Source organism: Protomyctophum parallelum, assembly GCF_964188405.1.
Source record: "Protomyctophum parallelum genome assembly, chromosome: 11".
NCBI lineage: Eukaryota > Metazoa > Chordata > Actinopteri > Myctophiformes > Myctophidae > Protomyctophum > Protomyctophum parallelum.
This window is the reverse complement of record NC_139707.1, coordinates 22334171-22393003: the sequence shown is the minus strand read 5'-3', so window position 1 is coordinate 22393003 and position 58833 is coordinate 22334171. Positions and strand designations below refer to the sequence as shown.

At 40.3% G+C, this 58833-nt stretch overlaps 1 protein-coding gene across 4 annotated transcripts; it reads left to right on the top strand.

Moving 5' to 3' along the window:
* Nucleotides 1–1908: 1908 nt before the first annotated feature.
* Nucleotides 1909–49848, top strand: grb14 (growth factor receptor-bound protein 14). Of its 4 annotated transcripts, XM_083776436.1 has the most exons (15): nt 1909–2044; nt 7124–7335; nt 8905–9034; nt 36017–36173; nt 38645–38766; nt 39111–39185; nt 39377–39514; nt 41218–41328; nt 41531–41626; nt 41993–42055; nt 45269–45385; nt 45726–45795; nt 45899–45986; nt 46821–46914; nt 47735–49848. In XM_083776436.1, the coding sequence occupies exons 2-15, from the start codon at nt 7151–7153 to the stop codon at nt 47879–47881; spliced, it is 1593 nt and encodes a 530-aa protein (XP_083632562.1). In that variant the 5' UTR covers nt 1909–2044; nt 7124–7150; the 3' UTR covers nt 47882–49848. The 4 variants fall into 4 exon arrangements, with proteins under 4 accessions (XP_083632562.1, XP_083632565.1, XP_083632564.1 ...); XM_083776439.1 differs by lacking the exon at nt 47735–49848 and having other exon boundaries at nt 45269–45389; nt 46821–46916; XM_083776438.1 differs by lacking the exons at nt 1909–2044; nt 7124–7335; nt 8905–9034 and adding an exon at nt 26083–26197.
* The last annotated feature ends 8985 nt before the right edge of the window (nt 49849–58833 follow it).

The following is a 58833-nucleotide window of genomic DNA, read 5'->3' as shown; positions in this document are numbered from 1 at the left end:
AATTGGTGCTCCTTACATCACTTCAAATCTGCATATCACACAAAGCCATGTCCAGGCTAGGCCTGTTTTGCTGTCAAACAGTGCTGTTAAGAATAAAGTTTGTTGTCATTAAAGTTGCCTTTATGAAAGTTATACTCTGCATTCTTGCTACATTTAATAGCCCACATAGGGCTATTAATACATTGATGTAAAGATGCATTATGGATCTTATTTTAATGAGTAAAACATCTGTAGCCTATGGTAGAGTAACTAGCACATCTGCAGTTTGTTGCAGCTGTTTTATCATTGAGAAATGTAGACCTACAATAAGTGTCGGGTTGACAAACGCAAACGTCTCACGAAGTATAGATAAATAAGAGACGATCCGGGCAAGTTAAAAAGATGAGAGGGAAGCCTTTATTAAATGAAATGTTTCGACCATTACAGTAACTGGTCTTAAGAATGGCCCTTCTTGCCCTGATGAAGACCAGTTAATGGTCGAAACATGTTGGCAGTCGCCTATTTAATTTAAAGGCTTCCCTCCTCTTTGTAACTTTGAGTGCCCGGATCATCTCTTTTTTCCATCTATGCCTTGTAGGCATGTAACGATACACTCAACTCACGATACGATACGTATCACGATATGAGGTTCACGATACGAATTATTTTCCAGACAAATGACCGAAAAATCTTTTTTTTTAATGATTTATCTTCCCCCCCAACCTTTTTTCACAATTTTTATTTAACTACATTGCAAAAGTAGCATTACTTTTCATTTAAAATTACGTAATTTCTGTGCAACAACTGTAACATGTAAGATGCTTTCATGTTTAAACCTAGCCCGAGTTAACATTTCTACTTTTCTTTGATGGCATCTTAGGATAGATGTAGACCTTATTTGCAGAAACATAATTGCCTTCCTTGATGTATTAATGAGCATCAATAACGACCATCACCTGTGTCACAGACACATACATCTCCCCTCTGCAGGCCTTATACTGAAAGTGACTGCATTGGAGTCAGTCTCATTTCTCTCCAAAAGAACGTGAATATGATGGAATATGATTACAGCTCACATTTCATATCACACACTAGCGCCCCCCTTTTTGGGGAAAATCAATATACATTTTTAATAAATCGATAGGCTACATATCGTCGGGATATAATATCGATATACGATATATCGTTACAAATTGCCTTGATCCCATTTTGATCTGTGTGAGCACCTTTTATCATCATTACTTTTTGACATCTCTGTTGAACACCTGGTTAGTTCCTCTTTTTCTTGAGTAAACACACTTTAGGTTAATTAAAAACTACAACTTTGGTTTCTTGTATTACCCCCTCGGGTAAGAAGCCCCCACTTTAACAACATGAATGTTATATTACTCATTCATAGTGTTGTTTTTAGAAGAATTGATTGTTGTCAATTAATTTAGAAGAATTGATGCAAGTTTGAACAAATTATTAAAAGTAGCCTATGTGAATAAATACAAATGTTGTACAGTCTCAAATCCGTTTATTTTGATTTCCTCACACCAGTAAAACTTAAGGTCACGTCACTGACATGATCTTTATCTAATATGAGCAAAGAGCAGAAATAGAAATGTAGTGCGTGTGTGAGTGCGTGTGCAGTGCTTGTGCGTGCGTGTGTCACTGTGTGAATCATCACCAGCATGGCAGTAGAGGTTTCATTCATGTGCCACGCTGGGACGGGTTCGAATCCCAGCCAGGTGTGACAACATGAAACATGCCGATTGATCTTTTTGAAGAACATCTCCAGCCAGGTGAAACATGACGGCCATACGTGACGCAAATCTGCTGCATGCAGGCTGTTAGACACCTTTCCTGCTGCACGTGCAGACAAGGAGTGTCATCATTCTGTTTAAGCCTAATTTATGCTCCGTCGCGACGACGGGTATGGTGTGAGCTTGGTCGGCTATTCTCGGCACGCGACACGGTCGCACGACGAAGAATCGGGCTTATATGCTTTACAGAGCCGCCGCTGCAGCGATATGAAGAACAGTGAGTGAAGGCGCTCTGTCTGTGCAGGCATGATAACAAGGTAGGAAACCGACCGTCACATTAATTAAAGTTGAGTTGTGTTTGCTTCTCATTTCGCAAATGTAAATTTGATTAAGTGCGACTGTGCAAGTGCGACACGTAAAGAAGAACACCTGTGGAGCTGCTGGAGCAGAAAAGCCGACACCTTGGACACTAGCATAGGCTATATCTTGACACATTCTGAACCCTTTTGTGTGTGCTTTTAATCGAGTTTAAATAGGCTACTGTCTGTCGGGGAAGTTAAAGCATGCGTTGGTTTTACATTGCAATGTAAAGCCATTTGGATAAGTTACATGCAGCCTATGATAGTTTTTTTACCTAGGCTGTCCTGTACCTGGCTGTATGCATGCCATTGCAGCCATTATGTATTATGTATCTTTCTAGGCCTACAGTGTTTTAGGAGAGCACTGCAGTTAACATGTCGCTATTTGTTGAAACTATCCAGAAAACATGAATATTGGCACAATTTGACAGATCTCACATTAAAGTCTATCAGTCTATGTCACATAGACTTTGATGCCAGATCTGTTCAGCACACCAAACAATGCGCATCAGATGCATTCTAGAATCTAGATTTGTCCAATCAAGGATCATTCAGGGTCAGGTTGACACTTGACATTTCATTTGCATACGTGCAGCCTCCCGTCTGTAGGCTATAGTTTGCTGTGTTCTTTTTTAAATCACAGAAAGTAGAGGATAGAAGTAGGCTAGTTTGAGGACTGAACTCTTGACAAAATACCCAGACCAGCAGCCATATGTATACCCATATATGGGTATATGTACCCATACAGTAGGCCTACTAATTATACATTATAACCTACAGCATTGCATATCCAGGTTGTGGCCTTGTTGTGGGTCTGTATTTGCATAGTGCAAAGAAAACTAGATAAAGTGCCCCTCGGGGGACAGGTCTCCACCAGGGCAGGTCAGGTTGTGGCCTCCTGGTGGCGCTATAATAGTGGTGGCGCTATAATAGTGTGGCACTATAACAGGCCATTGTGAAAAGGGTGGGATATATTCCTCAGCCTATAGTAGGAAAGTCTGTGTAAGATTTCACCTAAATTGCACGCTGCATTCATGATTTGAGGCTTTTTGTTCAAAACTGGTCAATCCTACAAACTTTGAAAGCCAATGTTAGCCAATTAGGATGGAATATGAAATATCGGACAGATCCGTCTTGAACTTGTTCAAATGCCCCCCTGTCAAAAATAGCTAAAATCGCTAAAAGGAAAGAAAGCAGCAAATTAAAAATATATACACTCATCTTTTACTTTCTCTAATAACAACCTAAAACATGAACATCCTTAAGTACTAAGTAGGCCATCATATAACACCTTTTTCAGGAATATGACATCAGAATTTTACTTTCATAGGTTTTTGAACCTACGTGAATACATTTGAATATAGTTTCATAAACATTTATCAGGCATTACAATATCCTGATGTCTCTGCTGGCCATGCAGGCTGGGGGGTAGACATGTGGTAAGTTGTGCTGTAAAGGTCAAATGAGTGAGATAGTGTGTAATGTATAGAGCCTGACTGATGCCAGACTTCTTGGTCTGTTGACAATCTTGACTTTGAAGGGTCCTAGACTGATATTTTGGCCAAAAGTTTAACATTTTCTAAACAATTTGAAGTTTCTATTCGAGAACATGTATCTTATAAGCAAACAAACAAATCAAAATGAACACCAATAACTTTTTGATTTTCTAATGTATCAACATACAGCCTTATTCAAATAATTCCGTGTGAGCTTGTAAATCTGCTATACCAATGTCATCAAAAAAAGTCAAATAATGGACAATATATCAGTCAGACCGATATATTGGTCAATGCGATCCTTGTTTCTTATATGCAATTATGTTTCTATGTGACAGTCTAAGAATAACTGTTTCTAGCTGGTCCATAAGTGAGGCCCACTTGAATGTTGCTTAAAATAGGACTAAGACTGCTGTATAGGACAACATAGTTAATGAGAGGATGCTTGCCCAATAAATAAAAAACAAACAAAAAACGAATGAAACCTTTGCTGCTTTCATGTTTTCTGGTTGTTAGTTTCAACATACAGTAGTGATGTTGACTGATCACCTAAGTGCAAAAGCAGACAGTCAAGTCTATGGCAGCAAAATGTCTACAAATTAACCTTATTGTCTCCACCAGCCGATGGGGAAGAGTATGTCCGTCCGTCTGTTACCAGCTAATCTCCGGCACCGTTGGCCCGGTCGATGCCAAACTGTGCACACACACTCCCTGGATGCCAATGACGGACCTCTGCCCCACTTTTTCCACAACGGCCTGTTATTTAGCAAAACACATTTCTTTAGTTTACATTAGTCGTACACATCTTATCCATACATCACGCAAATCGGTATACACTATCTCTATAGTCGTGATCAACACAGACCTGTCACAGATTTTGCACATTTATAGTAGGATGACTTGAAAAACAAAACCTAAAACAGTGTTCTCCTCTAAATGTGTTGATCGTCCACCCCTGCTCAAAATCCATAGATCTGCAATGTTCGTTTTTTCGATTAGCAATTATTTTTTATAGTTGATTAAACTGATTAGTTTGATCTTTGAGGAAGCCATCATATTCCATTAATTGCGAATGCAATGAGCACTAACTATGAGACCCTGCAGATCATGTCTGTCTGTGTGTCCGTCTGTCTGTGTGTCTGTGTCTGTCCCGCTGTTACACCACCCGCCCGCCACCAGAGGGCGCAGCTGTATCACACAAAACACACACGCATGCACGCACGCACTCTCACACACACACACACACACACACACACACACACACACACACACACACACACACACACACACACACACAACTTAACAAAAAACAACTTAACTTAAAATGAAAAAGAAAAAACTTAACTTAAAAAAAAAACTTTAAAAACACTTCACTTCAAAAAACGTAACTTAAAAATAAAATCTTAAAAACTTAAAAAAACACAAAAAAACTCGAACACATCTCTCTGTTTTTACTAACCATTAACCACCATTTCGGTGGTCACCAAATCACCTAAAACTGGAGTATGAATAGGCCTTTAGCCCCCTCACTATTTTCCTGTACTCCAACTTCACCGATACTACCCGATCTGCAAGCTCACAACATGTCATGTTGCGACGCGTTGTGAGCTTGTACCTTGTAGGATTGTATTTTTGCAGAATGTTTGCCTTTACGACCTGCCCAGCATAGGGACTCTAGGGTTCATTCATGTGGTTAAAGCGCAGATTGATTATTGAAAATGCCTCAATGAAAACTGTCCCTAGAGAAATGAGAAATTCAAACATCCAATACTTCTTAAACACGCATTGATGTTTTACCAACATTAGTTGACTCAATTAGTCAGGCACGTTTAGTAATATACTAAATACTAATATTATAATGACTATGGAGAAAAAGTAAACAGAATGTAAAATGTTTATATTTGATATGGCAGTCGAGTCGTGAATAGACTCTGACATGTATGGTCCTTTTAGTCTTCAGCTGGATTATTTGACTACCCCCACCTGTCCTTCCGTCCTTCCTCCCAACCCCACCTCCACTATATAATTACCCAGTATTCACAATGCTGGTTTTACCTCAGACGGCAGCAGCAATGAGCATAGCTAGGGAGCATAGAGAGACACAATTTTGTCTGCTGTTAAATTGTTTCGTGTTTTGTTTGTGCCATGCTTTTGTAAGTGCATTTTGTGTCCCTTGAGTAAGGCCTTTCTTATAAGATAGTGCTTAGGTGAAAAGGTAACCCAAGCCAGGTGGAGCTGTGTTATTGTGACAGGGCCCGGTAGAAGCCAGGTCGATGTCATGGAGAGTGCATTAATGGAGACAGACAGGCCCAGCTCATACAGATCACTGTGATTTCCATCTCTCTGCCAGCAACAGAGAAACGGAGGATTTCTTTACTCCATGAATCAGTTGTCTCTCTTTCTTCATCTATTCTGTTTCTATTCATTGCAGTACAATGGAAAATGTAACTTAAACATGACATTTTTTTCCTTCTTTATTTAAAGCTCCCCCCCCCCCCCTTCTTTTAATTTTTTTCATATGTATCTCAATAAGTGGGTCAGTTGTGGTGCTAGGAAAGAACTGTCATACGTTAATGAATCCAGATGTTGCCTTAACCCTTTGCTGCCCACCAGTCCATATCTCCAGTAGTCTGTCAGCCCCCATGGTCTCTGTTACTCTGTTACACATTACCTCTGAGATGTTATCAACCCAGCTATCCCCCACATGGAGTGTATCACTGAATGACACAGCCTGGCTTGGCTCTGCTCTGAAACCACATGCCTTATACACAGCACTGAGTTTAAAGTGCAATCAGCATCCCAGCACGAAGTCCATGACAAAGGAACAGTTGGTTTTATAATGCTGGCGAACCTCCAGGACTCATTACTGTGCTGACTGGCAAACAAAGACAAATCTTTTGTGCAAATGTACTTTTTGTGTGCAATACCTACCTTCCAGGTTGTGAGGGGAGCGATACCTAATAATTAAGAGAGGAAAAATAAAAAATAATAATAGTCTTAAGAGATTAACTGAGGGGACAAAAGATTATTGGATTGAAATATGCTACACTACAGTGTCAGAGAGCCAGGAGGAATCTGTTGGGATTGATTGCGTTACCAGCTAACCAATAAATACCTTTATTGTGCTGGATCATGTTTGGGTAGGAGGGATCGTTTTGCCCCACTGGGCCAGCCTTGTGGGCAGCAGATGAGCTGGAGAGGCGTGTGTGTGTGTGTGTGTGTGTGTGTGTGTGTGTGTGTGTGTGTGTGTGTGTGTGTGTGTGTGTGTGTGTGTGTGTGTGTGTGTGTGTGTGTGTGTGTGTGTGTGTGTGTGTGTGTGTGTGTGTGTGTGTGTGTGTGTGTGTGTGTGTGTGTGTGTGTGTGTGTGTGTGTGTGTGTGTGTGTGTGTGTGTGTGTGTGTGTGTGTGTGTGTGTGTGTGTGCGCGTGTGTGTGTGTGCTTTCTTTGCTGAGCTGCGAATAGAGGAGCCAGCCAGCCAGCTTGCTCTAACTGTGCTCTGCACACACTCCAGTCCAACAGCTCGTCTCTTCTCTCTGCTCCAGATGATGCCTTGGATATAGCCGGCCCACATGAGTGATATGAATAACACACTGGACGATATACACACCGGACGCCTCGGAAAGAAAGCAGAGATTTTTCAGAGTACTAAGGGTAATGTGAGTGGCTTTCGCAACCCAGCCCTCATCCCTTTGCGTGCTCCTTTACTACCACCAAATGCCCAGAAGACCAGGACTGCTCTCTGCAAGGGGAATAGGTAAGACTGCTTTCTCATTTGTTTATACGGTATACAGTATATCTTAGTTTATACTTAGCTAGTACTCACTACTTAAAGGTCATCTTTAACATATGTTTTTAAGGAACATTATACAACATGCAGATCCCCTGCAGAAAAATAGTGCAGCCTTTGTTTCTGAAAGAGTAGTGCACAGAGGTAGAGTTAGACTTTGTACTTGTAAACACTATTGGTCTGAATCCATACACAACTGTCATACAGTCTATCAACAGTAGACTTCAAGATTAGTAGATTCCAGTAGATTCCAGTTCTTTCAGTGGAAGAACCGGAATCAAATCAAGCACCTGTTACTCTACGGGTGATAATTAGTAACTCAGTAACTGCTGTGTTTACCAAGCAGTAAAGGAGATGTCAGTCTGAGAACGACTAACTTTTGGAATTGGAGGCCTTCTCATCAGCCTGTGTGCTAAGCGAACTCTTGAACCTCTTCTCATGAAACTGGTGTAAATCTGTGTCATTGTCGCTGTTTCTATCAGATCAGACACACTAGTGAGTTTGAAGAAAGTTTGAAGAAATCTCCATCAGCCACTCCCATCCATATGACGCTTCTTAGAGGATGCATATGCATCTATAAGTTACAGAAGGAAGGGACATTCTGTGATTATGCCTTTCTCTGAGATATATATACACATCTCGGTTGTTCATCTGTGATTTTAAAATACAATTATATACTCACACTCTTGTCAAAATAAAACTTTCCATTTAATAATTTATTTATGTTCTAACAAAGATTATTTGCAGCCTGCTGGCTCTGCTCTCTGTGCTGAGCACTGCCTATAACCTAAGTACTGTCAGCGTCTCAGCCTCCATATAGTGTTGAAGTGAGGGGAAGCTTTCATATGCATTGTTATCTACCATCTTATCAAATGTCTGTTTGTCTGTGAGTGGGGTGTGTCGTCTGATAGCTGAGAGCAGATGGGGGGCCATGCTGAGAACAAGGCCTTGTGTTTCTGTCAAGCCTTGTCTGTTTGTTTTGGGGCTATCTTCTGCTCCATTATGCTGCTCCCTTCTCATATACACATGACACATATTTTCTCCCCAACAAAAGCACCAAAGATATCTTGGGACCATAAGGCACAGCTCTCAAACCACAGCAAGGATATAGGCTGTGAGATCTGATGTCTCAGGTAGACGCTTAAAGATCTCATGACTTGCTGCAGGCCTTCTCAGCAGCAGACTGTCCAGCGTCCAGTAATACATCATCACAATGACATGGTCCTGGGACTGCCTTCAGACGAAAATACAAGGAAGATATACAGACAGTCATTATATTATGTGCATAACCACATGAACCCTAGTGTCCAAAAACAGCTGTATGAGCTCACATGCCTGATACTTAGTTTACATTGTCTCCCATGCCAAAAATAGATGATCTACAAGTTCAGGACATGTTATATGGCGATGCATTGTTAACTTCTAGATCAGATATTTACTGTATAACAAAGTATATGGTTACGCGTCGGAGACCCTAGTGAGGTCAAATATATGTTTAATGCATTCTCCTGTCCTTCTGTCTCTCTCTCTTCCAAGGGGCATTACGGAAGGCGAGGAGTCACTGGCTTCCCCTGTTCCAAATCCTTTTCCTGAGCTAATTCACTCAACTGTCTCCTCCCTCGTGTCTGAATGTTTATTGCCATGGACCAAAAGCAGTGCAACTCAGGTGAGCATTTATTCCATTTACCACAGGGTCTTGTGTGACACAAAGAGGCATATATTATTTGGGGCAACAAGGCTTCTGTTGTATCATTTTTCTATACACAACCTCAGGCACATTGTCATGTAACTCTAATAATAGGGACAGTTGCCAGAGAGGCAGCCACAGGACGATGTGTAAATTCAAAATGCATGCATAGCCGAGTTGTGTTTGGCGTGCAGTTTGTCTGAAACTTCAGGGAATGCATGAGAAGGTGGAACCAGTTGCGCGAGTATGGAAATGAGTTGCAGTCAGGGATGAAAGTGCCATGTCAGCACACTGTGACAGTGCAGCCAAACTATAAGACTTGACTGTGAAATCCCAATTTTGTAACTGGATCTATACTATTGAGTAATTTATACTACTGTCACGTGCCAATAATAGCCAATCTACAAGCTCACATCGGGTCACAATGGGACACCGCTGTGTGTCAGTATAGTCAAGACTGAAGCAGGCAATAGTTGTAATACACATGCATCACTTTCTGTATTTCATAATGACTGATGATTTCGGCAAGATATATATAACACAGTAGTAGATATATATAACACAGTAGTCCCACAGTCTCATGTAATGTATGCAGCCTTCTGTTATCATAGGTGGGTGTGTAATCTGAAAGGAGATGAATGTGGAGGAGTGGCCGTTAGCACTAGGATAAGCTTTCACTCCAATCCAGACCCTTAGCCAATACTGTTAGATCTCTTTACATGGCATTCCATTCTCTATGTGGCTTCAGGGTGCAAACATCTAGTTGAGTTTTGTGTGCCTTTGTTCGTGGACCATTTACTCTTCAGTTGGTACTGGCAAAGCCTCTTACTTTGATCATATATATTTTTTAGAAAAAAATAAAGAGATTTTTTTCCCTTTACACTACAAATTCCAGAGTGTTCAATGAACTCTGGGGTGTGTAGAAATGGATCCCTAAAATTCCATGGGTACATTTTTACACTGTGAGTTAAATTGACATGAAATTGTCAGTCTATTTATAAAGGCAGTCGTAACCTGTCTCTCCTTTTCCAGTCATAACCACTGTCACTCATTTGTACTAGTATCATGCACTTATTTATTCATCATGCATTATTATTATTTGTCAGCAATGAATTAATCTCTTGAGACAGACTGTTGACTCCGCTTTTCCTTTGTTTTGACAATAGGTTCCCATATTGGCAATTTATAGGTTTCATGACATTCATTAAAACTTTGTCTGTATGTATGTTTGGGGTACGAACAGCTGCAATACCGCTGGGTGACCTAAAGTGGCAGTGTTGATCAGCCTAAAAGGTCTCATTGCTTGGTCCCATCTTATCACTGCTTGCAGCTACATATATATATATATATATATATATATATAGCTGCAAGCAGTGATAAGATGGGACCAAGCAATGATGGGACCAAGCAATGAGACCTTTTAGGCTGATCAACACTGTATATATATATATATATATATATATATATATATATATATATATATATATATATGTGTGTGTGTTTCTTTTAGCCAAAGGAGTGAGGAAAATATATTGCCTGAAAAGTAGCTTTCTTGTTTCCCTCTTTTAGGTGCAAGTGTCAGCTGTAAATGTGTACTTCTGCACAGCTGATTTGATTAGATTTGTGCTCATGTGGGATCTGTAGTTTATGATTTATGAGATAATACAGAACACACATTCTAAAAAAGGGAGCACATTCATTATGTTGAAAACCTAACAATTATGGTTATGCTTCAAAAGTGGATAGATTTCAAAATGGAATATTTTCTATAAGTTTTCCCAGGGCTGTTAAGTCTGGTTTGTCAACCACTGAACATTCTCTCAAGACGGATCCCTATAGGTTAAAGCTGTGTGTGTGTGTGTGTGTGTGTGTGTGTGTGTGTGTGTGTGTGTGTGTGTGTGTGTGTGTGTGTGTGTGTGTGTGTGTGTGTGTGTGTGTGTGTGTGTGTCTGTGTGTGTGTGTGTGTGTGTGTGTGTGTGTGTGTGTGTGTGTGTGGTGTGTGTGTGTGCGTGCATCCGTGCATGTGCTATGCATCCGTGCATGTGTGGTGAGAGGGCGCAAATGTAGGCCTATGACTCATTGGGAAAGGCTGAAATTACAGAGTTCAGCACTGACCAAGGAATATCAGCAGCATTAGAATTCCCTTGGTTTTTAACAAGTCACTCTCAAATTTATAATACATTAATTAATACAGGTTTCAACATGTATTTACAATACCACTCTAAACAGCTCTTTTCAGCTGTTTAGAAGCCTTCCATCGTGTGGTGAAGTGTACATCCTGAATTGCAATATAGTGGGGAATATTATCGACAAAATCGCTACACGGCGGCATGAAATTTGATACAGATGTCCCTTGGGTCATTCTAAAACATCCCAGAAGGGGTGCCGAAAAGAATCTTAAACAGGAAGTGAGTTATGGACAAAATTCAAAATGGCCACCTAAACTGTTGACAGTTGACTCAAAAGACAACTAAAGAATCTCATAAAAGCATGAGAAGCATCCTAGAAGGGGTGCCCAAAAAAGTTTGAAACAGGAAGTGAGTTTTTGGCTGCCTAAAGCAGTTGATACGAAAGAAAAGTGATGGTTGATCATTTTGAAGGGCTTAGCCAGGAATCAAACAGCCATTTAGAAATGTATCCTCCTAAAAAGCAAACAAACAAACAAATAAATAACCCATTTAGGATAGGTCTAAGGAGTACTCAATGTACCTACCGAATTAAATATACGCTTTTATGACTCTTCTTTTGTATCAATTGCTTGTCATGCTTGTCATTTTGAATTTAGCCAAAAACTCACTTCCTGTTAAAAAAATCTACCAAGGGACTTTTGTACCACATTTCATGCTTTTATGAGATTCTTTTTCATCATCTCAACATACTGTAGGCGGCCATTTTCAATTTTGACGATAACATCCTCTACTAATAGTGAATAGGGTTCACAATAAAAAAAATCTATTATTTGTGCTTCTTTTCATAGTTTGAAGAGATGTACTATGTGGAAAAGTTGATTATCTCTCAACAGTGGAGTATCTCCACTTGATAGATCATTGTAAAATGAGCCCCTGTACTCTATTTCCTCCTCACACAACTTGGGATTCACATCAGAAAATGAGTGAGTGATTCTAGATCTTTAATGCTCTCACCAGGCTATTGTTAAATACAACTTTACATAGGTTGTGCATTACATTCACCCATTCACACACACATTCATACACCGATGGCGGAGGAAACCACGCAAGGCTGCTCATCTAGAGCAATTAGGGGTTCAGACTCTTCAGAGTCTTGCTCAAGGACACTTTGACACAAACTCAGGGGGAGCCCGGGATCGAACTAGAAACCTTCCGGTTCCCAACCGGCAACTCTGCCACTGCCACTGCCGTCCTTGCCGTTAAGGCATGTTAAGTATTTACACAGAGTTATCATATTCTTTGATCAGTAACAGATAAATCCTCAAGTTTCCCTGCAAACGAGTGGTACGTCATGTAGATGACCCTACCCTTCAACATTGTAGCTTCCTTGTTAGCGAATCTCAGTGTGATGCTCATGTAACTCTGTGATGAGGCCTGCCACTTCATGGGCCTGACAGCCTTTCACTTAGCCTTTCAGCACAAGTATTTTGAAGACAAAAGGTATATGTCAGACCAAACAGCTGTTTATGTGTCACAATCCTCATGTCATGGGGTTATGACCTCTCCTCGGTAGCACTCAAGAAACCAATGACATCATTGTTCCAGCCCTCAACGCCCAACCCCCGCACCGCCCAACCCTCCAATCTTACAAATGAAACATTTCTATTGAGTTGAGTTTCCTTGTGTGTCCTTGAGGGCAGTCATTTTCCCATCAGTTGCATTGAGGCTCTATAGTTTGCATTGCAAGCGTTGTGCCTGATTTATACAGTATGTGCAGGTGTCGCACACCAAAAACATCATTAATACATTATGACTATTACATATTATGTCCTTTGGCCTAATGGGGAAAAAAAGAAGAAAAAAGAGAGGGAGATTATCATAGATTGTTTGGTTGCCACTCAAGTGGTGGTGTTTGTGCCTGTTGCTATGGTAATTCAGATGCTATATAGCGTGGCCTGGCCTACGATCCTTCTCTGAATTGTTGCAAGGCCCTCTGGTTGACAAAGCTTTGTTTTACACAGGCTTAAAAGCTATTCCAGTCGTGAGAAACCCATTTTGCATGAGCTCCCTGTCAGCCGTGCGTTTGCAGTGTCATGGTGCATTTCCATAACAAAGCCGCAAAGTCATGACTGCCACATACATCTGTGTGCAAGCAGACCCCAGATCTGCTGCCTGACACCATATTGACTTCACGAGTGTATTCATTCAAGTACTGTAGTAGTATTTAAAAATAGATATCACCAGTATATGGTGTATATATTGTGTCATTATCTTACAATAAATCTCTGTAAATCTCTGTCTGTCTATAGTTCACGTATCTCGAGAAGCGTCTGTCTGACCGACTTCAAACTTCGCCAACAACCCGGGAGTGCTGTCACTGTGTCCAACTGACAACTGTGTGCTTTGTCCAGCGTTGAGTTGGTCACAGAACAGCCGATCTGACCAATATATAAAAGCGTAAATGGAAATGCGGTTGTACAGAAACGCAGGTCCCACCGATATATATGTCCATATATGGGCATCCCTGAAGAAGGCAACTTGTTGCCGAAACGTTGGAAAAAAATAATATATATGGCATCGTGACTACGAGCTGTGCGGCCTCTCTCCTTTCTCAGTCATAGTTTTATCTCCTGCGGTCAGCACCTCCCCACTACTGGTGTGCGCTCCTACCTTTCTGTTTGTCATATATGGGCATAAACATAATTTTTGCATCAAAAAAATCCCCTGGTTCCCAGAAGTATTTTCTCTATGGAGAATAACATTGGGTTTCTTAAATTCATCTCACATAAGCATTGTGGTAAAAAAATAAGCAAACTGTCTCGTTTACAATAGTCACTCATATTTGATTCAATTTCTTTCTAACGATTTTTTTTTGCGGCAGTCACATTTGAGATTTCTCACAGTCAGTTGATTTTTCATAGTGAAACCGCCCAGATCATTTGTTTATTTGTGGATCACAGTTCAAAATTTGACGCAATATAAGAAAAGTCTATGGAATATATAGTCTTATGGGTTTGACGTGACCCACGTGACCCACATAGAATGTGTAAATAAAGTCAGATTGGTGCTCTATTGTTTGGACAAAATCTTTGTGCTAAAATTCCAGACTCCCTGTGCATTGGCTAAAAAGGACAGCCAATGAGGAGAAAGTCACGAAAAAGTCACACAAATATCACTACTAGCGCAGCAACTGAATGTAGGCCACAAGCTGAAAAAAATGCACAGTTTTTTCATGAATAGCCGATGTAACGCATCGATGTAATGCACTCGTACATCGTGCGAAAGCAAGCCTAAGTGTTTCAGTCATCAAATTACTACTTTGTATTGCAAATTTATTTTCAGGTAAAATAGGCCAACCTTAATTGTGAGGACAGATCTGTGGACATAGTGAGTAAATCAGTAAGTGTCCTATACTGCTCCAGCCTTCTCAGCCTAACAGCCACTTATGTGTTTACCTTGTGAAATAGAATCCTCCTGCACTTTGGAGCGTGACCTCAGGAAAGATCCCATTGGCAGTATCAGGGGCTTAGCTTCTTCAGCTATTGGCCTAGCCACAGCATCACATCTCTGCACTCCTTATACAGACAGACTCCGGCAACAACGCATCCGAATGTTATGATGAGTGTTTACTAGATAGAGAAACCTGTCATGCTACCTTGCTGTCAGTGTGGTGGAATGTAAATTAGTACATTTACTCAAATTCTTGAATACAAATTATAGGTACTTTTACTTTACTAGTAGTATTTCCTTTTTATGATAATAAATATGTCTACTGCACATCTTGAGGCAAATATTTTTCTTTTTATTCCAATACAATTATTTGTTAGGTACTTGTTAGGTAACTTACATTACAACTTTTATTATACTGTAGTTTAAGCTACCCAATAGAGCATGAAGTAATAAAAATTAGACCCAACTTTCTAACTGCAATATAAAAGTGATTTTATTAGGCCTATTACAATCTAATAAGTAATAATATTATTGTGAAATGGGCCTTCTACTAGTACTTTTTGATGCCAATACTTTTATACTTTTTCCCAAGTAACATTTTGAATGCAGGTCTTTTACTGGTATTTCTACATTGTGGTAGTCTATTACTAATTTTCATTCATTATACAAAATGTGTAGCTCTTCCAACAAGAGAGTTTCTGTAATTACAGGATTTTTTCTTTTCTTTTTTTCTCTTTCTTTTCTTGATGGCACGGAACCAAAAACAGTCAGAGTTTAGGCAGGTGGTGCCCGAGTCGCTGGCACAGGGTCCAGACTCCTGGAGCGGCAGCCGTGTTAGACTCTCTTACCCAGACACACATCCACACACACACTGTACGCAGGCAGTGGTGGAAAGTAACAAAGTACATTTACTTAAGTACTGTACTTAAGTACAATTTTGAGGTACTGTATTATTACTTTACTAGTAATTTCCGACTTTTACTTCTACTCCACTACATCTCAGAGGAAAATGTTGCCCTTTTATTCCACTACAATTATTTGAAAACTTTAGTTACTAGTTACTTTGTAAATTAGTATTACAAAACACACTTGACTAACAACTTCAGCACTAGATATATTTTGTCTATTTGAAAATAGCAGATCTACTGTACAAGCTCACAATGCGTAGCGATGCAACGCATTGTGAGCTTGTAGATCTGCTATTTTCAAAATATTCTTTATACATTTTGAACTGGGACATTCTGCACATTGAGTACATTTAATTTTGGTACTTTAAAGCGTTATTCATAATGGGTGAAGACCAGAGGCGGCTGTTCATAGCTACTGTGGAGTCAGTACTGCTGTATGGGGCTGAGACATGGACCCTCACAGTATAACAGGAAAAAGCCCTGGATGGAGTCTACACAAGAATGCTACGAATGGCACTAGGTGTCACATGGACGGACAGCATCAGAAATGTGGACCTCTATGGGGACCTACCACGGGTCACGGACAAAGTCAGAGAGAGAAGGATGAGGCTGGCACTGCGTCAGGCACCCAGAACTTGAGGCAAGTAAATTGACTCTATGGGAGCCAACCCAGGGCAAAGCCAGGAGGGGAAAGAAGCGTACCACCTACTGTATGTAGACGTGCTGTGGCGCGACAGCTTGGCTAACAACACTGCAGATCTCAAGAACCTGATGTTGGATAGGAATTTGTGGAGAGCAGCGATCCAGGAATCCCGAGTTGGTGTTGGCCATACCTCACTCTCGCAGCAACTAACATAGTCTAATAATTTCGGTGGTGAGGTGACCACCGAACTACAACATGACGTCACTGAGCTGCGGTGAAGAGGAAACCACCGCTCTCCCCAGCCCTTCTCTCTGTTTTTACGCACCACCGCTCCACGTTATTACTGCTCCGGAGCAGTGGTCACCTCACCACCCAAAATCCAGACTATGAATAGGCCTTAAGTATATTTTGATGCAGAATCGCAGATACTTCTGTACTTTTACTCAAGTACATTTGGAATTCTGGACTTTTACTTGTAACAGAGTATTTCTATATTGCAGTTGCAGTATTGATACTTTTACTTAAGTAAAACTTTGGAGTACTTTTTCCACCACTGCTCTTACCCAGACACGCATGCACGCACGCACGCACGCACACACACAGGCAATCCTGCTCCAGACAGAGCACCATTTCCAGACGGTGTTGGTGTTCAGTTCAGCCATTTGACTCAAAGGGAATGTCTGTACCCGCCGGTCCACTGCCAGCGCGGTCATTTCAGCAGGAACTTATAGACCTTTTATAAGTGCAGAGGAGGTGGATGACCTATGGGTTCAACGTTGCACATTTTAGAGTGGTTTACTATTTCTTACTGAATGTGTTTCTACGTTTTAACAAGCATTAATTCCTTTAATTAATCTGAAAGTGAATAGCCTTGTACCATCTGAATTATATAGAAATATTCAATGTAGTTGATTTGTAGGCCTAGTTTTTTCCATGTTTTCATTATAAAACAATTCGTACTGTTATACCATGAAATATGGCTGTTTAAACATTCCACTGACAACGCGCATAATACTATGATATAAGTGATACCTCATCGCAGCTTCATTCGTTCATTTGTTTGCATTTTGTGTGATTTGAAATCAGTTAATTGAGGTTAGATGTGTTACATACACAGTAAAATCCTTAATCTCAGAGTTAAACTAACACTGAGGATTTTACAGTGTTCTCTTGTTCTGTGTGTCTTGTAGAGACGCAAGCAGACAGACATTCCTCTCTTGTCTCTCAGCCTGTCTGCCTGCCTCCTTAACCACTTGAGCTCGTCCCACGATGGATAGCGCAAATAGTCAATCTACAACTCACAACATGCGTTGTGCGGTTGTGAGCATGAAAATAGTGCACTGGGTTGAAAGAGTTTAATGCTGAAAGACCATGTGAAGTTTCTCTGCACAAAACTGTGGCTTAATTGTGATACTTATTCGCTTGTCAGGGAGGCTAAATTTGGATCAACGTTCAAGTACAATTGTCCATTTGCAGTGTGTAAGTTACTGTGCATGATGCCTGCATGCTGGTGGGTCTTAGAATTGCGTCTTGGACAGGGTCTGTGGAAGGGTCTTGTTTGAAACAGCTCCTCAAGGACACTGTGTCTGGAAGCCAGCTTTGTTATGAGAGTTGTGGAGACTCCGTTATCAATTTGTCTCCATTAATTCCAATTCATTTTAGTGTGTGTGATAACTAGCAGCGTCTACTTGTCTGTGCTCTCACAAGGCAGTGTGTTTTGTTTCCAGATAAACATGAAGTCTTGTAACGGGAGGGACTTCTTTTCTGTTCTCATGAGTGGAAAATCTGGAAATAGAGGGACAATAATTAGTGCCCTACCTCTTGCTCTGTGAAAGAGGATAATGGTTGCAGAATAAGCTATAGAACGTGACATGTACACTGTTTACACATTGTATAGATAAAAAAGGATACACAAATATAGAATAGATCATCATTATTGTGTCATAGGCTATATCAGGGGTTCTCAACCTGGGTGTCGCAACCCCTCGGGGGGTCCCGAAATTAGTTTGGGGGACCCCAGATTATAAAAAAAAACTAAAAAAAAATGTTTTGGGAAAATGGAAATTAAGAGTTTACATAGTACACATAGTGCATGCATAAACTTTCCTTAATGATTATCTGGTTTCAGTATTTATTTATGATGTTTTTTTTCTATTATTAAGGTTAATGTTGCGGCCAATTTGTATTGGGGGTGGGGAGGGGGGCGGGGCGGGGCAGGGGTCGCGAGACATGGCCATAGCATTTCCGTGGGTCGCCAGCCAAAGACGTTGAGAACCCCTGGGCTATATGACTTCCTACCTTGCAGAGAGACAGTCTTGATTAAAATGAGTAACTAAATGATAACATTCTCAGAACCCTTGTATGTCATGTTACTACCTGACAGCCAGCGACGATATGTAAACATTCTATGCATGCCGGTGCTGCATGCAATGTAAATTCTGTACAGTGAGTGCATCTCCATCTTCTGGGTTTAAAGTGAAACATCAATGCAATCACACCATGACTGATAAAGAAGTCTTGTTAAACGGGATATGATTGCATTCTGGACAGGATACTTGTCAAAACCTCTGCAAGTGAATTTGTAACGTGTTTTGTAATTGGGTTTAAGGGGGCCTGATGGGACAAGAAGCAGCACCTGAACCCATCTGACCTCTTCCACACGCACCACTTAAACGCCAAAGACGTCCCAGGATTTTTCAAATCCAACACTTAACTGCCGATGATGTCTCCCGACGTCATTTCAGGGTTTTCATTGATTATGTTACTGTATGCACATGGCAGTGGCGGAGTAATTAATTAATACCTGGCAGTCAATGTGTAAGAAGCAGCTGCAGTTCTGAAAAGAGGCAAGCTATCATGTTGGACTTTTTTATTTGTACTGCTCGATATGTCATTAGTGCAGCCGCAGCGTCCAAAAAGGGAAATGAAGGCCAGAGCCAGATCTTTGGGTCCAATGCCAATCCTGATTTTGGAGAGTCCTAGACCACCAATTAGCCCTTAGCTAAGTCCCTCCCCAACCCGTCCTTGTCCAATAGGCACATTAGCAGCGAGGAGACAGGGCAAGCAGGGATTTCTCCATATAAATAATCAATCATTTCAGTAGCAAGAGCATCAAAATGTCTTCTACATCTAGTGAACCAGGCTTGCAGTAGGCTATGCACTGGACAAATTTGCATGGCATTATTTAAATAAACTAGAAATACGAGGAAATGATAGAGGGAGAAATCATGTCAATATGTTAAACAACACAGACATGCAAAATAACATTGACAATTGCTTTTTGTGGTGGGATTTAGCGAAGGGCTAATTATGAATGATTGGATTGATATTTTCTTGAGAATCAGCTTTATTATGACATCACAGTTTTACAAGTAAAAAAGTGTGAAATTAGTTTTTGTGCATAGTTCCCATCGTGTTATTTTTGTTTAAGTTTGACATGACCAAAACAATGTCAGATTGAATGTTTTTTTTTTAAACCGGGACATATAGCGATGTCATCCAAAACGCAATGGCAGAAATATGGACCAAATCGATATAGTGTTCGAGCTCTGATGTAAACTATTTGTGTAAAGGGACATTACACCGTTCGCTCCTCAAGCCGAAATCAGGCTGATATGATGCATCTCATGAGCGGAGCGGACACATACTGTATATCTGAATAAAGAAGGCACTGGATCAACATGGATGATTGGAGCCTTTTACAACACCTTTTTAGAACAGGGTGCAAGGCAAAAGAACAACATTTCAATGTCAGATTACATTTTCGTCTATTTACATCACCACTGCTGTTCATGACCATGTTTCTAAGACCAGGAAAAGTGGAAAAGAACAAGGTCAAATGAGGATGTCACGTGTGCTGGTCCACATTGGACATTGCATTTCAGTTGTTGCTTGTACACAGTAAACCACTGTACACAGTAAACCACTGTACACAGTAAACCACTGTACACAGTAAAACACTGTACACAGTAAAACACTGTACACAGTAAACCACTGTACACAGTAAAACACTGTACAGTAAAACACTGTACAGTAAAACACTGTACACAGTAAACCACTGTACACAGTAAAACACTGTACACAGTAAAACACTGTACAGTAAAACACTGTACACAGTAAAACACTGTACACAGTAAACCACTGTACACAGTAAACCACTGTACACAGTAAAACACTGTACACAGTAAAACACTGTACACAGTAAAACACTGTACAGTAAAACACTGTACAGTAAAACACTGTACACAGTAAAACACTGTACACAGTAAAACACTGTACACAGTAAAACACTGTACACAGTAAACCACTGTACACAGTAAAACACTGTACAGTAAAACACTGTACACAGTAAACCACTGTACACAGTAAAACACTGTACACAGTAAAACACTGTACACAGTAAACCACTGTACACAGTAAACCACTGTACACAGTAAAACACTGTACACAGTAAAACACTGGACACGGTAAAACACTGTACACGGTAAAACACTACACAGTAAAACACTGTACACAGTAAAACACTACACAGTAAAACACTACACAGTAAAACACTGTACACAGTAAAACACTACACAGTAAAACACTGTACACAGTAAACCACTGTACACAGTAAACCGCTGTACACAGTAAACCACTGTACACAGTAAAACACTGTACACAGTAAACCACTGTACACAGTAAAACACTACACAGTAAAACACTGTACACAGTAAAACACTACACAGTAAAACACTGTACACAGTAAAACACTGTACACAGTAAACCACTGTACACAGTAAACCACTGTACACAGTAAACCACTCTACACAGTAAAACACTGTACACATTAAAACACTGTACACAGTAAAACACTGTACACAGTAAAACACTACACAGTAAAACACTGTTCACAGTAAAACACTGTACACAGTAAAACACTGTACACAGTAAAACACTACACAGTAAAACACTGTACACAGTAAAACACTGTACACAGTAAACCACTGTACACAGTAAAACACTGTACACAGTAAAACACTGTACACAGTAAAACACTGTACACAGTAAAACACTGTACACAGTAAAACACTGGACACGGTAAAACACTGTACACAGTAAAACACTGGACACGGTAAAACACTGTACACAGTAAAACACTACACAGTAAAACACTGTACACAGTAAAACACTACACAGTAAAACACTGGACACGGTAAAACACTGTACACAGTAAAACACTGGACACGGTAAAACACTGTACACAGTAAAACACTACACAGTAAAACACTGGACACGGTAAAACACTGTACACAGTAAAACACTGTACACAGTAAAACACTGTACACAGTAAAACACTGTACACAGTAAAACACTGTACACGGTAAAACACTGTACACAGTAAAACACTACACAGTAAAACACTGTACACAGTAAAACACTACACAGTAAAACACTACACAGTAAAACACTGGACACGGTAAAACACTGTACACAGTAAACCACTGTACACAGTAAAACACTACACAGTAAACCACTGTACACAGTAAAACACTACACAGTAAAACACTGTACACAGTAAACCACTGTACACAGTAAACCGCTGTACACAGTAAACCACTGTACACAGTAAACCACTGTACACAGTAAAACACTGTACACAGTAAACCACTGTACACAGTAAAACACTACACAGTAAAACACTGTACACAGTAAAACACTACACAGTAAAACACTGTACACAGTAAAACACTGTACACAGTAAACCACTGTACACAGTAAACCACTGTACACAGTAAACCACTCTACACAGTAAAACACTGTACACATTAAAACACTGTACACAGTAAAACACTGTACACAGTAAAACACTACACAGTAAAACACTGTACACAGTAAAACACTGTACACAGTAAAACACTGTACACAGTAAAACACTACACAGTAAAACACTGTACACAGTAAAACACTGTACACAGTAAACCACTGTACACAGTAAAACACTGTACACAGTAAAACACTGTACACAGTAAAACACTGTACACAGTAAAACACTGTACACAGTAAAACACTGTACACAGTAAAACACTGGACACGGTAAAACACTGTACACAGTAAAACACTGGACACGGTAAAACACTGTACACAGTAAAACACTACACAGTAAAACACTGTACACAGTAAAACACTACACAGTAAAACACTGGACACGGTAAAACACTGTACACAGTAAAACACTGGACACGGTAAAACACTGTACACAGTAAAACACTACACAGTAAAACACTGGACACGGTAAAACACTGTACACAGTAAAACACTGTACACAGTAAAACACTGTACACAGTAAAACACTGTACACAGTAAAACACTGGACACGGTAAAACACTGTACACAGTAAAACACTACACAGTAAAACACTGTACACAGTAAAACACTACACAGTAAAACACTGGACACGGTAAAACACTGTACACAGTAAACCACTGTACACAGTAAAACACTACACAGTAAACCACTGTACACAGTAAAACACTACACAGTAAAACACTGGACACGGTAAAACACTACACAGTAAAACACTGTACACAGTAAAACACTACACAGTAAAACACTGTACACAGTAAAACACTACACAGTAAAACACTGTACACAGTAAAACACTACACAGTAAAACACTGTACACAGTAAAACACTACACAGTAAAACACTGTACACAGTAAAACACTACACAGTAAAACACTGTACACAGTAAAACACTACACAGTAAAAAAAAAAAGAACACTTTACTGTGTTAGTGCAGTAATGGTTTTATGAATGGGTTTCTTTTCTATTACAAAGCTTCTGGTCTCTGGCCACTCCCTGTGTTCTGGCCTCAGTGCTTTGGCCTCAGTATTTTAGCACCCTCTATGGGCAGGCCAATGTATTTTGTTTCTTTTTTTCTGCACAGAGTTCTTCCTGTTAATTACTCCAGGTGCTGCCTATTGAGTGTTAGCAATCAAGGCATAATCTGCTGCAGTGCTGCTGTGCAGGGAGTTTAGGCTCACTCAGTGTGAATTCAGATCAGTTTGAGAAGCCAGCTACATTTGACAGTCATGCTTTTTGTTTGTGCTTAAAGAGTCAAAGATTGTAAGTACATGTAGAACTTTTCCGAATACATTGTTAATGTTATGTTTCATTGAAAGAGTGGCATATTTGGAGTTCTGTGTTTAATACGGTTTGTTTCATACTCAACTGTTTTACTTACCTGTTACTGTAAATGGTAAATGGTGCATTTATATAGCGCCTTTATCCAAGGCGCTTTACAGAGATTGTGCATTACATTCACCCATTCACACACACATTCATACACCGATGGCAGCGGAAACCATGCAAGGCACCAACTAGCACATCGGGAGCAATTAGGGGTTCAGTGTCTTGCTCAAGGACACTTCGACAGTAACTCTGGGGGAGCCCTAGCCCTCCAAGCAGAACCCAAATGCTACTGAAGTTTCTGACATTTGTTCGACCCAGTGCATTGGGTCCTGTTCCACGTCGTCCATGCCACCTGATTAAAACATTTACTGGCTCATGTTTACATGTTTACCGCCTCCCCGCGCTCTTTGACGATATTCTTCAGTATGAGGCTTTCTGAATATGTAAAGTATAAGTACCCATACATGCCGCTGCGAATATCTCCTGTGGCGCGGAAGCCGTTAAGTATTTTTAATATATGTTTGCCCGATTTGGAAGCTTGGATTCTTCTTTTCCTTCCTTGTTTATTGACACCTCATTGTACCGCCTATCTGGCTAGCTAGTGGCGCTATAGCTATGACACAGCAGATCAGAGGCAGGGACGTAGCCTCACAAGCCAACCGCACACCGGGAGGCGGTACAATAAACGGTAAACAAACAAGAAGAAATAAAGCGACCAAATCGGTCAAACAAAGATTAAAAATACTTAACGGCTTCCGCGCCACAGGAGATATTCGCAGCTGGATGTATAGCTACTTAAAGTTACCGAATTCAGAATAACTCAAGGAAAATAATGGCGTCACATGCCGCGGGTCCTATTTTAGAGAGAATCTCCACTTCCGCATATAGGAATTTCCATACGAAAATACAGTAGTGAGCAGGGACCCAACGTAAAACTCAACAAAATATCAGAAAAGTTTTACGTAGGGTCCCGAAAGGGGCTAGGGGAGCCCAGGTTCGAACTGGCAACCTTACGGTTACCATCCAGGCACTCTACCCCTGAGCCACCGCCGCCCCTGTGTAAAGATATTACAGCAGCAGTGATACAGTTCTACATTGATATACAAATATTATTTTATTGATGTACCTTCATTTCTGTGATGTTTATGTTAATTGTGTAGTATTATGGGTTATTTACACATGCTCTTTTTTCTGTCTTTTGTCACAGTTTTACAGTTTAACTTCTATATAAAAGACTTGTCAAGATCCACTCCTCTAGGCTCTCTGACTGCTTTTTATGGAAGGGTGTTTAGCTCATAGCCGCACACGCAATCACACATACGTGTGGTGAGAGCAGAAGACCCTGTCCATGTAGAGCTTTTCTAAGATAGATGGCTATTATTGTCATCGTTGAAGGTTATGTATACCTTGCAGACGTTCTGAGCACCTCTTGTTGTTAATTTGACATTAATCTCGTATCCTCGATGATCACTTATGAGTTATGACATTCATTATTGACTCAAGTTTTAAAATGGCCATGCCATTAAAAGACAGTGCCCTCATTCTCACAAGACCTTTTTGTCTAGTCTTTACAGTAAAACAGATGTGGATAATGAATTGTGGCAATTGTGGTTGTGGGAAAAACTTGCTCTGGAGCAATTTTGGACTCACAATCCTGTCTGTCTGTCTGTCTGTCTGTCTGTCTGTCTGTCTGTCTGTCTGTCTGTCTGTCTGTCTGTCTGTCTGTCTGTCTGTCTGTCTGTGTGTGTCTCTCTGTCTCTGTCTCTGTCTCTTTCTCTGTCTCTGTCTCTGTCTCTGTCTCTGTCTCTGTCTCTGTCTCTGTCTCTGTCTCTCTGTCTCTGTCTCTCTGTCTCTCTGTCTCTCTGTCTCTCTGTCTCTCTGTCTCTCTGTCTCTCTGTCTCTCTCTCTCTCTCTCTCTCTCTCTCTCTCTCTCTCTCTCTCTCTCTCTCTCTCTCTCTCTCTCTCTCTCTCTCTCTCTCTCTCTCCCCCTCCCCTCCCTCTCCCTTGTCAGTCCAGTCACCCCTCCCTGGCTCCCCCATCCCATCCCGTGTCCTAGCATCAAATAAGTCTGCATTCATTCTCTGTTTTGAATGCATCTTCATTCATTTAAAACAACAAAACAATCCTTAACCCTGATCACCCTTACATTTGACATATTAATTATTTCACGTCACCTTAATTATGCACATTTGATATCCTTTCCATTCATACAGTACACAGTTTTGGTAACTATTATTGTCTACAGTACAGTCTACAGTAGAAGACTGTAAATTAGTCAGTAGCTCATTATATCTGCCCATAATTCAAGAATAAGCTCTTCTTGATGGTACAGAATTAATGTATTTCACACACTTTTACCTGTAAATGGGATGTGACAATAACGTGAGTTAAGGTTTTTTGTTGCAATATAACGTTTAAAAAAATGGTCATTTTTAGCTTTCTATGACCTTGTCGGTTGACTTTTTGCCATGGGAACTATTTTTATCTAGGCTTGTTTATTAGAAGAGTCTTTCTGAGAGGCAGAACTAGAGAGAAAAAAAAGAACAACGTTTTAACATTTCCAAGGACAAAGGAGGAGTTTGTATTATAGAGAAGTGCTGTCTTTGTTTCTCACACTTTCTTTCACTGTAGAGAAAGATACTGTAAATGATGATTAAAAACGGGATTCCATAGCTGACAGTAGAATCATCAAGTGAAAACAGCTTTAGTTGCCATAAAAAGAAAATGTGCAGTTAAATATATGGCTATTACATATTTGTGCACTCAAGGAAGAAACATGAATTTCTATGCAAGAAGAGCCACATTGCCTTCCATCACTCCTCTGTGTTTGCAGAAGCGGGTAGGAAACATGGATTCTTTCTCTTTACAGATGATAATGACTTTACATTCTGCTCTTATAGTATCGCCTGTTGTTGTTGAGTGTTGGCTGATGATTCCACATTAAAGTGATCTTCTCAAATATTACAGCATACAATACAAAAGGATGGGTAAGTGCTTCCTAAGAGATCGTTTAAAAACAGTTTAAGAGCTCTGTACTGTGTTTAAGAGCTCTGTGTGTGTGTGTGTGTGTGTGTGTGTGTGTGTGTGTGTGTGTGTGTGTGTGTGTGTGTGTGTGTGCGCGTAGGCACACACATGTGTATATGGGACAGAAACTATGTGTGCGTGCGTGCGTGTGCGCAGGCACATGTGTATATGGGAATGAAACTGTGTGTGTGTGTATATAGCCTATAATATGTGTTGCAGACATTTTACAATCTTGTACAGGATGTCATTTTACTTTCACTGATTAAATGTGACACTTGTCACATTGTGTACTCATTCTCAAATAATAAACGGGGTTATTTGTTGAAACAAGTAGATTGTGTCAAAAATGGAATTTGCTCTCATTAAACGTCTGCACCACTGCATTATACAAATATGATTGTAAAAACCCAGGCCATTTTTCCCAGTGCATTGGTGTGACAAAAGGTATTAGAGTGTTCGTTCTTTGATTTATAACTGGGCACATGTTGCTCATGTTTACAAAATGAATGTGGTCTGTCTCAGAACAACAGAATGAAAAACCATAAACCAAACAGGATTCCTTCCCCTTTAAAGCTGCCTAGATATTCCCAATACCAATATATATATAATAATTAGTAATATATTTTATCCTCAATCTGTTCTGTTCTGACTTACTGTTACTGTTTATATTGACAAGTAGAAGGTTAACAGTAATATCACACAAACAATGAAGTCACTGTTACTGAGGTGACTTGGAATGTAAACCATCTGGCAAGTTGAAATATGTGTCTATAATGGTCTGTAAACCTACAGTATGTGACAAATATGACACCTTCCTGTGAACCATGTTTAGGTTACATGTGAGGAACATGATCTAGTAGTTGCTCTGGATTAAGCGCGTCTGCTAAATACCTACATTGTAAATTGTAGTAGGGCTATAATTTTGGCATGCTTTTTTGGTGTTACAAACTTTGTCTCATTGATTGCCGTGTTTAGGTCTTGTATTTCTTATGTACATTGTTCTCTGGTCTGAATTTCTTCGTTTTTTGTTTTCTGTTTGTTCACATTGATGCTCCGGATGGCCTATTGTTGGAGGTTTTCATTTGATCTTAGCTGGTCAACTGTTGGAGGGGATAATATTGAAGCTCAGGGTGGTCGATTGTGATGTGTTCTGGTCGTGCAGGTGTCTCCTAGAAGTTTTGGTCGTGAGAGCTCCGGTAACTCGCCTCAAAGTCATGCAAGCAAACACTGTCCAATGTGCGTCATTCCAAAGCCTATACCAATTTTGCAAAGACGCTCTGTGATTGGCCAGTGCACTTGTGCAAGGATGTGCTGTAATTGGCCAGTAGCCACTTTGAGTGGCAGTTGGGGCAAACGCCCAAAACATGATTTACTATTCTGTAAATCGGGACGCAACTCGAACGACGCTGGTTCGGCTCAATCGAACTTTGCAAAGTTTGGCACGGCAAGTTGCTTGCTTTAGCTCTCTTGGTAGTGCTTCACGTGGCTCAAGTCTCCATCGTGACCAAAAACGAGTCTGTAGTTGTTGTAGGCGAGAGGCACATCCGGATTGTACTGTCACTCTCATACTTTTGTAGTGTCTGAAAATAGATTTTTGAGGGGCGCTAACCCCTCCTATTCCCAGCTTTGTGTGTCTGTGTGTACCATGATAGAAATGATTTGATCGGCTGAGCACGGAATGTGATGTATAATGATGTATGCCCCTCACTTCACACAAGTGTGATTATTATTTTGCTGATGAGTTCACTATATAGTTCACATCTGACTCCCTATATAGAATTCAGACACAATCTTTGTCTCATTGATCTGTGTTGTGATGCGATGCGTGTGAGCTCGGCTATTTTTTCAAAGTCTTTGAAATAATGCTTAGTGGTTAATTCATTCATATGTACCTTTTCCCCTTCCTAGAAATGTAGTGGGATCAAACTTATAATATTTGTCTTTGAATTGTAGTGGAGTGAAGTGGAGTACAGGACCCTAGTAAACGTTGTTACTGTCCACCACACATGCTTTAACATACAGAGGATGCCTGAGGCCACCTCACCGGCAGAGCTGCAGCCGTGGGAGTGCAGTTCAAGGTAAAACCACAGCAATCTAAATGCCAAAATGGACAGCACAGTCCTGTCCTTCAGATAAGGACTTGTAGAGGAGTTTATGCTTGGCGAAAGCTATATAGGGCTGCATAAATTAGATGTCTGGATTTCCTCTTGCTTATCCTGACTTAATTTTGTATTATTTACCCCCCTCCAATCCTCCAGCACCCCTGCCTCTGTCAGCGTGGTGTAGGTAATACAGTAAAGTAATGTGTATTCAACAATTTGGTTGGCACAAGGGTGGGATGGAATGTGGCTTGCAGTACGCACTGTTTTATAATTACAACGTAGATTCAGAATTTATAAGCCGTCACACAATGGTGTTCTGCGCCAGTAATAGCAAATCTAACAGCTCACAACATTCTGATCTTGTAGATCAGCTATTTTTGGCTTAACTGCTGCTTGATTCTGTCATCACCATTACTGTTGCTACACTCCTATCTTATTTCCCTCCTCAACCCGTGTGATGTCAATCACAAGCATTTGCTTGCAATGACACAAAGTCCTGTATTAACAGTACTGTATCTTAGTTAAAAACAAAAGCTGTAACATTCTGTACAGTACATTTGCAAGATAAAAAAAGTGCTTTTGATTGACATACTGTTGTTACACATGGAAGCTGTTCAAATAAAAGCAAGTCTACACTTGGCTGAGGACAGTCAACTGATGAATGCAGGTCTTTGTGCTCAGTGATAAAGACAGCAGCAGTTCTCCACAGCTCATAACCTAGCCTGGACAATCATTGCAAACTATTTGCTAATGATTAACAGCACCGCTGCACTGCTATAAATCATGTAATGACAGTATGACACATAGCATGCAGTTGTCACAGTTCTATTTTTAATAATCTACCTTTGTCATATATATATATATATATATATATATATATATATATATATATATATATATATATATATATATATATATATATATATATATATATATTCAGGTCAGCTAGCCACATTTTGACACTAGGACCTTCTTTCCCTTTCCATAGCAGTAGTGTACACTTTTTAGCAGACATGAGGCAAAAATTAAGAAAACATCTGTGAGCCATGGGGAGGCCAAAATCACACATGACAATTGACAACAAATTAATTTAAAGCTGCATTGTGCAATATGTTTGATAGCAAGCAAGCAATAAGGCCTGAAAACATAATAGTCGCTGTGTGAAACTTTAAAAAGATATAACCCTACCAACTATTATCAGCGAATCACCTCCAGCCCAACTACCCTATTTTCCTCTGAAGACATTGGGCTCCCCTCCTCCTATTCCGAGATTTGTTGAAACAACTTAGCTCTCACACTTTTATCCAGTGCAAAATGACCAACATTAATTTGCTACTGTAGGTTTGTCTTACTTTGACTGTCATCTATTCTATATTGGAGAAGTTGTCACGTGGCGCAAAAGATGTGCGCACTAGCCAATGAAAAGATGTGCGCATGAAAAACAGTTCGCAACCCCCCCCCCCCCCCACCCCCACACACTGTAATGTGATCTCCCCTATGGATCTCCCTCTCCGCAGAGAAACCTTACCTCACGGAAGGTCGCCTCACCATTTCGCTTATTCCTTCTAAATCTCTGTATTTAAAATATAGGTCGCTCAGCGAATGTCTTAGTTACATGAACATTCTTCTTAGAAACTACTTGGTTTGAGCCTAACTACTACGATTAGACAGATCGCGTTTGTTATTTTGCTACTGCCAGTACTTCTGATTGCACGCACACACACACACACACAACACTACCCCGTGTCCCACACACACACACACACACAACACTGCCGCGCGGATTTAAGCTGTCAAACCTATTTTGTTAAAGTTACATATGCCACAGACAATTGCCTGAACTGTGCAGCTGATATATATACAGCATTGTCATATTTAAAAGGCGCTTTATAGCTTCTCTCAGCTCAAAGCGTGTATGAATAAGGAGATAAATGAACAGCTGACGTCGGTGGGAGAGGACGTCAGCTGTGCCCGTGAGCACACTGCAAGTGTCAGGAGCGTCAGAAGTAGCTGAAGTTTTCTTCTTCGTGGGTTTTTTAGACAGCTGGTGGATGGAAAAGAAGCTCCACCTCCGCGCCCGACGGACGCAACGGACAGACTCAAATGGACGCGACGGCCAGACTCAAATGGAAGCCACGCACAAGCGTGAAAATGAAGCGCGTCACCCAGGCAGTGATAGGCACTAGCCAATGGAACAGATGCAGCCTGCAGCCCATCCACTGGGAGGGGTTTCACTTGTAGTTGTCTTCTTAGTCAAACGCCCCCCTGGAAGGGAATTGTAAAGCCATGTCGAGGGATACAGGCAGATTGGGCACCTCGAAGTAACATTCTGTCCAAATTGTTAACAAAACATTGAAAAATCGTCTGAAGAAATAAAGTAAAGCATTGGTTCTCATGTTGTTTCAGATCACCCCTGTAATATTTTCATCCATGGCACCCCTGGCTGAATTACATTGTCATTTACTGTAACCCTGATCCATGACATTGAAAAGTTTAAAAAATAGCCCGTTCTCTTCAGCCTCCACAGCCCTCCTCATCATCATCCCCCTCCTTCTCCGTGGTGGTCTAGTGGTTAGGATTCGGCGCTCTCACCGCCGCGGCCCGGGTTCGATTCCCGGTCAGGGAACACTGTTTTATGATGAATTCCTGTTCTGTTCTTTAACTATATAGAAGTGTCTATTTGTACGTCTCTAAATGTTTTGATGAATTGAACAATGTGGACCCTGTTGTAAACAAGTGTAATGCTTAATTGGTTCGTCCACTCACAGTTAACAGTCTTTGTATTGAGTTTGTGCTTGAAATGTACTGACTTGAGAGAAATGTACTGTTAAGGGCAGTACAGTCTTAAGAGTATGGACTGCCCTTTATTCTGCAAACTGTAATATTTCAATCAATCAAAAAAATCCTTCTCCTTCTCACCGCCACTAACACTAGTGTGGCCTCGGCCGGGAGGCGAACCCAGGTCGCCCACTCCAAAGGCACCTACGTTAACCAGTCGACTAATGAGTCATGACTCGATAGCTAAGTAGCAACGCAGCACCGTATAGCCTACAATAGAATGCGCCTTTCCCTGGGTGTCAACATCTTCTCCCACTCTCACGCCCACTTCGCCAACCAAGAAATAGAGGACTACAGGCCTTTAAATAGGCTTCCGTGTGCGTCTGCTCTAGGGACCGCCCAAAGCCCCGGAAAGAATTAAAGTGAGACCTGACGCGACGTCCAACTGACGCCTCCACGCCTGACAGTGTATTCACGGGGTGTGTGTGTGTGTGTGTGTGTGTGTGTGTGTGTGCGCGCGCGCGTGTGAGAGGGAGGTAAACAGTCAGCAACACGTTAAATTTCTACTTATACTAAAGAAAGAGGCAGCGATGGAGCCATAAGTCCAATATATATATATATATAATATCCATAAATTCGGGGACATAAATTGCGCAAAATACTGTTAAACATGACGGCATCAGCCTGCTGCATCCTCCTAGCTGTTGTGTGCTAAGCTAAATCATCATACAGAACAGTCAACACGGCATTGACCAGGGTTGCCACATTGACTGAGAGGGAAACAAGCAACCAGGTCTATGAAAATGTTAACAGGCCAGATCAAGTCAGAAACTGTCAAACATCATTGTCCAATGTTGTTTTAGAGCAGTGGTTCTCAAACATTTTCATGTCATGGACCACTAATATTCTATATATATATATATATATATATATATATATATATATATTTTTTTATATTTACTATATATATTTACTATATATACACACCGGTATATATACAGTGTACACAAACCGTATATCTAGGTGTGCCCCCAGATTTTTAGGCTATGAAAAGTGTGCCCTGGGACAAAAAAGGTTGAGTTAAGCGGTGATCACGATCTCGGCCAGCGCCAAAAATGCTCCCCGACAGCATAATCGGAGCAAATACCGGACAGTGTGTATGAGCCATAACGTGTTGACTACACTAATAAGGACACATAAAAACTAATAACCCATCCGTTACTACATGTGGAGTCAACTCCCGCAATTTCCTTCTTCCCATAGTGCGCGGCAAAGTAACTCGTTGTCTATGTTTGAAGGGGAGCAGGAGAACAGCCTTGTTTATCAGTTATCGCAGGGGTTCCAAACTGTGGTGCGTGCACCCCTTGTGGTGTGCGAACGCCCTCTAGGGGGTGCGTGAAATGAAAAGGGTATGGTGGTTTTATGGCGTTCTTTAACACAAACGGCAAAATCTGGTAAAACACTGTTGTGAGATGTATAGAGCGGCTGCGGGAGTATACAGCAGCTGCATGTCTCTCATTGCAGTGACATTCTGTGATTATTTTCCATAATCATATTAAACTAGATAAAGTGCCCCTCAGGGCACAGGTCTCCACCAGGATTTGTGTCAGGTTGTGGCCTCCTGGCGGCGCTATAATAGGCCAACGTGAAAAGGGTGCCATTTCTTCTCACGCCTTGGATGGCAAATAAAGATTTGAGGCATTTTGTTCCAAAAATGTGTTTTGCAAAAATCCACCTGTTGTTGGCGCTATAACAGGGCAATGTGAAAAGGGTGGGATGTGTTTGATGGCTGTGTTGTGCCCCCCTCCCCCGCATCAAACAAATGTGACTTCTATTGGAAATGCATTGGGGCGGCCATTAAACACGGACAAGACACAAGACAAATGTTGCAACAGTGTGAGTGAGGCCTTGGGCCTGATTCACACCTTTACAACAGACTGATGTATGCTTGTTGTATGAGATGTATAGCTGATGCAAGCTCGCAATGCATTTCCAATGGGAGTCACATGGTTTGACACAACATTTGTGTTGTATGAGGGGGTGGGGGGCAGTCGAAACACAGCCGAAAGCCGTACAACACAAATGTTGTCAAACCATGTGACTTCCATTGGAAATGCATTGGGGCAAGATGTATCACACCCTTTGTATACATCTAGCATGCATCAATGTTGTATGCTAGATCGAAAGGTGTGAGTCGGGCCTTACTTGTAACGGAGGATTACTTAATTGCAGTATTGATACTTTTACTTAAAGTAAAACATTTGAGTACTTTTCCCACCACCACCATGGTGCAGTGGTGTCTGGTGTGCCACTCAGCGTTATGGCGTGTGCCAAACAATGCCAATTTGTGTGCCTTACTGTAACTACACAGATTTGCACAGGCGCCGTTCCAGTTTGTCCATGACTTTGTCCTGAATTTGGCATTGTACTGTATGACCGTGGTTTGCTGGCCAGCCCCATGAGAAAAACAAATATGACCTATTTTATTTGGACATGGCCTCTGAGTTATTCTTGTACATAATGCACAATGTACAAAAAAAAACTTAAAAAAGATTTTGCATATTTTTACCAAAATGTTTTTAACTAAGATTACATCGCAATTTTCTTTTTTCATTTTTAAATAATGTCATCTGAACGCAAATTATCAGTCATTATTATATTATATATTATTATATATTAATTTGCATTTGTGTTTTGCATCATCAAAGCGCATCAAGTATTTCAAGTACACGTATGTAAGCAGGTTATGCTCACGTTTGGCCAGAGGTTAATTAGAAAAATGCTTTTTATTACAAAAAAGCAATGGTGTATTATGTGCTGTATAGCTCCTCCATCACTCCCTCTCATGAGGTAGTCATTGTAAAAGGTCACTGTGACCGGTATACAGGCTATGGCCTGTGTGTTTGATTTGATTAGTTTCATGGTTCAAATTAAATTTCACCTTCAAAGGACTCAGAATGTCTCTGTGTGCATCTGGTTCACATTCAAATTAAAACGTGCAAGAAATAGACATATCGTGGGTTGAGATTTGTGCTGAGTAATGCAAATCTAAGTCTGCAAGACTAATGCACAACGAGACTCCCTCACCTTCTGACAAACCATGCCCTGTTCCTGGTGAAATGTGACGCCAAAGTGATTTGATTCAGGCCAATTCTCAGGAAGTGAGTTCCTTGCAGGGACATGCAACTGGAATCCACTCTAGATGCATTTTCCACAGCTATTACTGTAGTGTACAGTGAAGGAACACAATTTTCTTGTGGTGGATACATTTCCAAGAAGAAAAAAAAGGGAATGCATTGTTGTAGAAAGTGGTATTGATTTAGGTCGGTAGTTTTGCTCTGGTCCTGTGACCACACATGATTTAATTGGCGCAAACTGTTTCAAGATAATACTGTGTGCTTCATTATTAACATGATACACTATTAACTTCACAGAGGGACATTGGCTCCTCAAGTAATCTCTGAAATGCAGTCCTTTGCTTTTTGTTAGGTGCCTTGCAAAAGGAGGTCCTTGGCTGTTTTGTCTTGTAAATCTCCACATGGACTGATTAAACACTTGATGGTTCTCTTCATTGAGGGGTGATGTCATAGTGGTGGGCTCTCATTCGCTGCATGCTCCTTGAGGGTTCTAACCCCGGCCCCAGTTGGAGTGCTCTGACCTCCTTTCTCTCCACAAAAGCGGGCAGGCTTGTCCTGCCCAGCCGACCCGCCTTAAACCACCAATCGAGCTCACTGAGTGAAAAGAGGCAGTCAGTTGGTCTTTACTGCGCTTCTCTCCCAACCCCCCTCTCCCCGCCTACCTCTGTCAACTTTAGACAGAGTTGACCCAACTAGCATTACATTTAACCAGCACCTTTTGTATTTGCTCTGAGGGATCTTGCAGGGCTTTATCCTGGTAGCTCTACTTGCCATTGGTGTCTGATTGTGAATAGAGAGGGGGTGGGATCCTTGTGACTCTCTCGCTCTCCCTCTCTCTTTCTCTTGCTCCCTTGTTCTCTCTCATATTCTACCCTCCTCCTCCTAAAGGGAGCAAACTGATTCTTGGCTTTCTGACTTGGTGGCAGTAGGGGAAAGGTAGCAGGTGATTGGGTACGGAGCCCCATTGACAGAGATCTGTGGAGTCAGGGAAACGCTGCTGCTAAGAGGCAGCGTCGTCTAATTACCTCATTTCAGCTTCACTGCAGTACAGAAAGGGCGAGAGAGAAATAGAGATAAGAGAGAGAGAGAGACTTCCCAGCTGACACTCGCTTTGCTGTCTGATGCATGTTTCTATGTTCCTCACAAAAGCCCTCTTTTGCAATGCTGTGCACTCAGCCTTATATAGGCTGCAGAGCCTGCCCAAATTCACAAGTCTGCTTGGCACCAAATAGGGCGGTAAGTTGCACTGTTAGATGGTTTAATTAATTCAGTATTTGACGTCTTGGTATGTTCTTGCAAGATTACTGCATTGTTTTATCTAGGGGCTCAAGTATTGCTGTGTCCTTGAGCATGGTTTTCACATTGTAATGTACTTCGTGCAGGCTTTGATCAACTTTGACTATGTTGTAGGAAATTCTCTGATGGCATTTTGGAATAGTCTATATATTTATGTAGGTTAAAGTGATTTGTATGATGTCTTGTCAAGAATCTTTCAACATGCATGCTGTATTAAAACATGTTCCAAATCCTTCTGATGACTTAAAACTAATTGTTGACAAATGAGTGTTTTATATGTATTGTATATGTGATACATTTGATATGTATGTTTTGTTACAGGTAATCAAAGTGTACAATGAGGACAACACCAGCAGAGCAGTAGAGGTTCCTAACGACATCACTGCTCGGGACATTTGCCAATTGTTTGTATTGAAGTGCCATTACATTGATGACCACTGCTGGACTCTCTTTGAACACCTGTCCCATCTAGGCATTGGTAAGATGTATTTAATGCATGTTTGCTACAGTACGTTTTGATAGTGTCTGTGTTGAGTTGCAAATAAATAGGAACCTAAACAACTCATCAATATACTACAGTACAAACCTAATAACCTCCTAGAAAAGTATAGATTTTGCCAAATTAATCATACCACACTCTTGTCGTGGATCTCCCAAAATAGAGGTGCTTTAAAACAGGTTCCCAACCACTGGTACTTGTACCACTAGTGGTATACTGAGCCCCCCTCTGGTGGTAAGCAGAGGAGTCGCCCAAAAAAAGAAGAAAAAAGACAAAAGTGAGATGAAATATTATTTATTTATTTATTTGTATTATTAATTCAGGTAATTCTTCTGACCAAGCAATTGAAATAGGCTCTCCAGCCATGCTGAAATGAGCATGACGGCACACCTAGCCGTTAATAGAAGATTTGAGGACAGATTAATCACATTAGAAATATTTATCAGTTGTGCTGATTAGACAGTTTCGTCACAAAACAATTCAAAGAATAAATTACATTTTCCTCCTGTGTTAATAGCTGAATAGGATGGGGCAGATCTACGCTCCTGTATTTTAACAGTTATATGGTGGTACTTGGAGAGCCAGATATTTTCTGTGGTGGTACTTGGTATAAAACGCCTTACTTTAAACTCCTTTAAACTGTGAAACATGATCTTCCACTGCGATGATGCACGTTAGAATATTCCATTTGTTAAACACATGTTAAACAGTTCAGTAGCTTTAACATTGGCTAGCTCTCTTGGTGTTCATGAAGACACCTTAAATATATCATGTATTGAAGCTCCAGAGCGTGACTCGCCAATGAAGCTTAGGTGACAAAAGAGTGTAACTGTTATTGGGTTCTTCCCTCATCACTCTAATTTCAGATCCAGCTAACACACATATCAAAAGAGATTTGGTCAATAATTCAGTGCAATTACCGGCTGCTATACATAGGATGTCATTAAGTTTGAATATAAATATAAATAATTGAATCAATGTGTGCAACAGGAACAAAATTCAGTTTGGAATTGGAATGGAAAAACACATTGTGTATATGATCAATATTTGCTGATTGCAGGCTCATTGGCCCACATTATAATGTCAAAAACCATGCTGTGGAATGGGCTTGTGGATCTTGTTCGATTTGTGATGAAGGAAATGAGCCAAAGCGTGCAGAACACAGACATGAGAGCTGTACAATATGTGGAATAATGACTGGAACAACAAATTGATGAATTGTGCAATAAATGCAACTGTGTAAAGATTATTTTAAAGAGGCATATTTTAAAGATGTCAGCATGGCATTCTACAGGACCTACACCACATGAATGCTTTTAAATGTTTTTTTACCTGAAATAATATTTTGTAGGCTGAATGATTTATAATGCATGGGAATACATTTGACGTTTTAAAGCATATACATTTACTTTATGCTTTTATGCAGATCATCTAACAATGAGTGGAAAGGTAGCATAATGATTTTAGAGGTGAACAATCAATGTGGTCATTATATATGGGTATATGACAATTTGGCTTTTTGGGCTGTATTTGGTTTGAGATATGAATCAAATGAAATCACTTTAAACATTTGTTTTATAGAAGCAGTACAACATGCCTTACTGTACATTAGTGAGACATTGGAATCCCAATCATAGTTCAGCATTGCGACAGCTGTCTGTCTGGGAATTATTTCCACAAATTGTGTGTGTTTTGTTTTCAAGTGGTCATGTAATCTCCAGTTAGTCCTGGCTTACTTGGATTGGATGATTGGTGAACAAACGTATTTAGTCGTGCAACAACAAGAGGTGGCATAGTATAGAGCTCTCAACTAAGTCAACTAAGTACACAGGTTTAAGTGGCTCCAAAACTGTGGAATGCACTTCCCATTGCAGTCAGAACTGCAGCATCACTCCCAATCTTCCGCCGTAGCCTGAAAACCCACCTTTTCAGACTCCATCATGGCCCATAGCACTTACCCTAACCCCTTAGATAGCATTTCTGTTGGCTTAGATAGCATTTGACACAGACATAGCATGTTATGTAGACAGCACTATAATTGTATTGTGTATATAGTCATAGCACGCCATAGTACATATGTATAGCATAGTAGTAAATATGTATAGTTTACATGTATAGTGTATGTATAGTTTCATTATATAGATATTCCACTGTTACTTTCTTAGCTTACGCATGTTTCATGATAAATGCTTTTATGTGATGTATTCCCATGCTTTTGTTCTTGCTTAAATGTAAGTCGCTCTGGATTAAGAGCGTCTGCTAAATGCCTAAATTGTAAATTGTAAGTGGTTAAACAAAAAGCATGTTGGCATACTTCATCACGTTACTCATCTGCCAGTACATGGAATCAAATTGGTATCACTTCACTCCAATTCAAGTACCTCACACACTCCGCAGTGAAAGGTAAAGGTTATCGACTCATTGATTTTCTCCCCTCCTGCTGTTACCAGAGAGAACCATTGAAGACCATGAGTCTGTTATGGAGGTGCTATCCAGCTGGGGCATGGACACAAACAGTCGACTATATTTTAGGAAGAATTATGCTAAATATGAATTCTTCAAGAAGCCCTTGGTGAGTCCACGATGATTTTTGTGTCTTCTAATATGGCAAAATCCAGAGTGTTGAGGTAACTTTTGAGACCTGTGAGAGATTTTGCAGTGTACACATGATCCTGCATGCAACTCACCTGGTTTATGCAGTGTGCAATGTGCTACTTTAAAGCTGTGGTTCTCAACGTGTTGTCTGGAGACCACCAGGTGTTCTTTAGGGGGTTCTCAGCTAAATTAATGATGGACCCGACTACTGTAATAAACCAGTTCTATTGCCGGTGTACTGTTGCTTGGGTGGTGTTATAACTTGTGTTGCTGTCATACTGCTTTGGTGATGTTAAACTGGTCTTTCTGTCATACTGGTAGGATTTCTTCCCAGATCACATGGTATCTATATCTAGTGAAGCCAACGGGATGATGAATCATTCTGAGCTTATACAGGTATGTCAGTTTGTGCAGTCCATTTGTGTGTGTGTGTGTGTGTGTGTGCACAAAATACGTATAAGCAAATAAAAGAAAAAAAGCTATTGTGTGTGTGGTTTGTTTTGTTTTGTTTTGCTCCAGAATGAGCTGCTGTGATTCACACAGTACACTGAGTACAGTATGTGAACTGTTCTTCCTCTGCAACACAGACCTTCCTGAACTGCAGTGCATGTCCAGAAATCCATGGACATCTCCACGCCAAAGAGCATGGCAGGAAGTCCTGGAAGAAGTTCTACTTTGTCTTGAGGAGGTCAGGACTCTACTTCTCCAACAAGGGCACATCCAAGGTCAGCAGTAGACAACATTCACATAATTTTCATAAATGTTTCATTTTGGGCTTTATCTATATCATATAATATGAATGTTTCGACTCATACACACACACACATTGTGGTGTTGTTCAGTAAGCATCATGTAACGTGGATCAGGGTGTCTGCTGGCCCTCAAACATACATTCTTAAGTTGTGTTTTATAATTTCCACTCCAGAAAATGTCTTAAATACTGCTAGATTTTCTGTCTTTCAGTCTTTTCAGTCTTTTTTTTCTTTTGATGATGCACTGAATCTGACTTGTATTCTCTCTCATTTTGCGTCTCATTTTCACCAATCAAATTGGTCTTTTTTTCCTACTCTGACCAATATTTGCACATCCACGGTCCTCTCCGTGCTGCTGACAGGTGAAGCTTATACCCAGGCATTGGCTGTGCCAAGCCAACCACTTCTCAACTGCTTTCATCCTCTACAACAGACGAGCTTTTGTTCCCTGAGCACAGGAAAGGCTTTGGTGTGGAGTCTACCTTTACTCTTGTTGGGTTACCAGTACCACCACTGTTGCTTTTCAGTCAGCATAGAGACTAACTACTATATTAACTTTAACCACTTACGCCCTATTTTACACTTAAATGGTACATTTATATAACGCCTTATAGATGGTGGATTACATTCACCCATTCACACACACATTCATGCACTGATGGCAGCGGAAACCATGCAAGGCACCAACCAGCACATTAGAAGCAATTAGGGGTTCAGTGTCTTGCTCAAGGACACTTTGACGCTAACTCTGGGGGAGCCCGGGTTTGAACTAGCAACCTTGCGGTTGCCATCCAGCCACTCTACCCCTGAGCCACCGATAAATAAATTGAACATTTTGAAAGATCTTGAAATATTTGAAAAAACTAACGAAAGAAAGAAAGAAAGAAAGAAAAGAAGGAAAGATTTTGAAATATTTTGCTTATAATGACAAGGTTAAAGTTTTTAAATAAGGAAGCGGGAACACAGCGTGTCACATAAAGGCTGAACAATGGGAGCCTTTGTGCTGCCCCGCTTAGGAAATATCTCCTTGGCTCGGTGACAGTGTTCATGATGTCTCAATAAAGTTCCTGTCAATGTGTCATATAATTTTACAGCTATCGTCTTGCAGTACATTTACATACTAACCACACCTGCAATGTAACTGATAAGGGAGTTTAGTATAAATAAATGTGCTTTGTTTGAATTTAAGTGTGCCAACCTTTATACCTCTTTATCATGGATGAATTATAAGCCATTTTGTTCTATGAACACAGAAGATTAGATTGAAGGCTTGGTTTGATTTAAATGGGGCTGGGGAGCTTTCAGTTGATTTTTCTGTTCGGTTCTGTTTTCTTTTTTTTCCCCTTTTTTAAATAATTTCAACCACCCAGCACCAAAAACATGGTGTGTTCTATCTGTGGCTACTGTGACTAAACTGTAAAATAGCATTCACATACCTTTACTCGCAGACAGACTAACTCCGGTGTTACTGGAGCAAGCCACACAATATTTATGTTGCATTGGTCAGCCTCTGTCTTTACGTCTATTTCACCCAGCACTTCAATACTAACTAATGACTAAATAAGCACCAAATGTTCGGAGGCGGGTAATTGGATGTGGAATGACCGGTAAATCATCATACTGTATGCAAAGAGAGTTATCTGTGTTTTATTAAGATCCATCTCTTTGTTTTACAGGAACCAAGGCATCTTCAGTTTATTGCTGAATTCAGCGACAGTGACGTCTACACCTTACTGTCGGCAAAGAAAACTCACGGAGCACCTACAGAGTATGGTTTCTGCGTCAAGGTACCATTACGTGTTTTGCAGTAACACAGTCCATGTCCTTTTCAAATCTGTATTTATTGACTGTTAGTTCTAACTTGGGTACCGGGAGGCCGGTAATGGAGAAATGGGAGAGACAAAAGTACAGTGTTATGTAATATGCAATACTGTATGTCGATGTACTGTATCACAAACCCAACGTAATCTTTTGTTTCTTCTCGTCCAGTCAACTAAGTGTAGTTCAGCGAGGGACCTCAAGCTGCTGTGTGCAGATGATGAACAGACCAGGACATGTTGGGTCACTGCCATGCGGCTGTTTAAGGTGACTGACTCACAGCCTGATGATGTTTACCACTAGACCTAATGCAGGAATGCTGAGTCAGTTGAAGTATCAGCTAGTTTTAACTTTGAGGTTATGGACAATAAGGTGGCCAAGGGGATAGAGTCAATCATTCTGGATCGGTTTCATTGTCCCTCCATATATCATGTGACGGTGTAAGACATTAGTCATACTCTCCCACCGCTCACTGTTATTTCACCTGCTAGAAAGTGTGCAAATATATGTTTTGAGCTGTGATATAAAATAAACGACTCAGATTAGTATACAGTATTCTATATATAGTCTACACACTCAGACAACCATATGCCAACCAATTCCTTTTTTAATCCTCCTCGTTTTGCTTTTCAGTATGGGATGCAGCTCTACCAAAACTTCATTCAACCGCATCAGAAACAGAAAGCTTCACCAATGGTAGGCTAAAGGTCTTCGTTTGTTTTCTGTCTTATAACACAATTGTAAACTAAGCAGTTGCATCAGCTCACTCAAAGTAAAGGCTTCAGCCATTTGACAATGTTTTGGAGCCATTGCAGATGCTGAAACACAATTGCTGTTGTATCATAATGGTGTAACAGTGCGTGACAAATGAGGGCAGTGTGTGTATTGAGTCTGGACTCATGTCCTAGAATAGTCCCACTCGCAAATGAGAGTATTCGGCAGGGGTGACCACAGTCTATTTTAAGGCTTTTGGACATGTCCGTGGAACCTCTGCTTTCTAAAAATATACACTGATCAGCTGCTCTCAGACTTAACAAGTCATCACCTCCACTCCACTGTCAGAGGAGCAAATGCAAAAAAAGCAGCCTTGCCAACACCCTGATCTGTGGGTAGGCTGGAGCTTAAAGAGACAGCTAAGGACAAGGAGGATGGAGTGAAGGGTCAGACTGTGATGTTAAACCTAAGCATTTACTGTCTATGGACACATACTAGACCCGGGCTACGAGGCCCACACACTTATGTCGCACCGGCAATCCAACTGATATGTCCAAATATGAAGATCTCTGTATCTGTCAGTCCATGTCCCTTTTATGGGGGGCATTTTGTTCATTAATGTGGGTCTAAAAATACGGTAATGACTCGTCGATACTCCACAAGTCATTGAGAGTCATTGAGCTTGAGTCCGGGTCGAGTCTGGAGTCTTTGAGGGGCAATTCCGAGTCGAGTCTAGAGTCCCATTTGTGGTGACTCGAGTAGGAGTCTTTTAACTTGAGTCGCCATCTCTGCAAATTACATCCTGCACATAATTTTACATTCATTCAAACTCCTAACTCTGACTGGGGAGGGAGTCTGGGAGATGAGTCTAATGATCATTACATCCTCATATGAAATGAATGAAATTAACACTCAATATATGTTGGAAATACAGTATTTAGATGTGGTGTCATAATTAAACTTAATATTGATATGGCACACTTGACTATCAAGAAAACACAAACGTGGCACTTCATGTCAAAAAGGTTGCCTTCCCTGTATTATATGGTTATGTCATGGCGATGAGGCAGAGGCGCGATTAGCCTGTCAGCTCCCCATTTGTCGTTTCTACTGGTGCCACATTGCTTCTCGTTCCGCTTTTCCCACGTGAACTGTAACATTATATGGGTGTGTGTTTACTTTTCATGTTCAGTGGGATGTATGAACAAATTACTGATTATTGTCTCTGCCAGGCCGAATGGCCAAAGATTATTGTTGTTTTCACGCCTGACCTGTTAGTATGTCAATCCGTTTCTCCGTCCGTCTGGCTGTGAACAGCTCAGCCACTGCTGGGCCGATCAGTGTGAAACTTTGCACGCACACTCCCATTAGGCCAAGGAACAACCTCCATCCCACATTAATTTTGGCCATTAACTATAAGATTTATTTGGGGCTTTTTAATGCCTTTATTATGGATAGGACAGCAGGCTGACAGGAAATGGGGAGAGAGAGATGGAGAGTGAAACGCAGGAAAGGCCGTCGGGATCTGGACTCAAATCCGCGACATGGTAGCCTAACTACAGTAGGTGCCAGGAGTCAGGGCCGGCCTATAACTCTTGAATGGCATGTCGTATAGCCAATTTCTTTCCATGGACTCCTTGGCTCAGGGCGCAACTCCCAACAAATCATCTCATGTGTCATGTGACCGTCAAGGCGTCAACCAGGGTTTTCATACTCCATATCGTTTGTCTGTAATTAGATGAATAAAATGATGGGCACAACATCCAATCATTCCCAAATTGGAAACTCATGTTAACTTGAGGGGTCACTATAGAGCGCACCTCCAAAACCTGTGTGTGTGTGTGTGTGTGTGTGTGTGTGTGTGTGTGTGTGTGTGTGTGTGTGTGTGTGTGTGTGTGTGTGTGTGTGTGTGTGTGTGTGTGTGTGTGTGTGTGTGTGTGTGTGTGTGTGTGTGTGTGTGTGTGTGTGTGTGTGTGTGTGTGTGTGCATATATGTGGTATATACTGTGTATATGACCAACTTTTTGGGTGTTTTTTTAGCTCCCCTGTGTATTTTATATCCCCACAAATATTCAATTTTTAACGATTTCTCATCATCTTTTATGGAAATTGCTCTCAGGAACAGCTCAATTGATTTGGTCGTATTTGTGATGTCATCAATGTCACCCTACTTTGTATAATTCCTCCCTCTCTTCAGTCTTCAGTTCCAAATTTGCATTTCCACTTTGTTTACAATGTCCACCATTGTTGATTCTCCAAGCTGGCATGGAATGGAAACAAGCCTGGGTTTAATGTCCCCTTAGGGGCTCCGTAAGCGTCAGTATTATAATGACTCAAATATTAAATAAGTTGATTATTAGCTCTCCCACCACCTCATTGTGGTACTGCAGCTAAAACAGCTTCAGAAGCCATGCCATGGACTGGTTATATCAGAGTGGTGATTGAGGCTTAAACCATTAGAAATAAGTTTGAGGGACATAGACAATATGATATTAAATATTAAAAACTGTTTTAGAATTCATGTTATAGCTGCTTTAACATGCTACAGGTGTCCACACTATAAGATTACACCAACAAAAAACTACCTCAAAAAGAAAAGAAAGGGAAATTGAAGTTATACCTCTCTGTGAACAATGATTCCTACCGTAATAGTCCATAGGTATCTTTACATCATCCACATTGGAATACATATAGGATAAGGCAGATTGGAATGTCTATCCTCAAAGTATACACTGGTGACTTTGTTATAACCACTTGTATGGATACTGAGCTTAGGAGGTGGTAGAGGGACAAATGTGGCAATTTAAAGGCTTCCTGGTAATCCCGGTCAGAAGCATTTTTCTTGAGTATGTGCAATTATTTAGAGCCACTCGCTATGACAGCTTAAACGACTACAATCAAAGCTATGTACCCATGTGTCATTCTTTTGAAAACCCTCCGCTAATCCCTTTTCAATGGAACACATTCTGCCTGGAATCATCTGGAAATGATATGGAGTCACGTTACTCAGACACTAGGTGGCAATACAATACCACCCCACACCAAGAGTCAGCGTGCATTATTTTTCCACAGTATACTGAAGAAAATAAGTTACACCTTGTGGCTCTTGGATACATACAGATCAAAAAGGGGCTTTAGAAATGCATAGAATAATGTGTGATGGGTAAATACAACAATATGAATTGTGTCATTCCAGAGAAGTATCTCAGAGAACTCACTGGTGGCCATGGACTTTTCTGGCCAGAAGACCAGAGTGATTGAGAATCCATCTGAGGCCTTGTCTGTGGCAGTGGAAGAAGGCCTGTCATGGAGGGTAGGTCAGAGATCAATATTATTACATCTCTTTCCACACTGAAAAGAGTTATGGCAAAATGTTTCTTTGTTTTATGACTGATAAAATAACCGATTTTTGTTTCTTTGGTTGAAATATCATATAAATTGGGCTTCAGAAAATATTTGCTGTGCTGTACAATAGAGAATAAATCAAGTATAGAAGTATAGAACCGTCTTTAGATTTAAACAGCTGGTAAACGTATACCTAAATAGCCACCTATAAACATTTAATTATCACATTTGCAGCTGATTACAAGATTTGTCACAACATTGCGTGCATCACTTCGTTATTGTGACCGTAACTCATGTTTCTACTATAGAGGAAAAGCTGCCATCGTTTGAGCTCCCATGGGAGCCCCTCCACATCACAGAGCTCAATGTCAAACATGGGTTTGTAAATTCCTTTTTATTATTCTGATTTGCTGCAAGTATGTGAGAAAGATGTCTTCTCCCCAAAACTTGTAAAATTGTGACATTGTCTCTGTCTGTTTAGCTCTTCATTTGGCCCAGCCCTGGTTTCACAGCAAACTATCACGAGATGAATCTATGCGTCTAATCACTCAGCAGGGTCTTATTGATGGGTGAGCAGCTATCTATCTATCTATCTATCTATCTATCTATCTATCTATCTATCTATCTATCTATCTATCTATCTATCTATCTATCTATCTATCTATCTATCTATCTATCTATCTATCAATGCACCAAGTCTCTGTCTGTATGTCTGTCTGTGTGTAATCCACGTAACTCGAGAACCGTTAACCCCACCAACTTCAAATTCGACACACACGTTCCACAACCACAGCAGGGGGTGCAGTGCCCGGTGACGAGTCGGTCGGAGCCACGGTTATCCAGAACCGCCACAAAAAGGCCTCTGCCGGGCTCTGGACAGGGCCCCTGCCCAGCGTCCATATATGGAGCTGGCCTGTTCTGACCTCACAACACTCCACATTTGGGCATGCCTTACAAATAACTCCATATATGGGCATAAAAGGGAGACATAATATCTGGGTGGGGCATGCATTTCCAACTTGCATCGTTCCAAGTAGGCCAGTGCCCAATGGGCACCGCTGTAGAGGCCCCACAGGCACCGTTCTAGTATACATATAATAAGGATCACAATAACCTTCTAAAGACAGACAAGAAACTGCAGATTCCCACATGATTTTTCTTTACACGTGTAATGTCCCACATTTATTTTGAGATAAGAGAGAAAATATGCACCAGAACAGAATTCATGCTTTTCCTAAGATCTGTGCATGCATATCAACTAAAGACAAAACGCAAGGGAACCAAATTTATAATCTCTGATGTGATCAAAGGATGCATGGAATGTTCTCTGTGTAAAGATTAACTGAAACTGTTTTAACATAAATGGGAATGTCATTGGTATAACTTGCTTTTTCTTTTCCCAGAGTATTTCTACTGAGGGACAGCCAGAGTAACCCTAAGACATTCGTGCTGTCACTGTGCCACACACTGAAAGTCAAACACTTTCAGATCCTACCTGTAAGTACAAGTGTGTGCGTGCGTGACTGGACGCCCACATGTGCATGTTTACATACTGTATGCAAATCATACACAAAAGAATAGTGGTTCTTTAGTCTATATGGTTCCACTAAGAACCATCAACTACTAAGCAACCATTTCAAATTCTTGAGTCCTTTAAGGAAGTAGAAATGGTTCCTCTAATTTTGGATGGTTCTTTGAGGCACCTTTAACCCTAGTGTCCCTTTTCTGGGTATGTCTAAATAGGTAAACATTTGGTGAAAATAGCCGATCTGCATGCCTACAACGCGCCGTGACATGAGTAGTTGTGAGCTTGTAGATTTTTTCGAAGAAGACATCTGTTGTAGAAGGAAGAAAGAGGGGGCCAAGCACAGACCTCTGGGGGACTTGTGGTTTGTGAAGGGTATAGAATCATTAAAATACATGGTTCTTTGAATAACCTTGTTCTGAAAGCCCGTGACCCATCAAGAATTTAGATGTTTGCCCGGGACCCAAACTAGTGAAAATAGCAGATCTACAAGCTCACAACGTGTCACTTAAACATTTGTTTTCTTTTTTATGGCATTTCTTAGATTTTTCTTTGATTTCTTCATGAAATTACTGAAAATTTGGTTTTTAATTAATGAAAAGTGTAGCTTTTTTGGGAATATCTTTTCTAAATGTTTTGAAATAATAATGATTAAAAAGAAAATGTAGCAAACAAAAATAAAGGGACCGGGAACAATTGACTGTGACCCACAAATGGCATTATTCTGGAGGGGGAAAAAAAGAAGAAAACGTTCCGTTCAAGTTGGCACCTATTTTTCCATGTGTGCTCTAGGTGGATGATGAAGGGGAGTTGTTCTACAGCCTGGATGATGGCCACACACGCTTCACTGACCTGATCCAGCTGGTGGAGTTTTACCAGCTCAACCGGGGGGTGCTGCCCTGCAAGCTCAAACACCACTGTGCCCGGGTCACCCTATGAACGAGAGCCCTCAAGTGGCCCATGGGCTCACATGCACCTTAGAACATAGCAGGGCTTCTGTGGAGAAACACTCCCAGTTTTCATGTGCCTTGTAGAGAAAAAGGACAAAAACAACAGCCATGATGCTAACTCAAACCACTGGTATCACCCACTAGTGTCCATTTCCATGCTGTGGTGACTAGTCTTGTATTTTCATTTTGTTATTTTCTTTCTTTTATTTTTATAAGATTTATATATTGTGTGAAATGCGGTTTCAATACTGCCAGGGTTTGTGCTGAACAAAACATGTATATTGTAGACTTGTTTGATTGACCCTGTTGCTAGGCCCAGTTTTGTTGATAGGCTCAGATGTGGCGACAGAACACAAGTCCTCAAACCCACGTGGTGTAAAGTCCAAACCTGACTGTACTGTATATATGTAGAGCTGAATACTCTTTTTGTCCACAGCTCACTTGATCGTTACAGGCTCTACACAGTAAAATCCCATGTTAATTTAACTCTGAAAGTGTAGAAATGGAACCAAATGGGTTGATTTCGTTACGGGTCCATTTAGTTCCATTTGTACACTTTCAGAGTTACAGTTTTTGTTTTTGTTAAATTATCACAGGATTTAACAGTGAGCATGATTGAATGAGCGATGTTTTCTGTTGTTTTTCATACTTGGCATTTCAGTAGAATGCCCAATATGGCAAGAGGATTATAGCTGTAAATGTTGGCTGTGTTTTTAGCCATCAAACCTGATATTTACTGTCTCTAGACAAGGGCGCCATTGTCTTTTTTTGTTTTTTTAAAGCCATGTCATGCTGCGAAACTTGGTGCACCTCTGTACTTTTACCCTTTGGGTAAAATTAAGCTATCTTTGCTTTTTTATTGTCATTGTATATCTAAGTATTCAGGTATCTTTTAAAGAAAGTTATCATTGTTTTCTACTGGAGACATATGACGTCTGTGCATGTACATAAGCTAGACTGAGACTGCTGACAATGAAGGAACTGTGTGAGAGTGGACGAGAGAACTTGAACGCAATCTCACTAGCCTGCACTGTACTGTTCATTCATGTATGCTTTACATTTAACACCCTTTCAAACCCTATTTCTCATAATGTTCAAAAGAGCAGATCTGCAAGCTCATAGCGTGACACTGTCATGGGACAAAGTATAAATCAGTCTGAAGCAGTTAACTGGTGGTGAGCCTGCTCCACAGCAAGGTAACTTAAGTAAGCGGCATGATATTTTGACAAACCATGAGCTGTCAAGTGAAAGTTAATTGGGAGTTGGGACTGACTTCGATCATCATAATTGAAATCATTGTATATTGAAATTAGTGTTCATAGTATATTTTCACCTTGGTTGTATTTTTATTTTAGTAGCACTATCGCAGACAATACAGTACAGTACAACAGTAGTTCTCGAACTTGTTCATGAACCTGAAATTAATATGCATTTGGCCGCGGTGGACCCGCATCTGAACATATTTTGTGCCAGGGATCCCCATACAAGGTTTTGTGTTTCAACAATATTCAACCTTTTAAAATTGTTCTAGATTCTTTTGAAAATGGCAGATCTCCAAGGTCACAATACTTCGCGATGTGATGCGTTGTGAGCTTCTACATTTTTCTTTATGGTTAAAGTGGTTAAATCTACGTATATTAACGAATGTTTCTGGCAACCCCTGGAACCACTTCAAGGACCCCTGGAGTCACTGCACAGTGTGACATGTTGATGTGTCCTTTTACAAACAGGATATTCTGAAATGAACTGCAACATGCATTGACATAAATAAAATGTCTGAGGTGTGTGTTGTTGACAAGGTTGTTGACAAGGGAGACTGAACAGTGCATTGAACAATGAATGTCATGTGGACTGCAATGTTTTTTAAAGAAAGAAATCAAGTCTGTTTGCACTGTATGAGTTTTGTAATTGTTACAGTTTAGAATATGCTGAAAAGTGAAATAAAAAGGAAAAAAAGCATTATATAGATCCATCTTGGTAAGTTCATAATTGAAAATCTCTCTGTAAGGCTTACAGTACACGGAATAGTTTTGCTCCAGCTTTTTGCACATGCAGTAAGTAAATAAATTGGGTCATGGTTGCACTATATTGGATTAAAAAGTGTAATAAATTGGGTCATGGCTGCACTATATTGGATTAAAAAGTGTATTTGCCAAAACATGTTATTTGGATGTACTGTAGCGTAGCCTACTCTATCATCAACCAGAAATTAGTTGGTAATGCTAGTATAACCACTAGATGGCAGTATAAGCCTTGTATTTGTTTTTCTTCTGTTGTACTTTTGAAACAAATGAAAGTGTGTAGTGAAATCTAAATTACATAATATATTAATTTGCTACATTTACAACACACAATTGCAGTGTCAATGTAGCAGTGTCAACTAGTAGGCTAATAACTAAAACAGATTTTGCAATCCAGTGATGGGTGGCAACCGTGGCACTGATTATGAGTGACTTGTTTTTGTTTTGTAAAGAATGGTCTCAGGGATTTTCTCACAGTGGAATACTGTAAGTAAATGTGTTTTACAATGACACAAAATGAAATCCATTAAGCCTATTCAATTTCTACTCTATGTGCAGATCAATACTACAGGATGCAAGTAATGAATTTGACCGAGTCAGACTCGTTTAGCAGGAATTTGTGTTATAAAATAACTTTGATAAGTGAAGTGAACATATTGAAACATATATATAGTGTGTGTGTGTGTGTGTGTGTGTGTGTGTGTGTGTGTGCGTGCGACGTGCGTGTGTAGCCTACTGTCTTTTAAACAATTCTCCACTCAACTCCACTGTTACACAATTACATGTTTGCCTTCCTACTTCCCTTGATTTCAATATCCCAGGGGAGATATTATGCACACACACACACACACACACACACACACACACACACACACACACACACACACACACACACACACACACACATAGCTCCACAGTCTTAAATGCACCCCTGTTTCTAAGGTCTTGTGCTAAACGTTGTTTTGGATGTACTCCTGCCATTGATCCACATCTGGCTGCAGGGAGAGACATGGTAGATGGGAGAGACTGCACCTCCTTTAATGAATTCATCCAGCTCCATCCAGAGTCCAGACCTGAAACGGCCTGTGGATACAAAAAATATCCCAGCTAAGAACGTTCTATCTCATCACTGCAACTTCCACCATCCCTCACACTCTTCTATAAACTGACCCACTGTTGCTCACACCGTAAACCACTCCATACTGATTAACAAGATAAAAGCAATTGGTTTTGATAGCACATCTGAGTTGGATGCAATCCTACCGGAGGGGAGAGAACAGATGGTGGAGGTGAACGGAACACTGCCCCCAACCCCCCCTCCCCTGCCAGTGAGCTGTGGCGTTCCACAAGGAAGCATACTAGGGACTTTACTGTTCCTAATATATGTACAGACATACATCAGCTTGTGACTGCAACTTGTTCCTGTTCGCGGATGACTCGGCACTGCTGGTCTCAGACCGGAACAAACTGCAGGTTGAAAAGGCCCTCAGCTCTGAACTTGGTAGAATCTGCACCTGGCTCGCTGATAACAAATTTTCTTTACACCTGGTAAAAACTGAATCCATTCTCTTTGGATCAAATAGTGAACTCAGCAATAAGACAAGACGGCTTCTCAGTTAAGGTGGGTGACAATATTATCACACAAAAATATGAAATTAGTCTGAGTTCCCCCACCCCTTTCTCCCCATACTGTACATGTTTTTCCCTTTTTTAACTTTCTTTATATGATGATTTCCTGATTTGAGCGGTACCTAGCCACTCCAATACGCAGCTATGTGTGTGTGTGTGTTTGTCCATTTCAGCACGGACAGCTGCAGTAGCGCTCTGTGACCTGGAGTGGCACTGTTGGGCACTTAGCGCTGTGTGACCCGGGGTTTGCACAAGAGTTCAGTACAGTAACTATAACAATAACAGCATAGCACCGCTCAGTTCACACAGGTGTGATTCTTTTAATAGAAGTGTATATTTGAAGTATTATCTGAGGTAATGGGAACCCGTATTCCCCTCTTGCCTAATGTTTTAATGTTGAATGATAATTCAGCGATCGGGTTGACAATGCCACATAGAAGACTACTGCTCTAAGGGCTGACAGCTGCAAAGAAACGGCTTGTCTTAAGATGGAAACCTCTCCACAAACTCGAGGTCTCACAATGGATCCTTTCACTAATGGACATGATCTCTCTGGAACTCTCTATAGCTCGATCCAATGGGGCACAAGAGAACACACTTGACATCTTATCCACAGCATTAGAAAAAACTTAAATCATGCCATTAACACTATCCACTTCTTCTTGATTGTTATTTTCTTTTTTACTTTATTTTCGGTAAAGTACCAGTCTTGTTTTAGAATTTTGCTGTATTGTAATTTTCTTTAATTTGTTGCTTACTTACCCTGTCTATGCTGTTTAACCTCAGCCTGTGGGGTGGGGGGTGAGGAAAGCCTTTTTTAACAAAAAATGAAATAAAAACTTGATCACAAAAAAACGTAATGTTCTGATGAATTGAAAATGGTGGACCCTGTTGTAAATAAGTGTAATGTGTGATTAAATAACCCTGGGGCGTACAGGGTGTTGTAACAGTTATTGTATAGACTTTTTGTATTGACGTTTGAAATGTACCCATTCTGCATACTGTGAAATAAAAAAAAACTATTTAAATCAATCAATCAATTCACATTGTTTTGTGTGACAAAATTTGATCTTGTTTTTTTTTTTTTACTTCTGCTAAATGTCTAAATTGTACAAACCAAGGTGTTTTGTATAATTTCCTTTTCTGATTGTCTCTTATAATCCACTGCTCTGTGCTCAATATAGCTGCTGTATAGTCTACTGGCTTATACTGAATTCCACTGAAAGAAACCTGCTCTGCCCTTGATCTGCATTCAGGCTACAGTCTAGACTGGAAGTTGGGCCTAGGCTGACGTGTTGTGGCTAACCGTGTTGAGCCTTAATTGCAGTATAGTTTGTCATACGACAGTGTCACCCACCATAAATAACCATTGTTTTCCAACAAAACACAGCGAGACACTGTCTTACAACAAAGTATAAAATTAGGCTTTGGTAAGTGAAGCTACATTTGTTGAGGGGATGTACTGTACTGTTGGCAATAGCCCCCCACTGATCCTTAGTAAGGAGCTCTCCCAGCGGGGGAGACCACTTCTGCAGGCAGATCCCAGCAGCTCTGTGGCCTCAGCGGACTGGAGCAAAGATAATCAGGGTTGATTGGAAGAAATGTCCATAAATGAGTGGATGATAATCCACTTTTTCAGATTTGTTTTTTCCCCAATTCCCACCATTTGCACGAGTGTGTGCACTGTAAAAACCTTAATTTAACTCTAAGAGTGTACAATTGGACCCATACAGATACATTTGTATGCTCTCTGAGAGGGTAGATTTGGTTATATTATATTTGTACACTCTAGATAAATGAACACCAGATTTGTACTGTGACATCATTGAATAATCAGCACAACAAACCAAATAAAGAAAATATATAGGTAATGTCTACCAAACGTGTTTAGCTATGTTTTATAGAGGACTAATTGTGTAACCATCCCCTCTATAAAAGTCATCACTCACAGAGCATCTTAAAAGGAAATGCCACTCAATTTCAGCACTGACTTTTCCCCCTCTCCTTTCTCCAAGGACTGTTCAAGTCTGTGGAATAACAATTAGTGAACATTCACTGTTACCATAGATACAAATGGGTCGCAGTGAACCACCACCAAATAAATCTATATCTGGATTTGTTACACAGTAAACATCAAATAAATCGATATCATTCTGAATTTGTTACACAGATTATCTCATTTATTGTATTTATTATTTTAAATAACCTTTATTTAACCAAGAAAGCATCACTGAGATAAAAAAGGAAGAAGAAAAAAGACTATTTTCACAAGAGTGGACCAAGACAAGGCAGCATAATCAAAACATGAATTCAGACAAACATAAAATAAGTTTCAGATATTAAAAGTTAAATATGGAATTGGAATGCTGTGATCCACCACCCCCTTCCTAAAACATGATCATCAGGTATTATGATTATACTAGGAGAAAGCCACCCACAGCTGTTGTATGATAAAGGAGGAGGGGTTAGGGGAGGGGTTGACATTGTGATGTCACTAACGTGGTGTATTTCGATTCTGTAAAGGCTTTGGGGACAGTTAATAGGCCTGTGTGTTGTGTGGTTTGGTTGAGAATACAAAACTGGTACAATATATGCAGTCCACTCTCTTGTTTTACCCAATTAGTCCTGCCTCCATATTTACCTAAATAACAGAGGATCTTCCTTCTCTCTTTGGAAACGGTGATGTCACAGCAACAAATAGTTTTACTGCTTGAATGCATTGGAATTAGAGAGTAAAACACAACTAAGAGAGGAGTTGTGAATAGAATACATTTTATGGAAGGGACTAGTTCACCACTTAACATTTTAAGTGGTGATAACGTGTCCCTGCCAAAACTCATTGGGTTCACAAATTCATTAATTGTCAGTGGGTGAAGAATTACCCTTTAAAGTGGTTCATCTCTACACTCTTAGAGTTAAATTAAGACTCTGGATTATGTGGAAGTCTTGATGTAACGTCTCCCTTGAAAGGTGCTGAATTAATGTTCACAAACTGTCCAAATCAGTGGAATAGCTCACAGTAAAATCCTGACAATATGGACTGATCAGTGTTTAAATGACAGACGATTTTACCGTGCATTCTTAAATGAAATGACAGTGCCCTATATCACAGCTGAGACCACATCATGAATATCAAGACGTCTTTATCCATTCATGCATTATGGACTAAGTTGTTTATGTAGATGAACAGAGGAAAATTAAAACTTAGTACTAAGAAAGAATAGTATACAAAACAGTGGTACAATACACATACTGTAATTCAGCATTTCTTCTCCCAACATTCTCCCAAATAGTGTTTATTTTTTACAAAAATAAATTGTGTGCCGTTTCTAAAATACATAAACAATCTGAATATCCACCTAATGCTTTGAATGTTTTTTTTCCCCTCAAAATATACCATTACAATATGAACCATACTCCTGTTGTTGCATCTTAGTAGTTGCAAACTGTGTGACGTACATTTTGTGTTTATTGTTAGGTAAATGGAAAACACTTCTTCGCTCTGTTGTTCAGCTCTGCTTATCTTCAAGAGTACTGTGTACACTGTTGAAATAGCTACCCTGTTTAGAAGGTTAAATGTAAATTGACTAAAGAGTTGTTGTAATATTAATAAGAATAAGAATAAGAATAAGAATAAGAATAAGAATAAGAATAATATAAATAAATGTTAGTTTATTAAAAAATATAGTGCTAACCAAGACTAATGGACAGCAAGTGCATAATGTGTATACGTCATTTATTTCCGGAGTTATCACACTGTACACGACTTTTTACAGCAGTAATTTTCTTGCTATACGGTGCATCTTTTGTGATGTATTGTGTCTCAGCTAATTGCCCAGACAGTGCTGGCTCTTTCGTCTCCTCTCTAACCCCTGAAATATTTTTACAGGGGTCTTGAAACTGGCAAACGGCAAGTACCAAGCTTTGTTAATTACAAGGATAACACATGCACTCGTCAAATAATGGATGTGGTTTGCAATTTCAAGTTTTAATAATCAATTACGGGCGGTAATTCTCTGTGGAGTCACAGGAGAGTCATTAAATCTCAAAAGGCGAGACACATAACGTAGCTTTTTCCAAAGCCCTATTTTTAAATACATAAGGGAACAAGGTCTGCTTTAATCCTATGCATTTTGTTGCCTTATTACGATGCAAAGTAGCTAAATTAGACTTGGACAGTTCAGGTTGTAAAATAACTGTTGAAGACAGTGGGTGTCGGGTGATGAATACAATGGCCACATTACCGCCCATTCCTACAGGGATAGAAGAGCATAAAGATGCTAAGTAGAATGTTGTAGAGCAGCAGTTATTCTGTAACCACTGAGGCCCTATATATAGTTTGTCTTTCAACAAATAACAAAAATAGTAGCTCTACAAGCTCATAACAATTTGCATTGTGAGCTCAAAGATGAGCAATTCAGTATTCATAAGTTAAAGTTAAGTTGAATATTTTGAAATCTTTTATTTTCTTTGAATAAAAATAAATAAATATATATAATTAAAAAAAACAGGTTTTATGTTTTCCCACGATGACATGCCAAAATTTGGAGGGTAAAAGTGGTTAAGCAGGAGCAAAAATACTGCCATTCATGATCTGACAGAAGAAAGTAGCACTATCTCATGTCAAATCACCTTTCCCCAGCAGCAGGGCCCCTGTTATTGTCTTTTCAGTTCACCTTCAAAGTAGAGACATTACAGAGGGTTTTCTTGACCTTGAGAAATTAACATGGAGAGAGCGGCTTGGCACTGAGGGAGTCTTTATAAGAGGCCACATCCCCTCCTAATCCTCAGTTGAAAGGCATACCTTTACCGCTCAAAGGAAACAGAAACATCTCAGCAGGCCAAGTGTTTGTGTGATATCATCTGACATGTGTAAATAATGGTGGTAAAAGTATGAGAGGCAATGAGGAGAATGTAAGATTGCTTCAGTGGGGGGTGGAGGGAGACAGTAACTCTACAAGTTATTTTTTCCAGACTCTCTAGAGGGTTTTTCGTTGGCCATCTTCAGTCTTTCTGCCATGTCCTGTTGGAAAGGTTGTCTCAGTGAGGCAGAAGGATTGAGAGAGAGAGAGAGAGAGAGAGAGAGAGAGAGAGAGAGAGAGAGAGAGAGAGAGAGAGAGAGAGAGAGACAGAGACAGACCTTGAGAGTGAAGGAGAGAGGAAGAGGGAGCTCTCAGTTTCGGTCCAATACAGATGAACAAACAGTGATTCTGAAGTGCAGCACCCTGTGTGGCTGCTCACCACCAACTGAGGAACATTAAGGCAGTCCTCCATGTAAAACCCGCTCACTTTCCCAGCAAACACTTGAGTTTGGCAAGCCAGGCAGTCACTCAGCAGGGAGGAGCTCTCACTGGAAGGCAGACAGTGAGCTGTGGACAGCGGGGAGACACAGACCACAGCTTACAGGTGCTGATGGAGTGATGTTTTAGGTGATCAAAAGGATGGATAAGAAAGAGAAAACGACAGGGGTAATGTCGGGAGGGGGTCTGAAAGAGGAAAACATTTCTTTCTTTCTTTTTTTACTTAAAAAGGTAGGGGAGGCATGAAAAGCAAAGCAAAAGCTGAGATGTTTGACAGTGCAATACTTAGTGCAGAATAGTATATTATTTTACGAGTTTACAAAAAAGCAGGCCTCAACTCTGATGCATCTTTCTGCCATTCCCCATCATATCCAGGCAACAAAGACTGAAATAAATAGTGCATGTATGTATCTATATATATGTATGTATGTACGGTATGTATGTATGTATGTATGTATGTATGTATGTATGTAAAGGGGCAATTTATAGCATCTGAAGACTACAATGTAGAACTTAGGATGATGTATTTCATGCAAAATAGGTCAAAATGTTCACGGGGCACACATACTGTAGCCTACACACATACACAAGTACATGTATTGGATAAATTTACATTTCTGCCATACTTTTTTTCCCTTCTTTTTCTCATTTACATGGTGTGCGAGTGACTCTTGAACGGGGTAGGAAGCCTCGTGGAAGAACTAGGAAATGGTCCATTTCTTAGAACACAGTGGAATAGAAGCAGAGCAGCATATGTTGGGATTTGAATAGTCAATCGATGAATAACCCAGAGCGGTGTTTTTCTGGACTGGATTGGCAGGCATTGTGTGTGCGTGTGTGTGTGTGTGTGTGTGTGCGAGTGTGTGCGAGAGAGAGAGAGAGAGAGAGAGAGATATATATATATATATATATATATATATATAGAGAGAGAGAGAGAGAGAGAGAGAGATAGATATGGGGGAGTGCGGGGGGTTCATCCTTCCCCAAAGTATAAGACAGTAGTCAAAAATATTTGCAATGCCAGGAGGTATTTTGAAAAATATTCTAAGAAATCCAATACCGCACTGACCTTTCACTGGGCATTTTGTGATCTGCTTCTCTCCCCATCTAATCTCTTTTCAGAGTCACGGAGAAACAATATCTCTGTATCGTTTTTCTGATACTGCTAAACCAGATCCACATGGAATCTGTCGATTCACCTTGATGTCTCCATGAGATATTATTTGATTTATGAATTTTACGATGCCATTATAAATTAACAAGGGAAATATTATAATTTGTAAACACAAGAATAAAAGGTGGCTTGCTGTGACTCAGTGGTATTAAATTATTTAAAGGAATATAAGCTCCCTAATGACTAATGTATTTAATTTAATGTTTTGTAAGTGTTAAATAAATGTGTGCCGAAAATGCATGTACTAACCCTTTGTGAAAATACATAAAACAATGTGACAAAGTGACCTAAAGTTTTCAGATTTATTATAAGATGTAGTAGCTTTATATTATATAATCTAACACAGAATTATGCATTGTGGCCAACTGAACTGGTCCTGATGCTCACTGATGAAGACATGAGCTAAACCTGTCATAAACACCATCACCGCTAGAGGGCAGAAAGGATCCAATCAGTCAATCTCTCCCTGTTCTGTCCTGTTCAGTTCTAGCCTGGCTAATAAGCCAGACCGAATCAGCCGTTGGCAAAGAAAATTGCCACAGTGAGATTTGAGTCTGGCTAATTAGCCAGGCTATAGTTCTGTTCCGTTTGATAACGGGGTACAAATGGCGGGGCCTCCTCCAATACTACAATAGTCAAGTGCTCTTCCCCTTTGTCTTAAAAACCCCTATAGGATATAATAACAAAAAACAACAACAAATCAATGACCCGTTTCTGAACCATGTATGCGGATGTATGCCTATTCAGGCTCCTCTTCCTGTTGTGCCTACCACCAGACTTTGCAATATGGAACACCATCCTGGCTGGCTGGTGGGAA

What these genes read in the sequence shown, in the direction of transcription:
- grb14 (XM_083776436.1), top strand. Translation starts at nt 7,151, where the DNA reads ATGAGTGATATGAATAACACACTGGACGATATACACACCGGACGCCTC. An exon ending in GCTCTCTGCAAGGGGAATAG is followed by an intron (nt 7,336 to 8,904) that starts GTAAGACTGCTT and finishes CTCTCTTCCAAG; the next exon opens with GGGCATTACGGAAGGCGAGG. An exon ending in CTGCCATGCGGCTGTTTAAG is followed by an intron (nt 41,627 to 41,992) that starts GTGACTGACTCA and finishes TTTGCTTTTCAG; the next exon opens with TATGGGATGCAGCTCTACCA.